This window comes from Bos mutus, chromosome 17 (assembly GCF_027580195.1).
Source record: "Bos mutus isolate GX-2022 chromosome 17, NWIPB_WYAK_1.1, whole genome shotgun sequence".
Taxonomy (NCBI): Eukaryota; Metazoa; Chordata; class Mammalia; order Artiodactyla; family Bovidae; genus Bos; species Bos mutus.
The window spans coordinates 12,488,498-12,549,445 of record NC_091633.1 but is presented as its reverse complement, the minus strand read 5'-3'; the positions used below and the strand labels follow the sequence as shown (position 1 = coordinate 12,549,445).

General features: G+C 50.3%; 1 protein-coding gene and 1 long non-coding RNA gene across 3 annotated transcripts; one reads left to right on the top strand and one right to left on the bottom strand.

Annotated features, from left to right (window-relative positions):
• Positions 1-5,169: 5,169 nt before the first annotated feature.
• Positions 5,170-32,741, bottom strand: LOC138991478 (uncharacterized). Its single transcript, XR_011467434.1, has 3 exons — positions 32,604-32,741; positions 8,644-8,737; positions 5,170-7,163 (listed from the first exon to the last, which is right to left on the bottom strand). It is a non-coding gene; the product is annotated as an uncharacterized lncRNA (long non-coding RNA).
• TBX3 (T-box transcription factor 3) lies at positions 32,063-46,585 on the top strand. 2 transcript variants are annotated; one of them, XM_070386091.1, is made up of 8 exons: positions 32,063-33,757; positions 35,401-35,668; positions 36,572-36,631; positions 36,891-37,037; positions 39,287-39,363; positions 40,459-40,616; positions 42,033-42,709; positions 44,513-46,585. In XM_070386091.1, the coding sequence occupies exons 1-8, from the start codon at positions 33,369-33,371 to the stop codon at positions 44,981-44,983; spliced, it is 2,247 nt and encodes a 748-aa protein (XP_070242192.1). In that variant the 5' UTR covers positions 32,063-33,368; the 3' UTR covers positions 44,984-46,585. The 2 variants fall into 2 exon arrangements, with proteins under 2 accessions (XP_070242192.1, XP_070242193.1); XM_070386092.1 differs by lacking the exon at positions 36,572-36,631 and having other exon boundaries at positions 32,070-33,757.
• The last annotated feature ends 14,363 nt before the right edge of the window (positions 46,586-60,948 follow it).

Genomic DNA, 60,948 nt, shown 5'->3' with positions numbered 1-60,948 from the left:
TCCACGGTCTTCTGGGAAGGATTTCGGCGGGGAGTAGGTAAATAAATTATATCCTGTGGTTCTCCCTTCCCACGGGCTGATTAACTCTTCAGCAGAGTGTTCCCCAGAGGGTGAGGTGATGGAACCCCTTTGCCAGCCCAGTATCCCACAAGTTGGAGCTCCCTTCTAGCTCCAAGAACTCCCTGGGTGGCACTCAGCCTAAAAACACACCTCTTCTCAGATCCGATTCTCCTCTGGGTTAATCCAGACCTCTTATTGGAAGCCCTCGTGGTTCTCTTCCAGCTCCAACCCCAGGTGAGCAGAGTTCTAAGAGTTAACCATCCTCTGCAGAATTTCTGGGTAAATACCATCCAGGCTGCCAGATTTATTACTTTTGAATGTCTCCCGTATGGTTCCATTAGCCCTTCCTTTTGATACTTCTATCTTTTCCATCTGACTTCTCCCCACCCATACTCCATAACCCCAGGTTATGGATTTTCCCAATAACTCCTGCTCTGAGGTCTGGGCATAAAAAAATCACTGGGCTCCCCAACACTCCATACCCCTCTCTCTACCCCAGCATCCAGATATTTACTAAGATCCCCCTTATCTTTTCCCAAGCATCTCACTGTTCCTCTCATTTTCTCCTACAACCTGCCAAACTCTCCTGTCCCACTTCTTAGAACTTTCCAGCAGAGCTCTGACACTGGTGAAATTGACCTCAGACTAGGTTGAGTCATCACTTCCTGTCCTGAGCCCCCTTTTTTTGTTTGTTTCAGTTTAACCAGTGCATTCCCTGAGCTTCTGTCCCTAACCGAGTTCCCACTGGTGCCTCTGCCGGCCACCATGCTCCATTGTGTAAAACCTTCTGTGGTTTGCTTTGGCTCAGGAGGACACCGCCCTAACTGCTAAGCCCAGCGATCCACAGGCTGTTGTGGGATTGTTGCACTAAACTGTCACTTCCTCCTCTTGTGACCTTGGGTAAGTTACTCAACCTCTCTGTGCCTTAGTTTTCTGATCTATAAAACAGGTAGATGACAGGACCAACTTCCTTGATGGTGAAAGTGGATGATTAAACAATTTGCTATCCTCTAAAATTTTTCATGCCCCAATCCACCTTTCTGTCTGCTGTTCCCTCTGTCTTGAACATCTCCTTTCCCCTCCAATCTGATGTGGGGACTTTGACTCACCTACATGGTCCAGTTCAAAAGTCTCCTTCAAGCAAAGCATTCCACTATGGCCCCAGAGTTCATCATTTTCTCCTTCAGATCTCCACAGCTTTTCATATTCTGACACTAGAATCTTTGGGACTCAGCCTAAGGATCACTCACTCTAGAAGTATTCCCTGACAGTGTAGCAGACACTCAGGGTCTAGCATGTACCTGAATGAAAGTGAAAGTGAAAGTCACCCAGTCGTGTCCGACTCTTTGTGACCCCATGGACTATACAGTCCATGGAATTCTCCAGGCCAGAATACTGGAGTGGGTAGCCTTTCTTCAGGAGATCTTCCCAACCCAGGGATCAAACCCAGATCTCCTGCGTTGCAGGCAGATTCTTTATCAACTGAGCTGTCAGGGAAGCCCAGTACCTGAATGAATGAATGAATGAATGTAACCAATCCAATCGTATTTTCAGTCACCTTTGCTAATGTGCTGTGTATAATTTTTTCTTTGTTTCATGTCTTTATTCTTTCCTTCTGTGCTGGTCTTTTAGACTGTATAAGCTGTTTGTCTTAAACTTATAATATTTTTAACCTGGAGAAATTGTATTCAACTCCTTTATCCATTGATTCATTCAACAAAATGTATTGAGTATCTACTACATGCCTGGGAAGGCTCTGTGCTAGGAACAGGGGATACAGTGTGAATTAAAAAAAAAAAAAAGGTTTTCTCTATGCTCATAGAACTTTAGGGAAGAAGTCAGATAACAGTTGAATGTTCCCATAAAGGTACAACTCTGATAAGTGCCATGAAGGATATATAATAGAGGGTTTGTACCTAACCTGCAGGGTCAGAAAAGGCTTCTCAAGAGAAGCTAGCTTTGAGTTAAGATCTGAAGGATGAGCATGAGTTACTCAAGTGATAAGGAGGGGAACACCAGGGGCCTGTAGCCAAGAAGTCTTGCAAGGAGGACTGCTGTGCATCTTGTATCAGTCAGCTACTGCTGTGAAACAAGCAACCACAAAAATCTCACTGGCATCACCAACAAGCCTTGGTATTTCATGATTTTCAGGTTGGCTGATCTTAACTAGGCTCAGCTAGGCTTCTCAGCTTCAAGCTGCCCGTCCGACAGGGCTTAACTCCCAAACCCAGGTTGGGGTCCAGGCAGATCCATCCGTGTTCGTTCAGTCTGAGTGGAGTCAGCCTGAAGGAGCAGAAGCTGAAAGTTCTTCAGTCACTGACACACAAGAGGACAAGTGGAGACATTGCCCACTGTCAATTCTGCCCAATTCTGATTGGACAGGGCAGGTCACATGAGCATACCAAAAGCTCAAGGTCTAGGAAGAAACTTTATTCTTAAGGGAAACCACCAAAATGCAAGCAAAGAGCATGGATATAGGAGTGTGGAGGTTTCTGGGTCAATAGTTCAGTCTACCACAAGGCAACAGCAGGAAAAAAATCACTGAGAACTTGAGATGAATTGAGCCAGAGAAGACCTTGAGGGTCTATGGAAAATATTTGGTCTTTCTCATAAGAATAATGGAAAGTTATCGGAAATACATACAGCTTGATGGTGAATAATGAGACACTTTGGATTCTAAAGTCATCCTCTGGCTGCTACAAGGAAGCAGATTGGACAAAGGGATGAAATGATAAAAATTCCATATGCCCTATAGCTTTTGATCCTGTGTGTGTAGGAATGTGTGGGTGTGTTTATGCCACCACATTTACATACCCAGTTTTTCCTTGGAGCAGGTGGTAACCTAGGATTTATCATTCCACACATCTGAAGAACTGCTTATCTGTACATTGACTAGTACAACAATTCTTATTTGTTTATTTGGCTGCATCAGGTCTTAGGTGCAGCACATGGGATCTTTTAGCATGCAAACTCTTGGTTGTGACATGTGAGATCTAGTTCCCTGACCAGGGATTGAACCTGGGCCCCCTTCATTGGGAGCATGGAGTTTTAGCCACTAGACCACCAGGGAAGTTCCACAACTGGTACAACAATTCTATGGCTCCATCTCACAAACTCCCCGAGAGTCACACTTTTACAGCATGGAGGGCAGGAAGGTTTCCACCTGTCTTACAAGTGTCAACTCATCTCATTCCCAAGAGGTGTGTCTCTTATTGTAATTGCCATCAGAACAACACCAGTTTCCAAACATTCTGTATCTTAAGTTTGTTGAGGATTTTATCCATGGGCCCCAGAAAACAGGGCAGGAAGCTTCAGTCCCCTTTGATAAGATGCTGAGGGTTGGGGATGTTGTCTGGCTGACTTGTTCACAATATTGGGAATGGATGAATCTGAAGCTGGTTTGCACTCAAAACCCATGGCTTGTTTTTCAGCCACTTCCTGTCTGACCTGGTGATATATTCCCATCAGTAAGTCCAGCCAATGCTGTTTTGCTAGGACTGTTTGACCAGGTGGGGCAGTGACTGTTCTAAAAGGTGGGTTCAGAAACAGGTCTGTCTGTATCCAGGTCCCAGGGTTCGTCCAAACACCTACAAACATTCCTGAAAGTCCCTGGCTTCCCTCAGTCAAGGGAAACATCCATCTTAAGGGTAATCAGCCAGAAAAACCTGTTTGCCAGCAAAATTTCGCCATTTTTCACAAAGACACAGAAAGAGAGGGGCCATGTGATTTGAACAGCCGTCAGCCCAAGTAGCAGGGATACAATCTGACTTTCTTCCATTCCTATGGGACCACACTTCAGACTCAATGGCTTAAGTCCTCACTAGGCCACCATGGGGCAGGGATACGGAGGGGGTGAGAAAAGACCATGCACTGTCGAACCCAGGGAAACAAGCAGGCACAGCAGGATTTCGACTTTGCCAGGCTGGGGTGAAAACTCAAGCTGTTTGTCTCTTGTCAGCCTTTTTGAATGAGAGGGCAAGATTTACAGCTAGCATCAGCGGGCGGCGTTTTACAGCCATCGCAAATGGATTTGAGACAGCAGAACAGTAGACTGTTGACCACGGAGGGACTGTTGTGACTTGTTTTAAGACCTGTCCAGCATCACAGGCACAGTAAAGCCGCTCCTGGTCAGAGAAGAGCATGAAGATTCAACTGGAACCTTCAGGGGCCAGCACTCTTAAACACGTAGCCAAATTGCTGAGGGTTTCAATATGTAAATGTTTTCAGTACACTTGCTCAGCTTGGCCGTTTCTGTCCATTTAGCAAGATCTGCTTGCAGGGTAGGCAAAAGTCTTGAGGTCCAGCTGATGGGGGACCACATTTATTATTGATAAAAGTAAACGAAAAATGGCTTGTGTCTGGGTAACACCTGGCCCAACAGGTTTACTGTTTACGTAGTGGATATTTGTGATTTACCTCTAGCTGCACGTGCTACCATTTCCTTGCGGATTACCCATTTCCGTCTAATTCACTCTCTCTTTTTTGATAAGGATGATTCCTTCTGTGTTGAATGAAATACAAATTATTAAAAGAAAACATTCCACTATATTAATGTATTTAAAAAGGGACCCTGAAAAAAACATATTCTGGCATGAATAATATTTTTTAAAAAGTAGACGAAAGTGATACGTCAGTGAAAATTATGTATACACTAGTATATATAGATACACATGTGTATTAATCACTCAGATACATGTTGTTACCATGGTGACTTATGAGGAGAGGAAATAGAGTTACGGAGAGAGTTACGGGAAAGAATATTACTTTTCACTCTCCCGTTTTGTACCTCCTAGATTTGACACCCTGTACATATACACACAAGGCTTCTCAGGTGGCTCAATGATAAAGAATCCGCCCGCCAATGCAGGAGATGCAGGATACGTGGGTTTGATCCCTGGTTTGGGAAGATCCCCTGGAGAAGGAAATGGCAACCCACTCCAGTATTCTTGCCTGGAGAATCCCATGGACAGAGGAGCCTGGTGGGCTATAGTCCATGGGGTTGCAAAGAGCCAGACGCAACTGAGCACGCATGAAGGCCCGCACATATACACACAAACCCACTCAAAAGAAAACAATACTTTTATTTATTCTAAGAATATGTATGGGGGGTGACAAAGGAAAGTGATTATTATTAGAGTTTGTTACTAAGTTTTTCTCTAGATTTCATATTTATCCCATAAACATATTTTAAATTTTTTATCAGGAAAAACAAACAAACAAAAAAACATGTGCCCTTTTATAACGAATACATCCATAGATGACATAGTTCCAGTTTACAGTTGAAAGTAGATTCACCTCCAGTTCTGGTTTCCAAGTTCAATTCCGCACAGAAAACCAGTGTCTTTAGGTAAATATTTATGTGAAAATAACAGTGTTCTTGTTTTTGTTTTCAGAACATGGGTATGGAGAGTCAACTTGGGAAATATGGTGATTTGACGTACATTTGAAAAGGGGTATACGTGTGTGGGGAGGTGGGGCTGAGACTAAATACTTAAAGGTAGTTCAGGCCTGCAGCTCTGCACGCGTTGGGTAGCCCGGCCCTCACCACTGATACACCTCCATGCTCACCTCCCCAGGGGATCAACCTGGACCCCAGGACCAAGACCAGCTGAGCCAGTCGCCGGAGAACGGAGGGCGGGTGCAAGGGCTTCCCTGGAGGCTCAGCTGCTAGAGAATTCGCCTGCAGTACAGGAGACCCCGGTTTGATTCCTGGATCAGGAAGATCCCCTGGAGAAAGGGTAGGCTACCCACTCCTGTATTCGTGGACTCCCCTGGTGGCTCAGCTGGTAAAGAATCTGCCTGCAATGCGGGAGACCTGGGTTCAATCCCTGAGTTGGGAAGGTTCCCTGGAGAAGGGAAAGGCTACCCACTGCAGTATTCTGGCCTGGAGAACTCCATGGACTGTATGTATCGTCCATGGGATCTCAAAGGGTCGGACACGACTGATCGACTTTCACTTGTGGCCGTGAGAGGGTTTGCCTGGAAGGGAACCCAGAATAGGGAACAGCCCCCACTGTCTTCCTTCTGTTTGTTTTTTTTTTTTCTTCCCCCTCTATAAACAAGTGATTAATGCCTTGCAAAAAAGCCCAGACACACCTTCCCTGCTGCAAGCGAGCCCCTGCCAGATTCCCCAGCCTTAATTCTGCTGTTAACACTCGTCAGGGGGAGGGGTAAAGAGTAAATCCCCTCCTTCAAGAAGCAGACCTGGGGGCAATGTGGTTTGTTTAAAGTCTCCTGTGTGCTCTGATGGCGTGAGGACTTTGACATGAAAAATGAAAGCAGAAACAATGCACTTTTCCCTAAAGCAGCTTCCAGTTGGTAAACCTTCTCTGCTCAGGATTCTCCCAAACCGACCTTCCCTTCTCCCAGCGCTGGTGAAAAGTAGGGGGAGATGGGGGGCGGGGGGAGGGTCCCACGGATCGATCAACATTTTCAGAGAGCTTCACAGGCTCCTTTTTCATTTTGTTTGCAAGAGGCAAATTGAATTTCCTGACTGAATGCAGAAATAAATTCCTTACACCTGAAACGAACACAGCATTGTAAATCAACCGTATTCCAATAAAAATTTTTAAAAGGGAAAGAAAAGAAATTCCCGACAAAGTTGCCCACAGCCCCCGGATTAGGAATGGACTGACCACTGACTGCAGGAAGAAATTCTAGGCACATTTGTTTTCAAAGGTTATCTCTTTTAATTTCCAGTTGAGTGCAGTTCAGTGATATAACATATGTCAAATTCAGTCGAAGAGGTTTATCACTGAAAAGCGTGAAAATGTAGATAGTGGATGATGTCTGCTCAAACCTTAGCGTTTAGTGATGTGGTGTCCTCTTGAGAAATTTGGGAGTATTTCACATAATGAAGATGAAATGAAAGACACGAAATATCACTGTTGTGCAAACCCTTAAAGAAATGATGGATCCACGCCGAAAATGGTCTTCAGCAGCTGCTCACAAACCAAGAAGAAATACAAGCAATTTTGTGAGTCTTTTGGTAGAAGTACACACCACCAGGAGTGCCCTGGCTGTCCAGCGGTTAGGGCTCTGCACGTCCACGGAGGAGGGCACAGTTCAGTCCCTGGTCAGGGAGATCCTGCAAGCCACGCACCCTGGCCAAAAATAAATAAATAGTAAAAGCAGAAGTACATACTGTCATCCATGAAGCAGATTTGCCAAAAGATTCAACTCTGAAGCTCACCAAACATCTCTTTCTACCCACTGCTGCTAAGTAGCTTCAGTCGTGTCCGACTCTGTGCAACCCACTAGTCTATAGGAAATACAGGGGACAGAGAAATGTAAGAATGAGTCTATGGGTGGACAAACGGTAGGAGCCAGAATGAGTCCATTATTTCCATTTACAATTTTTTTCAGGGGAAAAAACGGGAAGTGGATGTAAGAGGTATAAAATCAAAATCAGTGTAGACCCAACTGGAACCCAACGGCAACCATCCAACTGCGATAAAATAAGGAGAATGGAGATGGTCGGGCAACACTGAGTACTAACAGGTTATTTCACAAAATAACCCAGTGATTGCTTATGGGGTCCGTGTGTGATAACAGTCTTGTGGCCGTTTTTAAAATTTTTTTATTCTTGTGTTTTGGAGCTGCATACTGAAGTATTTAGAAATGAAATGATATACTGTCTGCATTTGCATTAAAACAATCCAGGGAGGGTATATCAATGAAACAAGACGGGCCATGAGTTGATCATTATTGAACTGGTGGTGGGTATTTGGGAATTCCTGCTGCAGTCTCTCTATTCTTTTATGTTGGAAAATTTTCATTAAAAATATTTGGATGCCTGTGTATGGGATCTAGAAAGATACTGATGAACCTATTTGCAGGGCAGCAAAGGAGACACAGACAATAGGGAACAGACTTCTGGACACAGCGAGGGAAGGAGAAGGCGGGACAAACTGAGAGAGTAGCGTGGAAACATATACGTTACCGTATATAAAATAGATAGCCAGTGGAAATTTGCTATATGACACAGGAAGCTCAAACCCGGTGCTCTGTGACAAGCTAGCGAGGTGAGATGGGGTGGGAGATGCGAGGGAGGTTCCAGAGGTGGGGGATATGTGTATCCCTGTGACTGATTCACGTTGCTGTATGACAGAAACCAGCGCAATACTGTAAAGCAATTATCCTCCAATAAAAATTTTAAATATATATATATAAGTTTAGAGATCACTAACTCAGACCACAAAAACAAGTAGATATTTGACTCTCTACTCTGGACCAAATGGTGCCAAGGATCAGGTTGGTTGAGAAAGAGTGAAAAAATCTAATACTTATTGCTTATCAATTCTGTGCCAAGTATTAGGATAAATTATCTCTCCTGAGGGATCTTGTCTTTCTTGTTGATCAACTGCAGGTGATTGATCTATTTGGCTCCATTTTACAGATAAGTAAACTGAGGCCCAGACCGCCAAAGTGACTTGCCATATGATCCCAAGAGAAGAACAGGTGCTGATGAGCCAAGTCATGTAGCTATTGGGATTTTTTTTTTTCCTCTGTGACCTTGGACAATTACTTGTCTTGTCTGGGCCTCAGTTTCCCCAGTCTTAGAAAACAGAGCTGAGGACTCACAGGGTCAAGTTTACTCATTGGTCTTCTGCCACTCCTCCATGACCTTCCTGTTTCTTCCTTTCTTCTGTCTTCCCGGGAATGTGTCTGAGGCAGCCTGAGATAGAAGAAAGAGCAATTGAGTCCTGGGTTCAAATTCTAACTCTGCAATAGGCAGGCCTTCGTGAGTCACTTAACCTCTCTGAGCCTCACCTTCCCCAACAATAAAACAGGGATGAAAATAAGAAAGACCTAGAATGATGGAGATGACGGATAGAGGGTGCCCGGCTCAGAATCCAGGATACACCAGGTGTTCAGTTAAAGCTGGGTCTCCCACACCTGTCTTCTCTCTCATACTTCCTTTAAAATGAAGCCCCCAGGACTTTTCCTGGTGGTCCAGTGATTAGGACTCTGAACTTCCACTGCAGGGAGGCACAGATTTGATCCCTGTTCAAGGAACTAAGATCCTGCATGCCTCGTATTGCAGCCAAAAAAAGAAAAGTAAATAAAAAGTAAAATGTGGTTAATTCACGTTGATGTATGGCAGAAACCATCACAATATTGTAACTATCCTCCAATTAAGAATAAAATAAAATTTAAAAAAAGAAGTAAAATATAATAAGGACTTTCCCTGACAGTGGTTAAGACTCTGCACTTCCAATGCAGGGCCATGGGTTTGATCCCTGGTTGGAGAATTAAGATCTCATTTTCCACATGCTGCATGTCATGGATAATTTTTTTTTTTTTAATAAATAACTAAAATAAAAATGAAGCCCCCATCCCCCACTCACAACTCCTTTTTCTGATTTTTTGTTTGTTTTTCATTTGATTTCTCACTACCAGACATTTATTTTCCCTGTTTTTGTTTCTCATTATTTGCTGTCCTGTTAGAAGGTCCTCAGGGACAATTTTATGTGCTTGGCTGCTGCTATATCCTTAGCCTGAGACACATACATGGTGGACCCTTGGTAAATATTTGCTAACTGAAGGAATGAGTTGAATGAATGAATATTAGACCTGGTAATGAGACCTTCAGGTAACACAAGCCAAGAACAGAACACAGGTCTTGCGCAGAGTAGCTGGTCCATAAATGCTTTTGTTCTCCTTTTGCTGGGACCCCAGGATCTGCTGAGGTTACATTGTTCAGTGTTAAGCTACACTCAATTTACGTGAGGGTGTTTTGACGGTTTCCAGCATTCCGGTTTGTGGTTATCCCCTAACAGGCCTCCGAGTACTTGTCCCAGGAACTCTGAGTTCTTTAAACTGTATTTCGCCAAGGACGGTAACAAGTACCGTCCTGGGGCCATTTGCAACTTCCCTTCCCTGATCACAGAGGTTTGACTAAGTGCTTTGTCTAAAGGCAGAAAATGCACCAGTCCTGTGTCTTAACATTTATGAAGGGGTTACCCGATGTTAAGGTCAGACCTGTCCACAAATCCTTTGGGGCAAGGTAGCTGTGCGGGTATTACAGCGTTGGTGGAGGGGGAAAGGCAGCGATCCGTTAAGTAGGTAGGAAAGCAGACGTTTTGAAGGTTACAGAGTTGCCCAGAACATCACCCCAGAGGCGGAGCGTGGGTGTGTTACGATGGGGACACTGACGGTGGCCTCTTTGGGGAGAAAATTCCCCTCTCTGAGACAAACCGTCCCAAGCCAGACCTCTCTCTCGCCTCTGGGCCTATTGAGAAATATTCCTTGAAATGTTGTTGATAATGCCTTTCCTTTCTGCCCGAGCTTGTGGTATCTGGCGATTGCATCAGCTCTCAAAGCTGGCCTGTTTCCCATGAGAACCTCCTTCTGTCCCTCACAGAGACCAAGAGCCCAGTTTATTCCCTCTGTACTTCAGGGGTTCTCCAATGAACTCTTCCAGGGGTATCCCTAGAGAGAATTCCAGGATCTGTGAACTTGGAAGACTTACTGAAATTAGTATTTTCTTCCATTGTGAATCCAGGTGACCACCCCCAGGAGGACTCGCACTGGCTGTGATATGGTCCAATAGCAATCACAGGTATTTTCATAACCATATTACAGGCATGACTGAGACCCCCAAATATTCTTTTGCTCATCCTGATTTCAAATATACAGTATCAGGACCATGGCTAGATTGTCTGATTTAATGAATTGGGTACACATATATTACTATGCTTTTCTTTTTGGATGTACTGTGTCTTAGTTGGAGCACATGGGATCTTATGCAGTTTCTTTAATTGCAGCATGTGGGACTTCAGTTGCGGCATGCAAACTCTTGCTTTCGGCTTGTGGGATCTAATTCCCTGACCAGGGATCAAACCCAAACCCCCTGCACTGGAAGTGTGGAGTCTTAGCCACTGGACCGCCAGGGAAGTCCTGATACTTTTATATTTTTAATATTTCTTTTCTTCAAAATTGTTATCCCATCTCTTGTAAAAAGAAAAAAGAATTCTGAGGCAGTATCCACAGGCTTCACAAGACAGCCCAAGGAGTCCATGGCCCAGAAAGGTGGTGAAGCCGTTAGTGGTGATGGAGAAAACGAAGGCAGGGCTTGAACCATGATCCTGAGGCTCATGGAACGGCAGAATCAGAAACCCCAAATCAGAGCAGAAGACTGCTTTGGCTTTCGGTGCCATTAAAAAGTGCTAGGAGAGCGCACAGAGTGTTCATCTCCAAAATGTCAAAAGGGTACAAGGGAGGGTGCTGAAAGTGGCATTAAATGGGACTAAATCTCCCAGAAAAAGAGCCAGTCCCCTTTCAATTCCTTTGTTTTATTTTTTCAGCTGTGCCTTGTGGCACGCAAGATCCTAATTCCCCTACCAAGGATCGAACCCGTGCCCCTTGCAGTCGAAGTGAAAATTCTTAGCCATTGGATCAGCAGGGAAGTCCCTCCCCACTGCCCCACTTCAGTTCTTTTTTGGACCTTCAGACTAAGTCCAGCCCCAAATGAGCACCCACCTACCTGTCTCGATCACCCTTCTAACAATTAGCCCTGCTCGGAGCCTTGTCATATTGTTTTCTTTCCACAACTCACCACTTTCATTCTACTTCTGGGAAGTGAGACTTGAGTTTGATTTACGGTACCCAGATAAAGGTTTCAATTTCGACAAGATAGGTGTTTCAAAAAAGTCAGCAGATGGAGATTTCCCTGGTGGTTGGGTGGTTTCAGACTCTAAGCTTTCACAGCAGAGGGTCTGGGATCAATCCTTGGTTGGGGAACTGAGATTTCACCAGCCACACAGCATGGCCCCCCCCCCAAAAAGTGAGAAGATGCCTGAAATATATGTTAAGGAAATCATTGTGAAAGTGAGACCAGGATATATAAACATGAAGATGCTCTCACATCTCCCTCCTCCACCCCTCCCAGTTTTGCCAGTGAGGGACTCAAGGCTGGGTACTTGCCCAGTGCCTGCTACTTCTCAGGCAAAGTGCTGGACTTCCCCACCCCTCCGCCCAGCGCTGCCCGCCCCCCACCCCGATGGCCTGTGATCTGCCCCCCTCTCGGCCTCCTAGACCTCTTAAGGGCCAGGGCCAGCCAGAGAAAGTTGGGGACTGGACTCAAAGTTCCCAGCATGGGTGTCAAACATGTCTTCTGAGTGCCCTGGCTCCAGGGTCCACCGTCCTGAAGGGCCCGGCTGAGTGGGCCTTTCAGCGGCCTCTGAGAGGTGGCAACAAGTGTCACGGCTGAATGCCTGCTGCCCACTGCCCCCACTTCTGCAGACCAGGCCGAGCAGCGCTGGGAGGACTGCAAGCGGGATTCCAGAGGCGTCTGGATATTATCAGTCAGTCGCTCAAACTGTCTGGCCGGTGGGCTGGGGTGGGGCTGGTGGCAGGGGGCAGAAACTGGCTGGAAGGTAGAGTCAGGAATCCCCACCCCACCCCCCTGCGCAGATTCCTGGGGCCAGACCCAGCTCCTTGTGGGGAAGCAGGGGGCTGGCCACGATGAGCTGGCTGCAAGCTCTGCACCCTGCCCCGCCCTCATTAGACGGTAGCACCAAGGGATCAGAAAGTCAAATGATGATATGTGTCTGACAGAGGAAACTGAGAAAGCAGGGGAGGGGTGAGGGGGCTGGTGGGCAGGAGCGGAAGGGGCAGCACTTGAAGACAGCAACAGGGAAGATGGGCTGGGAGGGGCTGGGCAGAGCTTTACCCACTTGAAGACTCCTGCTTCAAAACTAACCCTGATGGCTTCCAGACAAGTCGGCACCAAGGGTCATTTCTGGAGGCTGTAAGTGTTGTCGAGGGCAGCTGTAAGGACAGGTGTAAATCTGTCCAGGCATTCCTTGCCACTCCCCTCTCCCAGCTTTCTGCACCTGAAACAGGTCGCCTTTATAACTACAAGCCCACTCAGGAGGCCTAAGCACACACACACACAGTCACACACACACAAGCAGTTAACACTTGGCCTGCCCTAGGGGTACAATTTTTTAAGTGCTCCTTTAAAGCAAACTCTATAAGCTGTTTGTTAAAGCAAAACAAACAAGCCTTGCAAGGAGAGGAGGTGGAAGCACTGGGAGGAAGAGGAATAAAAAGGAAATCTTTTTATTTGCTACCTTTGAAAATACCTTTCTCAGCACACTGGGAGACCAGTGAGGAAGACCCATGGGGTGAGAGGGAAGATGAGCCCTACTTTATTTGATCAACTAGTTGGAGTGATGAGACACAGAAGTAGGGAGACTTTGCCTTAAACCAGGCTTTTCTCCAGTATCTAACCCTTCTCCTTGTCTCTCACCGCTCCCCCCTCCCCCCACCTGGTTGAATGAAAGTCTGCTTTCCCAGGTGTCGCTGGGGACATTCTCCATCACCACTCCATCCATCCCTCTCCAGAGGGAGCAGCTAAGAAACTGCGTGCACAGCCCCTCTCCATCTCGCCCAATGCACTCTGGGAATCTGGAGGACTCCGGCAGAATGTTTCGTCTTCTTGGCCAACTTTGGACCCTACGGGCCCAACCTTCCTTGTGGGTTTGGGTGGCTGTGCACTGGGGAAGGAGAGAGGCTTCCAGGCAAATCCGATGGCCGAGAGAGAAATGCGGTGTCTTTTCCTGCACGGACAGAGGCTCTTAGCCACACACTCCCCCACCCCCACCCCAGAGGCCTTTAAGGGGGCCCCTGGAAACCCCTAGTGAATGATAATTTATCTCCTAAATTGCTGGTATCTGATGCTTCGAGGGGTTTTGAAAACCATATTCCCCTAGGGCTGGAGGCTACTTGGGGAATTGTTCGGTTGGAGGAGTTCAATCATGATTTAATGCAGGCATTTATACTGTACTAGATAATCTCCTGGCAAGTTAAATAACATGTCGGGAGGGCGGGCCGGGGGGTGTGGCTGGGCTGCCGGAGGCCTCCCTGGGCTGTCATTTCCCTACCAGCTCGCTTCTGTCTCCTTTGGGACATTGCTTCCCAAGCTCCTTCCTTCTTTTGTCCCCTCTCTGCGCCTCTTAGTTGCTTCTCTCTTTGTCTCTTGAGTTTCTCTCTCTCTCTCTGCCTCTCCCAGTCTCTCCAGGTATGAAGTGTTTCTGTCCATCTCCGGGTGGGTGTCTGTCTCCCTCTGTTTTCTCCTTCCTCCCTGCTCCCCAAGCGTCCCTTCTCTCTCTTGCTCTCACTCACTTCTCCCCACACTCCCAGTCATCCTCCTTTTCCATCTTACCATCTCTCCTTTCTCATCTCTCTCTTTCCGACCACGCCATTCACTCTCAGGCTGAAAAGAAGCGGTCTCAGTATGTCCTAGAGGACCGAGGAAGGGGACTGTGGTCTCCTGCTGATGATCAGCAATTGGGCAGCTGCAGTCTGGGCCTGAGAGTAGAGTCAGCCACACACAGCTGTGCTGAGAGCCAGGAGGCATCAAGGAACCCTCGCAGGGGCCCAGCACCCCTTCCATCCCAGGTCACACATAGGCATCTCCTCATTTACAGAGCTCTCGGCCCTGGGGTCTCTGCCCAAGGATGCTCCAGGCACCCAACCATATTCTTTTATTTTCCACAAGTGCTTTTCCCTCAATAGATCCCAAGAGATAGATAGAGACACTTTTTCCTCCTGTCAGGAGATGGAGATGGTTGAGGCTGAAAAGGCATTGGAACCTGGTCTCCAAGCCCCTCTGGGGCCTGAACTCCCGTGCAAGGACAAGAAGGGAACACACTTTCTGGAGTCACTTGCAGTTCTGAGATCCTGGGATTCCAGAAAGTAGCCTGCAGTGGCATGAAGCCTAGAGTGGGAGGCTTGATCACTACAGGATCAACTTGGGCGAGGACAAGGAATGGGGCTTCAGGCTGAGATGTAAACAGAACTAGGTAAGAGGGACTTCGCTGGCAGTCCAGTGGTTAAGACTCCACACTCCCAAAGCAGGAAGCACGGATTGGACCCCTGATGGAGGAACTAAGGTTATGCATGCCATGTCGTGTAGCCAAAAAAAAAAAAAATTTTTTTAAAGAACTGGGTAAAGCAATGCTAATAGAGAAAGGGCCTAATATATGCTAGGTAGTGGTCTAAGAAAAGAAGAATATCTCTTAAAGATACTCTAGACATACATAGCATATATTTTTAGTGTATATGTGATATACTGGGCTTCCCTGGTGGCTCAGTAGTAAAGAATCTGCCTGCAACGCAGGAGACAGGGGTTCGATCCCTGAGTTGGGAAGATTCTGAGGAGGAGCGCATGGCAATGCACTCCAGTACCCTTGCAGGAAAAATCCCAAGGACAGAGGAGCCTGACAGGCTACACTCCATGGAGTGGCAAAGAGCCGGACAGGACTGAAGTGACTGAGCACACACCCACGTTATATGCTAAGTATGCACTGAGTCTATACATTTAGTAAATGCATATATACTAAGTAGATACTAAGTGTATCTATTTTATCAAAATAGCTATATGATATATAGAGACAGAGAGATTAGGGTGCCCAAACAGCTAATGCTTAATGAGCACTTACTATGTGCCAGGGGTTAGACTGAGTGATGTACACAAGAGGTCTCATTTACTCCTTGCCTTCGTCCTCCGCAGCAGGACCTATCGTCCCCATTTTTCAGAGGAGGCAAATGAGGCTCAGAAGAGTTAGGGGACTCTTCCAAAGTTCCAAGGCTCTAATAGGCCCCCTTTTAAAGCTCAGTAGGAGGTGTGTGCCAACACTTTGATGGAACGAGGCTTGACCGAGGCCGCCTATGTACCCAAGGCCACCAGTCATGACTGTGGAGCCGGCAACTGCAGGGAACCAGCCCTGCCCGCACCTGCTGGCTCGCCCTCGCCTTGAGGTAGCCAGCATCCCTACGCCGCCAACCGAGCTCCACCAGGCTGCTGGTGATACTTGAGGGAGACTGGGGTCGTGGAGGTGGGTAATAGTCCGCGGAGAGGAGGAACAGGGAAGGCGCGGCGGCCGTGATTCCAGGCTTAACTCCGCTCCACACACAGAAACTGCGGTGCCCGCCACCACCCAATCCGCTGGCCATGCCTCCAGTCCCAGCCGTTTCGTCTCGCGCTTGTATGATCCGAAAGGGGCGGGGAAACTGAGGCCCAAAGCAGTGTGCGCCAAACGCGCGCGCCAAGCTCGCCAAGCCCCTGCGCGCGCGCCTGGCAGGGACTTGGCGAGCGGAAACCGCAGTCCCCAGCTTGCCGCGAGAGGCAGGAAGCAAAGCCAAGCGCGGCGCAGGCACCTCGGGGCCTTGAGCGAAGCCAAAGTCGGTCAATAGCAAGCAAAGGAAGAAATTAAAAAACGCGGTTCGGGGCTCCTGTGTGGAACTGAGGCGTTCATCGAATCATCCGCTGGGGTCTCTCCTAGGACCGGGTGGATGCGGCTTGGGGAGGGCCTGGGGATGGGGGGCCGGGCGGCAGAGACGCAAGGGCATGGAATTTAATAGAGTCTGCGAGTCTGCATCTGTGGCTCCGATCCTGGCGGTTCGCGGCAGATGGGTGTCAACCCCGCTCCAAGCCGCGAGATGTGAGCAACTACCTAGATATTTGGAAGAAAGTGGGAGAGATTCTGACCTCAGCCCTGTGCATTCGAAGGCAGGTTGAGGGGGAGAGAGAAAGACTGGTGGGTGGGAGACTAAAGTAGAGACTGAGCTCGAAAGACAAAGACAGACGGGAAAGAAATGCAGAATTGGAGAGAGATTCGGGCCTTAGCTCCAAGCTGGAGGAGGCAAGGTGATTCTAGCGAACCTCTTCCTGTACATAAATGTTCGGAGCCGAGGTCTGGCCAGCAGGACCTTTGAGGATCCCTGAGCTCTTTGCGTTCTCAAAGGGCAGCACCGAGTCAAGGCACCGAACGCGTGTTTGAGGGTGAAAGTCTCAGCCTTGCCTCCCCTTTGCTGTGTGACTCCAGGAGGATCAGTCCACATCTCTGAGCCCCCAGTTCCGTCCCTTTAGTTCAGGAGAGACCGCTGGTGCATGGCACAAAAAGACCTTGAAATAACTGAGTTTAACGATTTGTGTCTCCCCTCCCTCCTCTCCAGCAGAGCTGCTTTGATGGAAAACACCCGGGATCTTGGCTGCCTGGGTTACCCAGAGTGACTGGAGGAGGAGTGGAGGAACAAAGTAAGGAAAACACACTGCTGGAGCTCAACAGCTGCTTATGTGTGGCAGGTGTGCCTCAATTCTAAGTCCTCATCGCTTGGGGACACGGGTCATGGGTTATAAAACCCTTTCAAAACCCTGCATTATCTCAGAGGGTTCTCCTAACCAGAGCCAGGGACCTGGATCCTAGGTTGAAGGATGAAGAATGTGTACCTAGGAACACACAGCAGGCCTCAGGGCTCCAAAGCCAGGGCTCATTTCCACCCTGTGTCCCCTAAGTTCGGGTTTCTCCACATCCCAGGCACCATTTCCTGACCACCCAGCCCCAGATGTGCTAGGCGGAGGCAGGGGCTTTAGAGGAAGATGCCCCAAAACGGAGAGCTTGGAGCCAGACGCAGCAGGGAGACGGGATGGAAAACCGCGAGCAAAGTTCTGGGAGAAGGGGCTACGGCAAAGACGAAAAGGAAAAGGAGAGGCGGACGGAGGGAGTCAGGAAAAAGGAAACAGATGATGAAAGTGAGAGCCCGAGGGAGCGCGGGAGCCTGCTCTGGGGCGCGGGGTACAAGGCGCCGGGCGCGGGGCAGCCAGAGGCGCCCAAGCCTAGTTCCCCGCTGCGCCCCACCCGACCCAAAGGGGAGCGCCCCACCGACCGATTTGACTTGCACAAAACCCGCGCCCCAGGGGCCTTTGCCAGGCCGCTGGGGCTTGATTCATTTCTTGACTAATTAACTGGAAGCTACGTTGCCCCTTCTTTCAGGGCCCAATTAATTCGCTGCGGGCGGTGGGGCGGGGGCCGTGCGGCCGAGGCGCCCGCCTGGAGTCCCTTTGTGAAGGGCTGTCTGGCCCATATTGATTCTACATACACACACGTACCCCTCCTTCCTTCGTACAAAAAAAAAAAAAAAATGTCTTGAAAGCTCTGGATTTCCGAGTTTAAGAAGATTTGTCAGACTCGAACATTCCCCCACCCACCACCACCACCACTGCATTTTGTTTCCAGAAGGAAGAGACCTACGGATCAAAGCAATTTAGAGATGTGCTTGGGAAAGGGTTCCATGGAATGTGTGCTCCCTAAAGGGCAAAGAAAAAGATCGCCCTTGTGTACCTACTGTGTGTGTGTATGTGTGTGCGCACGCGAAGGCGGCACCTGTGACCTTGTTGAAAGCCAGATGAGGAGTTAGACCCTCCCTAGGGTGAATCTCAGCTCCAGGAGGGGCTCACCAGCTGTCCAAGCTCGGTCAAGTCTCTATCTCTCTGCATGCCTCAGTTTCTCATCTGGGAAACAGAGATCCATGAAAGACGCCCGCCTCCTCAGAGTGTTGTATTCGGTGAGCCAAAGTATGGGAAAGGTCTTAGAACATAATCATCCTCCAAGGGGATTTCACAGACATTCTCTTCAATAAACAGTATTTCGTAACAAACCCATTTCGCAGATGAGGAACCGAGGGCTAAGGACAGCCGACCCGCTGGGAAAAGTTGGAGGGTGTCTGATTCCAAGGCCGGGAAGCTCCAGAACGAAATTTACCAGACTTTGCTGAGAGCGTGGCTGGCTGCCTGGGAGCAGAGATTCTCCCGACCCGCAGTTCCCAGAGACTCCCTCAGGTGAGGCTGGAGGCTTCTTCCTGCCCACCTACCCCCATCCTCCTTCCAGTGCGGTAACTTCAGCACGGGAGTAAGAAATCTGAAATCCCGAAAGCTTTTGGGTGGAACCCAGCACGCAGCCACTGGAGCGGTTTCTGAGAGGTCGTCCATGGAGGACTGCATCGATTGTATTGACCTCACGGTGGGTCAGCTTGTCTCCTCCATCGATCACCCCAACGAAGTCTAGGACGAAAATATAGACCGAAGGAAATCACAACCGTCTTTGTAAAGCTGGTGGAAAGTGACCTTACCGCTGCCAGGGCTCACCGGTGACCCAAGGCTGTCCACCGCCAGGCAGCCAGTCAGGGGAATGAGCTTCTCAATCCACTCCCTTTTATTCGATCACTGATCCATTTTTTTGGTTTGTGCAATTTTTAAAACAAAGGAACCAAATAAGAACTAAGTTTATTCAATCAACCAACACTTGATGAACCCACCGCAGGTGCCCCGGCCGCACAGGGCATTGGGGTACTAATGAGGAGAGGGGTTTGGACAGACTCCTAAAACCCTGGCAGGGAGGGGTCGTCGTAAAGTCTTCTTTACTGTCATTCTTTAGCCAGGCGACCTTGGACGAGACTCCCTAGCTTTCTGTCCCACAAATTCTGGTCTGTAAAAAGCAGCAGAGCTGCTCCGTCCTAGGCTAGGTGAACACGCTGAACGGGAAACAATGGATGGGAGGTTCGGAGGTTAGATCCCTCATCATAGTCCCAAGGTTGAAGGTGGGACAAGCAGAGCTGGGGTGGTCTTTGCAACCTCATCAGGGTATAAACTTCTGTCGTCCCCCCAAGCCAGCCCGAGGTGACTTGTCAGCACCGCTGGGGTTCCCAGGGCCCCCACACTCCCCAGGAGCAAAAATCATCCAGCCTTCTGCCTCCCTAGAGCACAGAAGAGCTGAGGCCAACTTTAGTTCAGCCTTCCTGCTTTAAGACCTTGAGTTCTCTCCCGACACTCTCTCTCCTCGGCCTCAACTTTCCTGATCTTTAAAATGGGAATGATCTCTATTTTTTTTTTAAACCATAGTGACCAAAACTCAGGACCATAAGCATCAAGCTGGTGAAGACCTATGTTTTCACCGCAGAGAAGTCTCGGTCAGTATTTTGTGGAATGACCAAGTGGATGTTTCTATCCATTACACCCAATTTCTCTTCCCACTACCATCTTTTCACTCTCATGTCAGGATCTGTTTGGGGGAACAGCTTACAAATTCGATGCTTTTTTTTAAAGTGCTCTTTGAAGTGGTCACTTATTTTTCATATGCACAGAAAATCACCTTTAGTTTGACTTCTTTCCTTTCCTTCCTTCATTTTCATCCCTGTATTGAAAGATGATTTATTGAGCACCCCCCAAACAGAGCTAGAGATGTGAGGAGTCTTATCTCTCTAGGAGCTTTCAAGGTGGAGAACTGATATTAGACACTCTTACCCAGAGTGATTGGGCTTCCCTGGTGGCTCAGAGGGTGAAGAAGCTGCATGCAATGCAGGAGACCCACGTTCAATCCCTGGGTCGGGAAGATCCCCTGGAGAAGGGAATGGCAACCCATTCCAGTATTCTTGCCTGGAGAACTCCATGAACAAAAGGGGGTCGAAAAGAGTCAGACACGACTGAGTGACTCACACACAAACACACACCCAGAGTGATTAACTTCTTTGGTTAAGGTGTTTTTTTTTTCTAGCTCTGTAAGTAACTTTTGACAAGATCGCAGCATCTAACGCAGTACCTGGTGCATAGTAAGTGCTTAGTAAGTTCGACATGAATTTATTCTTCTCCAAATTGTAGCCCGCAGTTCCTCCTTTGGCTGCGGAACAGCCAGCCTGAGGTCGTAAGTGCCTTTAGACAGACACTCCCAAATGAGGACTCAGGTCAGTCTGACAACGTGCCAGCCCCCAGGGAGCCTGAGATCGGAGTGCACCCCAGCCCTGAGATTCTCAATCCCAGATACAATTCCAGCCGGGAGGGCCTGCCACTCCAATTAGACAGAGCATACCTGGGTAGGGGGAGAGGGGGTTGTGGCAGGGGGAGGGGGACCATTAGATTGGCCTTTGCAAAAAGTGACACTGGACAATGAGGTTCTGCAAAGCCTGTACCCTTTGCAAATCTCCATACCTATCTAGCTGACCTCCTGTCCAGACCATTCCCCCGTCTACACACACACCTTTCTAGGTAAACAGGTGACACCCAAGAAATGAGGCACTACTTTGCCCTGAGAACCATCTTTTCACACACCCCCATTCTTGCCCATACTCTCTTTGTCCAGCTTCCAGACCTGGTGGGACTCTGGGTGACCCTCTCCCACCCCCGACTCCAAAAACAGCTCCCGCCTCCTGGTGCATCAGGACTGTCACTGCTCTGGCTCAAAACCACGGTCCCAACCCCACGCATTGGCGGAAATTTGCTCAGGCCTTGCGGGGGCACAGGAGGACGAGCGCCTGCCAGCCTGTCTCCCCTCAGCGCCATCCAGCGGCGAGACGGCAAGGGCACCCTGGGCAGAGGTTCCTGGCGAGTCCCTCCAGCCGAAAGGATCGAGGTTTCTAAGCTGGAGTCGGTCCCTTCCTCCATCCACCCCCTCTCACTCCAAATTAGGACATGTCTATCTTCTACCCTCCTCACACACACCCCGATTGCTTAAGGCTGATTCAGGTTCACCCAGCGTTCAATAATCACCACCACCCCCACCACCCCCTCTTTATTTATGCCCAACATATGCACTGGACAGGGAAGTTCTTTCAAGGAGGGAAAAAAAAAAAAAAAAAAGGAAAGAGGAGGCGAAAAATAGTGTTTGTTCCACCACTGCTTAGAAACTTTTCCTGTGCCGGCTCAGGGGTTTCACCCCAGGCTGAGTTGACGCTTTCTCTCTTTTTGTTGCGGACATGTTAAGTCCTGCCTTCCTAATTCTACACCTATGACCTTATACTGGCTGGAGTCAGGCGCCTTGATTCCCTGCCTTTGCATGCAACCTGGGCTGGAAAGCCTCCTACTTCTAGATCCTCGGGGGTGTCAGTCCCCAGGGAATAGGTCTCCAGAGTGGCAACTCAGCCACAGACTGAGTCCCACTTGCAGAGGGAGAAAAAGCATCACTCTTTATACAGCTGGAATGTTATCGCTAATTTTTTGGAAAAGTGCCTGTGTACACACACATTACATATATTATTGAGCGGGTTAGTGCAAGACTGAAAACACTGAACAACAGTTGGGGTGGGGGACACATTCTCCAATTTCCCGGTAATTTGTAACAGACTATTGCTCCAAGAGAAAAGGAGTAACTGCGTAGCAGCAAAACAAATTTAACTCTGTCTATATTGATCAAATGGGAGTCTGCCTGTGAGGTGTGATTGCAAAGCATCTTTAAATCTGAGATTTCCTTTCCTATCTGGGGCTACTATCTGGGGCTACACATTTCCTATGTGGGGCTACCCACTATACACACTTGTACCCACACAGAACGTCCTAGAAGCACACACACACGTTCTATTATGTTTAAATAATGCAATGGAGTGTAGCCTTGAAGTTGGGCCCATACATCATTTAACCAGCTCTCCAATCGCTGTTGTTGTTTAGTCCCTAAGTCATGTCCAACTCTTTTGGACACCATGGACTCTACCCCACCAGGCTCCTCTGTTCATGGGATTTCCCAGGCAAGAGTACTGGAGTGGGTTGCCATTTCCTTCTCCAAATATTAGGAAGATCTAAACTGAAGCTCTAGGAGGCATCTGGCTCTGCTGTCTGAAAGACCACCTCTTCCCCAGATGCAGCTTGGGGCAGGCAGTATTCTGATATGCCAACTAAAGGCAATTTCCTTTTTTTTTTTTTCTTATCCTCTCTCACTCAAATTTCTACAACTAAAAAAAAATCTGTAAAATAATCCAACTCTAATATCTGTTATATAAAAATCTGTTCCATTCCTTTAAAAAAAAGAAAGAATTCATAACCCACTCTCAAAAGGCCTTTCATTGACTCCAACAGTTCTCAATTCTAGACAGAGAAATGAAATAGAGGAGCCTGTCCTGGTTATCCACGACATTAATACACGGACATAAAAGTGAGTGCAACATCATATTTTAACTTGTCTAATAGAAAAATCCTAACTCTGCTACTCTCTCTCCCCCTCTCCCCTAAAAGAACTAGAGTCCAGCCATGGGTGGGTAGGGTGGAAGGGGGGTGGGTTTTGAAATGAAGTCGCTTGGAATGCCAAAAAAAGCAAGGCATTATTTACACCTGCAAACTTTGGATGGTTGTATTCTGCCCCAATTGGCTTAATTGTAAATCTTTTCCGCATGGCCCCAAGTTCTGGACGGAGCGTCTGGGTTTAATAATACGCAGGGGCACCCCAGCAGGACCGGACTGAAAAGACAGAATCCCCCGCCCCACCCCCCGCTCAGCTCAAAGGTAATTAGAACAGCCTCCCTTCCCTTCCCTCCCCAAATTTTGCTTGAGGTACCAGAAGACCAGACTCAGACATGCTGGGAACTCATATTTTACCCTCTGAAGACAAGAGAAGCTATTTCAAAAGCAGATATACCCTCCAAGTCAGAAGTGGAAGGTGGTGCCCCTCCCCCGGCCCGGACTCCCACCCGCATCTCCTGCGCGTTTGACTTGCAGAGGGGGAGAGGGGGAAAGAGAGGCGTCTACACTGGCAGCCAGAGATCCCTGGCAGCATAGGGCTGACCTGTTTATAGAACTTGCTGCTGAGAAAACATGTAAAAACACACCCCAGCGGTGGGAGAGGAGATGGCTCCCTCCACTCCACCCTCCCTTTGCGCGCAGAAAATCTCACCAGGCTCAGCCTGGTTCTCTCCGAGCCCGGTTTTTCTCCCAGGAGGCTCTCTCCCTTGCAATGGTTTTTCCACCCCTTTGAGAGACAGAGAGTGCTACGCGACTCTTTCCTTGTTAGTGCCCCCTCCCAAGGTCATTACTATTCCCGCCCCCCCACCCCCCATTAATCCTTTTCTACCGGAGTGGGGCGGGAGTTAGGAATCCAGGCTGCAAAAAGACACATCGGACGTGGGGGGGGGGGGGGGCGGTGCGCGGTGAGGGGTTCCTAACTGAATCCCCGCGATCTTAGTTTTGGGGAGAATTTGTGAGTTCCGCGGGGTAGGCAGGCCGCCCTCCCACCCGGGAAGCCGACTCGCCCCGCCCCGGCCGCCGCAGAGGAAAGTCAGGTAACCCGCGCGGGGAGCCAGTGCCTGGCAGGACCTTGTCGCCACCGAGGCCCGGGGCGGACCAGCCTCGTCCGGGACCCCTGTGCTTCCCCGCCTGCCGCTGCGGGTGTTGGGGGGCCCCAGATCGCAGCCCCGGGCCCCCTCCACCCGTAATCCAAGGCCGCGAGCGTCTTCAGGTACCGCGCTAGGCGAGGCCTGGAGCCGCAGCGAAGCACGTCCAGCTTCCGTATTTGGAACCGGGGTAAGGGGAAGGGGAAGGGGCGGCGGTAGGTGAAAACCCCCCGCTTGGGGGGAAGGGGAGGGGAAACCATCGCCCAAAAGCACCTTACAGGGGGAACCCTAGGTTGTCACTCTCTCTCCCTCCGTCCTGGGGCCCGAAGTTTTCCTTTCCCAAGCGCAAGGAGGACAGGGCGTCAGGAGGAAACGTAGGGGACAGGTTGGTCCCTAGATCGGGAAGGCCTCTCCTGTCTGCCCTCCCAAGCGCCCGCCAGAAGGATTTTTAGTATTTGGCTTGGAGATGAAACGTACCGAGGCCTGGGCGCCAGCAAAAGCAACTCTTAAGGAAAGCTCTCTCATAATTCCAAACATTCCCTCTTTCTATGTCTGTGTGTGTCCCTGCTCCCTTGCTCTCTCTTCTTCCCCTAAAACAGAAATACAAATTTAAAAAGAAAGAGAATGCCTCTGTATAGCTGAGTCCCGTTGTTGTTCACCGGAGACTGTCACAGGAGTATTCATCAGCTCTTGTTGTTTAGTTGCTCAGTCGTGTCCGATTCTTTGCGACCCCATGGACTGTAGCACACCAGGCTTCCCAGTTCTTCACACCTCATCGGCTCTACCCCAATACAAAATTAAAAGTTCAAAAACAAAAAGAAAAGAAAGAAAATCCAAAAAGAGAATAACAGTGAGTTAAAAAATTGCTTTTACAAACTTGACAGCTATTTCTCATCACATTTGCATTAGTTCTTATATGTCCTAATAAAGGACAGTAAGATAATTTGCAAGTTAAAAAGAGAGAGAGAGAGAAACTTCTGGAACCCTTCTGTATTCCAAGGCCAAGCTGGAGAGTTTTAAAGGCTCTTCGCATCTCTAAGGCCAAAACTGTCACCCAAGCCTTCAGCTCTGGTTGAGAGCCAGAGAACTGTCGCTCTGGCTCCTACTGGTTCATTCCCTGGATATGCTAAAAACTCGGGCAGGATTTATGTCTTATTTGGGGGCCAGGATGACTAGGTCAGGAGCAAGACATCTCTGACTTAAAATGAGGTCCCATTGTTGAGGTCTCTAGTCATTACTGACATGGAGGAAAAGGTTCCCCAGACTGTCAGGTAATTAAGACACAGAGGTGCAGCTAGTGGCCAGTTATCTGAGTGGCCCTGGTAGAGGGTCAGTGATCAGAGAACACAGACGCAGAAAAGGAGCTGGTGCTTGATTCCAAATTCTGAGAGGTGTGTTCGGTGGGAGAGTGAGAGCCGGGCTAAGGCCTAGAGTTGGGACCCTGCATCCACAACCCAAATCCTGGCTTTGGAAGCTGGGGTAGCAAGCCCCCTACCTGCCAGGCATACCAGAGAAGCAGGTGAAACCAGCTGCTAAACACCCTGTGTCTTAGAACCGCAAAAGGGTAGGTTGCCCATAAGACTGTACAAGGAAGGAGGGATTTGATCAGTTTCCAATATGACAGAAAAGGCTGGAACCTTCAGTGCCTATATCCCTCCGATATCTGAAACCCCATGCCTACACAGGCAAGGCAAAGTCCTTCCCAAAGGCACTCCACACACACAACTATATCTTTTGCGGGCTTCCCTGGAGATAAAAGATTCTGTCGGTGTTACCTCCTTTCCTGTCTCTTCACCTACTCGATTTGGGAGACAGGAAGGCATTACCTTTAGGAACACAGGCAGATTGGCTGGCTGTCGAGGAGCAGTGGAGAGGCTCCAAGAAAGAAATGGAAAGAAAAGAGGAAAAACACACACAGACACACACACTTGGGTGCTCACTGGTCCCTTCCTCTCCTGCCTTCCCTCTCAGCTCTCACCCTTTTTAATTGAAACCCAGTATGGGAAATAGTAATGGATATTGTGCTCAAATTGAGGAAACGTGTCTGAGGCTACTAGGGGACACTTAGTTCAGCAGCTTTAGAGGAGCTGATCTTTCTTTGCCCTGTCAACTTCCCACACAGTAGTAGCAGTTATCTGATTTGCCATGCCCTCTCACTTACGCAGTCTCTTGTTCCCTCCGCCTTGTCTGCCCTCGAAGGGCAAGACCCCACTGCCCCCCACCCCGGGGCACCTAACAACAACACCAGAAATAATGGACAGTAGCAAAAGCAGAAAGTCACAGAATTAAGGGCTCCTGTTCAGTCAGTGGACACCCCTAGTCTGCAGTTGGGGACTGGAGAATACATCGGTCTATTTCCCTTCACCCTTTGAAATATTCTGTCCCCGAGATTCCCACCACTCCCTGAGGCTACATTCTTAGGACATATTGCTGAAGTGCCATTGACACCCTTACCTGTCTCGACTGAGACATCTGGAAAGAGGATGTTGAAAGAAGAAAGATTTTGGGTGGTCAACAGTGCCCCGTGCCTGAGGCCGAAGTCAGCTCTGGCTCTGCGCCTTGCAGATGCTGGATCAGATAAGATGAGAGGAAAAATTCCCAGCCTCTTCCCAGTGAACTCATTTCGACTGGACTATGAAATATCCATTGCATTATCTCGCGTTTCTTTCTTTCTTTCTTTTTTTTTTTTTTTAAGTAATGGGGTAAAACACACAAAGAGAGTATTGAAGATGTAGATTGGTTTGAAATTAGGAAACCACAATTAGTTCCTTTTCCTGACAGAGAGAGAGGGGAAAAACCTTTCACAGATGTATAAGAAGCACGCTCCCCAGACACACACACACTACTTCCTTCATCCTTCCCTCCTTGCTTCCCTTCCAACTTCTCTAAATCATTGGCCGTTTACAAATTTGCCATTTTGTAGAGCGATCTGCTTTGATGAAAGGTGGGTGCTAATAAGAATAATGCAGAGGGTGAAATCTTTTCATTCTGCCTCTGCCAAAAACATATTTACATTAAAGGGAGGTATGATAAGCATGGATTAAGTATATAACGAATGATGCTCTAGAAACAGCATAAACCAACTGGCGCCAAAGTGAACCTCTGTACTAAAAATACTGCTTCCCCAAGCTAGACAACTTTGACAATCCTCTCTCTCTCTCTCTCTCTCACTCACACACACACACACACACACACACACATGCTTCAGGCTCTTGCACTGAATCGCCCTGATCAATAATTTAGAGGGCTGTCAGAGGACAGGGAAATGTGCCTTACAGGAAAGACCTGTGTTGCTGGGGCCAGACAGAGGCTAGGAACTGGGGCTTTAGAACCTGCCATGGTGCCCTTCACCCTGGGCTCCTGCCTTGGAAAGGAGGGGGAGAGAGAAAGGATGGGAGATCGGAGCATTGGAACAGAGGTGAGAGGCCAGCCCTGGGCAAAGGGTGGTTTGGGGAATACTAAACGCAGAAAGCGAGACTTCAAATCTACACAAATGGGCCCAGCATTCTTCTATCTTGGAGGACACCTTATCATCCAGGCCAGGAATATGAGGGGAAGGTGTCTGCTTGAACCCCAGGGAGAGGTTAACTCCAGCCTGTCTTGATTTCTGGAAAAGAGGAAGAGTTGGGGGTGGATACAGAGGCAATACAGAAACATAGAAAGGCAGAAGAGAATCCAGAGAGGACCAGGAAAGCCAGAGAAAATAGGAAGGGAAGAGAAGAAGAACGAACAGAAAAGGTAGTAAATAAAATTTTTAAAAAAATAATGAGATAAGTGAAGGCTGGGAGGTAGAGGCTGAGGAGTTATAGAAGCCGAGAACAAGATAGACGCCAGGAAGAGAAGAGAAAGTAGAAGAAAACAGAATAAAAAACACAGATCTGCAGTCATGGAATCTTGAAAGACGTGGACAGAGAGAGAGGACAGCCCAAGCAGAAGAAAGAGAAACAGAAACAGAAATGGGTGTCCTGTCTGGTCCAACCAAGACTCTTGTGCCTACCTCTGGAGGGAAAGAAAGATGGGGAAACTGACTCTCCATCAAAAAGACTGATCCTGAAGCCTCCAGACCTGAGAGGCACTAGGTTCTTAAAGCAAATTTGCAGGGGGAAGGCGGGGAAAGATACGAAACTCCAGGAGGAAAACCAAGCCTCCCAGGTCCGTGAAGTCCTCCTTTGACTTCAGAGCTGCGTGTGAAAGAGTCAGGGTTTGGGGTAGCACAGGGGTGCTAATGTGGAAAGGAGGGTGCTGGCTTCTATCTGCTAGAGGAACTTAACCTAGGCCCTCACCTCGGGGGAGCTGCCTCCCTGAGGTGCCCGCTAAAAAAAATCACCTCCAGGGTTTGGGGAATTGAACGCAAAGGACTATGGGAGTCCTGAAGCAGACACCTAGTCAGTTTCAACGTCTGTCAATATCAAAAGAGCCTGGGATCCCATGGGCAGGGGCACTGGCCAGAAACAGGGAGCTGTCTCTACCCAGAAAGCCCCTCCCCAGAGAAAGTTTACGTTTCTTAATTAGGCCCCAGACCCTCCCGGAGAAACCCCTGGATGTCCTTATGTCAACAGAGTTCCCAGTTCAGCGACACCTCGGACTGAAAAACAGCTCCGCGCAGCAAACGGTGGGCGAAAGTTTAAGGGGGAATAAGCGTGTAATAGTCCCTCGCCAGACCTCACACATGCTGAAAAGAATATTTACAGCAAACTTGCCAAAGTAAACGACCCCGCCTATCCACCATCCTTTCTCCTTCCACCCCACCGCGCCCCTCCCCCGGGTTTTGTAAACTCCAGATAAACACCATTCGGTCACAAAAGGGTCGATCTGCCCCCCTTTAGAGTGGGAGGCAGACGATGCCCTAGGGAAAAGTGGGAGCTGCAAAGGCTTCCTGGGGGGGATTCTTCGGCAAAGGGGGCTTCTCTGCCTCTTGCGTGGCCTGACCTGGGGATAGAAGATTTGGTTGCGTGCGCGTGCGTGTGTGCGCGCGTGTGCACATATAACATTTATTCTGAGGCTCCTCCTCGCCCCTTGCCCACTTTAAAATCCTCATTCATACTATTCTTCACCTTAAACACTTCAGACATCCCAGATTTGGAGAGAATTAAAAAAAAAAAAATCAGGCCTACAATTAGGTGAATACTCTTTGCAATATAGATGGAGGAATATTGTAGGGACACCAGAAGTTCGGCGCCTCCTCTTGGATTCAAATTTTGGCCCCCTTTTCCCGCTCTTTTAAAGCACCGTTTCTCAGGCTCTGCCCAGGGTCAGGCTAGGCTGCTCCAGTATTTCTCCGTCTGTCTTTTGTTGAACGTGAGGCGGGGAGAGAGACCGAGAAGATCGAAGGGGTCTGCATGGAGGAGGGGAAAAATAACCATGGTAGAGCCCTCGGCTACAGCCTAAAAGCCCGGACCCGTGGCGCGCTGGTCTGCGAGTTGTCCCAGCCGCCAGGCATGGCACAAGTCTTCGGAACGCGCTAGCCAATGTTTAACCCGAATGCAGTGACCACCAGGCCGCTTTTGTTTGTTCGCAAATTAATCACCCAGCGCACGGCCGGCGCCAGAGTGGGTTTATCACCCACCGGGAGGGGGGCGCGGCGGCCCCGCAGAGACAAAGAGGAGTTCGCACCTTCCCGCTTTTGATCCCCAGTTACTGCGGCCTCCCTGCATAATACGAGCCTCCTGGGGCCGAGTCTGGGAGGTCAGTCATAATTGGCGGAAGTTTGCAGACCATTAGCAAGATGTCGACATTTTCGGTTCAGAACCCCACAAACTTTCCTCTCCCGCCTTCCTCTCTGGAGCGCTGGAGTGGCAATGGGGGGTCAGGAGTGGCAACTGGGGTGACCCCAGGGTTAAGGTGGAGCTATGGGCAAAAACAGGCACGTGAGAGAAGGGGCCGAAATCGTGGTTAAGTCCACCTCCACCGTTGAGGCCAAAGGCAAGTTGAGATATTTACAAGTGAAATCAGCAAGCTCCCCTCCCACAGTCCAAAACCGAAGCGAGGCCAGCATGCGGACGACCGAGTAAAATGTCTCTCTTCCTGGGCATCTGGACGCTTAGAACACCGATTGGGTGGATGTGGATGTGTGTTGGGGGTCATCTCGTGCTTGCAGAATTACTTTCCTTCTCTTCGGTGCATTGGAGCAGAGATTGGCCGGCGAGTGCAGGCAAAACCAGACCCCGGGTTTGGGGCCGCTGCTGGAAGCACAGCGGTGCGGCCTCAGGCTCCGGCGGCCAGCAGAGTGGGGGAAGGGCGGGTTTCAGCCTCCGGAGACTGGTGAAAACCCTGAGGTGACCTCGGTGGTCGGTGTCAGAAGGGGAAAGGCCTGGGCTTCTCGCACCCTCTGGGGTCGGGCCGCCAGAGACGCGGGAGGGGGCATCTTGAGCCGACACCCTGACCCCCGCCGCTCTTGCTCCACCACCGCAGAGAGAGACCGAGAGACCGGCCAGGAGAAAGACAGACCTAAAGGGAGAGAAAGGGGCGAGATGGCAAGCCAGATGGAGTTCGCAGAACCACTCTTATTCTCTCTGGTGACTTCAGGGAATTCTTAGCGCTGGCGCCAAGCGCTCTTAACCATGTGCGTCAAAAATGCGAGGCTGGAAAAATCTCGTCGCCTCAAAAGTTCCGCCCCTATCTCCGCGCGGTTGGCCCACAATGGAACTGCATTTTCCCCCACCCCCCACCCCCACTTGCTCCTACTTCGGAGTCTGGAAGCTGAGGGTTTAGGGGGTACACGAGGCAAAATGTAAGAGAGGGCTCTGCTGGTTATCTACACACAGTCACACACACAGAACAACCCGAGCCTGGGAGTTCTTAACCCCCTAGGCCCCGCAATTCGTCCTTTCTTGGTTCCATTGGAGAAAGTTCCCAGCTTAGGAAGGGTAATAGAATACTGTCCCCAAGACGTCCCTCCATCTAAGCAGCGATGGCCCCTAGAATTGGGAAATGTGGGTCTGACCCGGACAGGGACCTGCGGTAACAGTTACCAATTCGGCGACACGTCTGATGGATAAGATCCTGTTGCGTCCCTCCCCTTCACCCTTGCTGAGCACCCCCCACCCCCACACACACACCTGAACTGGAGCCAGTCACCTCGCCTCTGGGGTGGGGGCGTTTCACGATTTGTTTTACAAATTCACCCCCGACTTCTGGCGAGATAAGTCTCTGGGTGGAGAAAAGAACTGAGGCACCAAGAGATCATTGCGAAGCCTGGAGAAGATAACGGGCCTGGAGCACCTCCGCCCACCAGCTCGCCCACCCCATTCCAGCAGCTCCTCACCCTGCCTACCGCCGAGGGGAGGGCGACGGCTGGACGCGGACAGGCCCAGAACCTAGTCCCTCGCTGTGCTCACTTTGTTCAGATACCCTCTCTGCTCTCACACACATTCAGGTGGAAAACCGGGAGCCCGGGTCCAAATGGAAGACGAAATCTATCTAAAAGGGCTGGTAAATCCATTTGAAAAAAGCCCGAATCCGCCTCCGGAGTGAGTTGAGCGCAGACCCGGGGCTACAGCGCAGGCTGGGTCAGTGTTTGCGTGTATATGGTTTCCGCGGGTGGCTGAGTCCTAGTGGACTGCCGCGTGTTCGCGTACAAACGTGCTGGGGGTGTTTGGGTCTCCGCGCATAGTTTCGGGTGGGGCGCGGTGGGGAGAGAGCCCCCTCGCGTGGGCTGAGATCTGGCCGCACCCGCGTGCTCGGGAGCCCGCGCGCGAGCCCTGCTGCCCGGGCAGACCGGCAACGAGAAACACCCGAGCTCGGGAGCCCTTGAGCGGCGGCCGGGAAGAGCTTGGCTCCACGTGGGGCTGGAGAGCGCGCACAAGCCTGGAGACGGCGGCGTTCGCCTCTCCGCGGCGCCCGGCGGCCGGATGGCAGCTCACGGGAGCCGGGGCCGTCCGCTCCGCTCGCCCGGAGCCGAGTTAAAAGGGTGAGCGGGAGAGAGAAACGCCCGCGGCGGCCGGAGAAGCGAGCCGAGCGCGCGAGAGGCGAGCGCCCCTGCCCGGCGCCCGGCGCGCTCTCCGCCTTCCTGGCCAAGCTCGCTAGCTCCCGCCTCCCTCCCCCGTGCTCCCTCCTGCCCAGCCTCCTCCCTCGATCCCGGGCTGGATGACTGAGGCATTTCAGACTTGGACTGAGCCAGAGCGAGCGAGCAAGAGAGCGAGCTCCGGGGCTGCTGCGATCTCTCGATAAGCCACCTAGAGGCGACTCGGTGCGCGCGCTCCCCAGTGGCTCCCCGCCCTCCCTCTGATCATGTTGACATATTCACAGGACAGGCAGTAGTACCGTTGCGGCGCTGCGACGTTACAGTTTCCGACACCTTCTTTTTATAACTCGGCTCTATCCCCCAGCACTCGACCTGTGAAAACCACGCCTATGCAGCAACACAATTGGTCCGAAAGCGTCAAAGAGCCAATCAAGAGGCCTCCGGCTCCCCGCAGCCCACAGCAGAGCCCGACCTTCTAGACCGCCGAGCAGACGCCCGGGGAATTCTAGAGGCGGAGGAGGGTGGCGAGGAGCTCTAGCTGGCTTTCTTTCGCTCCCTCCCTCTCCTGGCGCTCCTTCTCCCACTCCGGTCTCTCTCTCTCTCTCTCTCTCTCTCCCTTCTTTTCATTCCCCTCCTCCTTCCCCCCCTAAATCCTCCCAGCCCTGCGCGTCTGGACGCTGATTTAGGAAGGGAATTCGCTCACGTTTTAGGACAAGGAAGAGAGGCGCGGGAGCAGAGCACACACAGCAAGATTCGGATTGAAAACCAGACACCCTCCGGAGGCTCGGAGCGGAGGAAGGCGGAGAAGGGCGAACGGAAGCCCGCGTGCAGTTCAAGTTTTGATAGCGCTGGTAGAAGAGGGCTTCCATCAGAGATTTTTTTTTTTTTTTTGAGAGAGACTTTTTTTTCCCTCTCTCTTCGCTCGCAGTTCCAGTCGGTCTAGCGCAACTGCAGACGCCTCCCTCGAGCCAAAGGGAAAGGCTAGAGACGGGGGGGCGGGGGAAGAAGAAGGAGAAGAAAAGGTAAAAAAAAAAAAAGTCTCCTAGGAGAGCCGTCCGCATTGGCAACAAAGAACTGGGGGCTGGGGAGCGATCGCCGGGACCCAGGGCAGGCGTGTCTATTTCGAGCCAAGCAGCAGGGCTCCGGCGCGAGTCCAGACCCTGCTCGCTCCCCTCGCCTCGGAAACCGACTTCCAGGAGCGGCTTTTTGGAAACGCCAGACACCGGGACAGTCACCCAAGCGACTATGTCTCCTGATTTCTCGCCTTGCCCTCTTTAAAAGCGGCCTTCCCCTGCCCCAAAGACACTTCCCACTCTTCACTTTGAGGTGCTTTCGTTGTGATCCTCCCACCGCCTTTTTTCTTTCGCTTTTTTCCCCCCTCCAAACTATGCGCTGCTGTTAAAAAAAAAAACTAAACAGCAGCTGCGGACTTGTCCCCGGCTGGAGCCCAGCGCCCCGCCTGGAGTGGATGAGCCTCTCCATGAGAGATCCGGTCATTCCTGGGACAAGCATGGCCTACCATCCGTTCCTACCTCACCGGGCGCCGGACTTCGCCATGAGCGCGGTGCTGGGTCATCAGCCGCCTTTCTTCCCCGCTCTGACGCTGCCTCCCAACGGCGCGGCGGCGCTCTCGCTGCCCGGCGCCCTGGCCAAGCCGATCATGGATCAATTGGTGGGGGCGGCCGAGACCGGCATCCCATTCTCGTCCCTGGGACCTCAGACCCATCTGAGGCCCCTGAAGACCATGGAACCCGAAGAAGAAGTAGAAGATGACCCCAAGGTACACCTGGAGGCCAAAGAACTTTGGGATCAATTCCACAAGCGGGGCACGGAGATGGTCATTACCAAGTCGGGAAGGTAAGCAAGCCACGCACCCTCCCCGCCCCCACAACTCCCCTAAGCGACTGGAGGTTTCTTTTCTCCTTATATTTATCTTCTCCCAGAACAGTCGGTTTACCAGTTATTTGACTTAGAGGAAAACTTAGTCCCCCCCGCCCAGAACTGTGTACAGAAACCTCCCCGGCCTTGCCCCAGTGATAGGAAATTTCAGCTTACCTGGGCGTCTGCAGCGGGTGGTTTTTCCTACCTGGTCTGCATACCGGATTCTCTATGGGATAGGTAGAATTTTTCAGTGGTACGCAGATACCTTCTGCAGGAAGAAAGAAAAGTACCCCCATTGCAGGAAAACTCACTGTGCAAACCTTTCTGGACCATCCCTGTGTCTTTGTAGATGTTGTATTTTTGTCTGTTTCATTTACACTGAACAGCTCTTTTTGTTTGTGTGGTAGTGGGAGGCCTGGCTGAAACTGCCCTGCCCTTTCAACCCTCCAGCCTAGCTTCTGGATCTGGAGGGGGCCTGAGCCTGCCCCCTGCCAGGTTTAGAGAGAAAGCGAAGGGGATTTGGGGCTTGTCCATGCTGCTTCGTGTGTCTGTAATCAAAGGGAGAGTTCAACAGGCAACTCTGGATGATTCAGATTGTGTTTGCAGACCCAAGGAGCCAGAAGGGAGACACGTACTGCTGTTTCATATGTGACTATATTTTACATACTGTTTAGAGGTCCTGGCCTGACCAAAGCGTGCCTGTCATTTAAAGTCACTGATTTTTTTTTTTTTAAATGACATTGAAGTCTATAAAGGCATACAGTTGAAGGCATAAAAGGAAAATCTCCTCTTGTCTTTAGCTCTCTGTGTCTTTCCAAGCTGAACGAGGCCAAAGTTTGCCACTTATCCTCCAGCCCAGAAGACAGTTTCATAGTGATGCATTCCCCGCTCCCTTTTAAGTCAAAAGTACAGAATGCTAACACTTCAGGGAAATAAAGACCAGTTTGGTGGTGGAGTCTTGTAGTTTGGGTCTGGTCCCGAGCAGTGGGGGTAATGTGGTTAGCAGCGCGCTAGGCAGGCTGGTGATCAGGCCTCTGAGTCCACCCTAGTCTACAGAATTCCTTTCGAGAGCTCACCGAAGTAGTTTCATTTCGCCAGCATCAGGATTACTGTTCCACAGCCGAGAGGGGTCCCGACTTGACATTTCTTTTCTTGATCCGTTTAACATTTTCTCATCCATGGGTGGTGGAAAATTCTAGCCTTGATTAACCAAAGTCGACTAAAATCCTGCCCCAAGCTGTTTAGAACTAGACACCGGCAGGAAAAGGCATAAGCAAAAATTTACCTCTAAGGAGGGCAACCTAAAAAGTCACACAGGGGACCAAAAAATTACAAGGAAATTATTAGACAATGTAGAGAAACCCAGTGCCCCTTATTTACTTGTTTTGAATCTTGGGCCGTTTAAAATAGAGACATTGAAGCGTATTTAATTCTTCTGTTGCTGAAGGAAGCAATTTTGCACCCAGTCGTCATACTCTGAACCAGTGCAAGATCATCCTTTGTAACAGAAAGTTTTAAATTTAATTGAAGTATTTTAGCATAGAGGATCAAACCCAAGATTCTGAGTGATTTTTTTTTTTTTTCCCCGTTTCTTTTCTTCCCTCTTCTCTCCCTTGTAGGCGAATGTTTCCTCCATTTAAAGTAAGGTGTTCTGGGCTGGATAAAAAAGCCAAATATATTTTGCTGATGGACATTATCGCTGCGGATGACTGTCGCTATAAATTTCACAATTCCCGGTGGATGGTAGCAGGAAAGGCTGATCCTGAAATGCCGAAGAGAATGTACATCCACCCGGACAGCCCTGCTACTGGGGAACAGTGGATGTCCAAAGTTGTCACTTTCCACAAACTGAAACTCACCAACAACATTTCGGACAAGCACGGATTTGTAAGTTTCACTGCTTGCCTTCCTAAAATTTCCTGTCTTCTCCCTAGCAAAGGCAGTGCTTTCCGCTTCCAGGTAAAATCAGTTTCTCCCTCGCTCTCAGTTACAAAGCATAGCAAACTTGTTCGATCCACAGAGAATTCCGGGGTGTTTCTCTTCGGATAATACAAGGCCTGGCGTTCTAAAATAAGTGAGGGGCGAGAGAACTTTATCGGCTCCTGTTCCGTGGCAAGGCCAGGTCTTGGTAACTGCTTGACCTGACAGGAAAGTTAAAAACCCATCGTGAAGATGGAAAATTAAAGTTAGGTGTTCGTAAAGGATTTGTTTTACGATATCATACTTCTATTTTGAAACCGGTCATAGTATTGTTTGGGAGGGTTTTAAGGTTTGAAACCTCGACTCCGTTGGTGAGACGGTGTGGGTACAGATTTTGAAAGATTTTCTTCCCTTGGACTAAAAAAGAATCTGGCTCAGGTGAAGGTCAGGTTTACCAGAAATGAGACCTAGATCTCCCGGTACAAAAATTGTATGTGTGTTTCAAGTATATATATGGATTCAGTGCGGGAGTCCCTAGAAACTTTCCAGAGACTTAGATTGCTTGTAAAAGTCAAGCAAGGGACCTTTTGCCCCCTGCCCCTACACCTCCCCAACATTTCAATAAAATAAACAGAGTGATAAGTGAGGAATAAGCAGAAAGATTAGGCCCAGGAAGACATGAATGGCATGGACATATCTTCAGCAAGCAGGAATTGCATTTGAAGCCCTTGATTTGATTAAGGCATAAATATTCCTCTCTAGAGTTCAGCCTTTCAGGGCTTTAAGTGGATTGGGCTCATCAATTAGTGGGCGCTTAAAGGACTGAATCATTTTGTAAATTAAAATGCATGTTTTTCTCTATCTTTTAAGACTTTGGCCTTCCCAAGTGATCAAGCAACGTGGCAGGGGAATTATAGTTTTGGTACTCAGGTAGGCTAGGGTTCAACAAAGCAAACTTAGATGGTGAGGGTGGTGGGGGGAGGGCACCCTTTGGAAACTGAGGAGCAATTTGGATTCTCCAGAATGTAACATGTGGGGAGCTGAAGATTCCCACCAAGGTACTCCGAGAAGGTGGGCTCCCTGGTGCCGTTGGTGGGGTAGACGTCAGCCTGGCAGGGGTCCTAGGAACCCATTGGTCTTCCGATAAATCCTCTTGTGATGTGTTTCTCTCCTCTTCCGGCCCCTGCAGACTATACTGAACTCCATGCATAAATACCAGCCCCGGTTCCACATCGTGAGGGCCAATGACATCTTAAAACTTCCTTATAGTACTTTTCGGACATACTTGTTCCCCGAAACCGAATTCATCGCTGTGACTGCATACCAGAATGATAAGGTAACCAAAGTTGCTTTCCTTTTTAATGGTGATATTAACACCTCCCCACCCCCACTCTCATCCCTTAAACTGCTTTGGGGCGAGGATGAGAAAGTTATAAGAGCATTGCAATGGGAGTCTGATTTTTCTTTTGTGATTTGACTTTCAGTGGAGCTTGGGGGGAAGGGGGCAGTGGCACATAGCAGAGGCAGAAAGAAAACTAAAAAAACTTAACCAGCTAGGGATCCAATGCTGAGTGGAAGAAAAAAAAAAAAAAAGCCAAACTAACACTGCCAGTGAGAAACTCCTGTAACCACCTTAAGGTTGCCTGCCCCACCCCCACCCCGAGCTTTCCCCTGTCTGTTTCAAGGTTCCTCCTCTTTTCATTCAGGAAGAAGGATCCAGAAATCAGGTTAGAAAGGAACCAGCTAAAAATTGAAGGCAAAAGCCGGTAGGGATCTTGGGAGGGGAGTCTCAGCGGAGACCAGATTTTCTCCCCTAGCCAGAAATCCCGAGTAGCTGGTCTGGTTTTTATTACCTTTTATGCTGCTGTGTTTTTTATGGTGTGTGTGTGTGTATGTGTGTGTTTGGAAAAAAACTACTCTGATCACAGGGTCATGCTAATTGAGTTGTCTGAGGCTTTTGAGATGAGATGACCAAAGTTACCACTTCATTTGAAGGTTTTTTTTTTCCCTCCCTGGGCCTGAGGCCGGGGATTAGGAGTACCCCCAAATGGAAGAGCAGACAGCACCTGGTATGTAAGCTATAGTGGCCTGAAGGTCATGGGTGTGTGCACAGAGCAACGCAGAGAAAGTGCTACGAGGCCACCAGTCTCCAGCGTGGCTGTTAGCAGGCAGTTACTGGGGGTAGGGGTGAGGGTAGGGGGGCGGGGTGGGGGGGGCACCTGAGGACCCCTGCTCTTCAACTTCTGAACCCTGGTCCTCAGTGCCAATCCAGCTCACCAAACAACGCCACCCTACATTTTGATTTCACTCTCACTATGGGTGGGTCCTCTGTGGCCCACTGATGGGGTGTTGCAGTTATGTTTCCTTCATCTGAAGACTAAAGACATCAAGGTCTCCTCTCCCTGAAAGAAGTACAAACAGGAATTGACTCCAAGAACAAGAATCCATCCAGGGGCCCTTTTTCCACCTCCAGCGAACTCTGTGTACATCATCCCCTTCCTCTGCCTCTATCCCAGGAAGGGGATTTGAGAGACGACATCCGACTTTTTCCTTAGCGTGTAAAATGCACACTCCTTCTGGACCCAGTACCCTGTGAATCTAAGTTGTTAATGGAATAATAAAATATAGCATTTTTGATCAAAGCAGCCACGGGCCTTCTCCACCTAATGGCAGTGGCAGGGGCATATAAATGAAAACAAATGTTTCCAGCAGTCATTCGGTCCTTTTAAATCTGTAATTGTCAATATTGTAATTCCTCAAACACGTCCCCCCCACCCCCAACACCCAGCAAAAAAAAAATCAAACCCAGTCCAGCACAAAGGTAGTGAAATCCCATAAATCATTTTATTAGATGTACAGAAAAAGTTGGAAGGTGTGCTGTGTGAATGTATGTGCATGTGTTTGGGCAGGAAATATACCATAACATATTTTATGATCAATTGCCCTATATATAAAAAAAATCAAAATGAAGGCATAATTTTAAGATCCACAGGTTACCCTTTTGACAACTTTTCCATTTCTAAGCCCATGTGGTTGGCTGCCCAGGCAGGATCATTGCAGCCCAGAATCCCTGGTTTGCCCTCCTATAGGCAACGCCACGGAGAAGGCAATGGCACCCCACTCCAGTACTCTTGCCTGGAAAATCCCATGGACGGAGGAGCCTGGAAGGCTGCAGTCCATGGGGTCGATGAGGGTCGAACATGACTGAGCGACTTCACTTTCACTTTTCACTTTCATGCATTGGAGAAGGAAATGGCAACCCACTCCAGTGTTCTTGCCTGGAGAATCCCAGGGACGGGGAAGCCTGGTGGGCTGCCGTCTATGGGGTCGCACAGGACACGACTGAAGTGACTTAGCAGCAGCAATAGGCAATGCCAGCCATCGCACAGGTTCCTTTGGTTTTCCTCCCGGGCCCCCTCAAACTTCTGCTGTGTTCTCCTCTCTCTCTTTAACCTGGCATATCCAAATGACTTCTCCGGTTGGAAGTCAGGTTTCGCATGGATCATTTGAGTTGGGGGGCAACCTCTGGGAACATTCTAGAAAATGAAGCCAATATCTCTTTCTTGCTTGTGTCTCCTCCTCTAGATAACTCAGTTAAAAATAGACAACAACCCTTTTGCAAAAGGTTTCCGGGACACTGGAAATGGCAGGAGAGAAAAAAGGTGAGCTGTGGCAGTCATTTCTCACACAATTTAGAAAATCACTTTTCTGAGACCTAGGACTCAGCTGTTAGAAGTGGGATGCAGGCCCTTTTCTTGAGAAGGGTGGTGGAAGGGTAGAAAACAATTTACTCCCCCTTGATCAAGAGTCTACAGATTTCACTACACTACTTTTTCTTCTTCCTCCATATTACCTTAAAGAAGGTCAGCTAGGCCACCCCCATAGATGTCTCTGGAAGAAAAGTATCAGGAATAACAGATTATATACAGACCCCTATTAATTCCTAATTAATTTAAGTTCATTCTGGGCAAGTCCCAGGAAAGGACTAAGCCATTCACAAAACGCTGTGGAATTTTTGCAATCTTGTCTTACAAATACTCTCAGACAGAACCTAGGCCCCTGGAGACATATATGGCTCCCTCCTTCTGTGGGGACATGTATCATTTTGCATTAAGCTGACAGCTGGATGGTATATAAAAGAAGCTCTCCCCTCCCCCACTCACTTTCAAAGAATTTTGAAAATCTAGAAAATCAGCACCAAGTTTTAACCTATCCCCTGGGGGAATGGGTGGGCATTAAAAAATAATTTCTCACCTAGATTCTTTTTCAGTCCGATTAATGTGTTGGTGAAACGATTACAGTAAAGTACACCATGAAATAACCACTTCCTCCCAATCTTAGCAACCAGTCCAGAGCTGGTCTGCTGTTTGTGTTCACTACTTTGAGTCCTCTGTTCTCGTTGGTCTGTGAGACTGGCTGCTCAGCCGATCTGGCCAGCTCCCATCTCCCCTCTTGCTCTTGGCTTTTAAAGAGCAAGCCCCAGCCAGTGCCCCTTTCCTAGGGAAACCCTCTGGTCTTGAATACAAGCCTTCTTCCTCCCTCCCTCCCTCTGGGCTACAGTCTTCAGCCCAGTCCCAGGGTCCCGAACAATGCTTGGATCCTTGTGGCCGCCCCCCGGGGCACAGAGATTTCTGGGAATTGGTGTCATCCTGGGTGCAGGCCGGGCGAGGTGTGTGTGCCCAAACCTTTTGGAGAGGGTGAGGCTTTGGAGAGGGGGGAACATCCTCTATAATGCCGGGTGTCGGCTTCTGCCACAGAAAGCAACTCACCCTGCAGTCCATGAGGGTGTTTGATGACAGACACAAAAAGGAGAATGGCACCTCAGACGAGTCCTCCAGCGAACAGGCCGCCTTCAACTGCTTCGCCCAGTCCTCCTCCCCGGCCGTGTCCACTGTGGGAACATCCAACCTCAAAGGTGAGCCTGGCCACCTCTGACTTCTCAGATTTCTCCAGGTCTTGGAGGTTTGAATGAAGAGTTGGGACCTGGGAGCATCCACCAGGGAACCTGCCCCTCCAAAGCTTTAGATCCTTCTAGAAGTTTGTAAAACGGAAGCCAAATCTCACCAAGGGTGATCAGGGGTGTCCCCAGCCCCTCAAAGTTAGTCTGAGCTCTCAGATTCCTTTCTCCCAGACATTGGTCTGGCAGGGATGAGGGGGTGGTCTCTCTGTTCCTGTGTCCCCTCTGGGAGTGGGGGGCTGGAGCAGCCCTCTCTTTTGTACCTCCAACCAAGTAACAATTGATTTTTTTTTTTTAATATCTTTGAACTCTAGCTTAAAACATGTTGAGCTGGCGGGGGGTGGGGGGGGCACGGGAGATTCTCTGCCACTTGGAACAGGGAAGGGGGCTGAGAAAAATTCAGCTCTAGAGCCACCCTAGACCTATGATAGGAGATGGAGCCCTGAGAGTGGGAGCTGGGGAGGGCAGGGGTGGAAGGGGAGGAGCTGCTCGGATCCTCAGTTGATTTCCTGTGTTTAAAGAGGAAGAACTATTTATTTGGAAAGACACACATGCTCTCAAGGGGAAGAAACCTGTTTTTTAAGTGAAATAAAATGAAAGTCCTTTATGTCTTCAATCTGTTTAAGCTTTAAACACAAAATGGGATCGCTTTTTCTTTTTTTCTTTTTTTCTTTTTTTTCTGGTAGGACACCCACAGAGGGTGTGGTGAGAGCAAAAGAAAATCTATGATTGTCTCCAGGCAGTGAGCCCCCCGCCCTCCCTCAGCCATCACCCATCTCTGTCTGCAGAGACAGGCAAACAGAGAAGGCTCCGGGGAGTGTGTGTGTTGGGGGATGGGTGTTCAAGTCTGCCACTGCCGATTCAGACGTCAGGGTTCTCTCCAAACAAATCTTCCTGAAAGAGTCCACAAATCTGTGGAAGGGACTGAAATCAATCATTCAGGGAACAAAGCGGGTAACTAGAAAGTGTTCCTGCCCTGAATTTTAGTGTAAATCAGTTTTTATTTTTTTTAAAGTGAATTTGCAATCCAGTGGGGGGGAAAGGCCAGTAAAGGCTTTGTCTGACCTAGTAGGAGATCAGTCCACATGTATAAAATAGTAAAATTCACTACTGCAGGGAGGATTGCGGCTCTAGCTAGAGACTTGAAATACATGACTAGCTGGTGGAACCCTTCCTCCGAAGTCTGAGGTATTGTCACACTCCCACTTTGCAGATGAGAAAACTGAGGTGCAGAGGGGTTAAGAGGCTTTCCCCGGGTTGCACAGCTGGGAAGTGGCCGAGCTGGGGATTCCAAGTGGGGCACTGGAGTTGTGCTGGCCCAGGTTTTAGAGCTAACGCCCTTCCGCCTGGCTTGTGTTCCCCCTCCCGCGGTAGATCTGTGTCCCAGCGAGGGGGAGAGCGACGCGGAGGCTGACAGCAAAGAGGAGCACGGCCCTGAGGCCTGTGACACGGCCAAGATATCCACCACCACGTCGGAGGATCCGTGCAGGGACAAGGGCAGCCCGGCCGTCAAGGCGCACCTCTTCGCGGCCGAGCCCGGCGGCCGAGCCCGGGACAGCGGGCGGCTTGACAAGGCGTCGCCCGACTCGCGCCACAGCCCGGCCACCATCTCGTCCAGCACCCGCGGCCTGGGCGCCGAGGAGCGCCGGAGCCCGGGCCGCGACAGCGCGGCCACGTCCAAGGCCGCCGAGGAGGCGCGCGTGCTGCCGGGCAAGGAGGCCTTCGCGCCGCTCACCGTGCAGACGGACCCAGCCGCCGCGCACCTGGGCCAGGGCCCCTTGCCTGGCCTCGGCTTCGCCCCTGGCCTGGCCGGCCAGCAGTTCTTCAACGGGCACCCGCTCTTCCTGCACCCCGGCCAGTTCGCCATGGGGGGCGCCTTCTCCAGCATGGCGGCAGGCATGGGGCCCCTGCTGGCCACCGTGTCCGGGGCCTCCACAGGCGTCTCGGGCCTGGATTCCACGGCCATGGCCTCGGCCGCCGCGGCGCAGGGACTGTCGGGGGCGTCGGCCACCCTGCCCTTCCATCTTCAGCAGCACGTTCTGGCCTCTCAGGTATTTATCAGCTGCCTCTGTAGACCCTCCTTCCATGCACTCTCCTTTGCCTGCCTTTTAGAACCAGATCCTCACCAAGTCTCCCTGCCTAATAATAACTTATTATTATTACTAGGGGCAAGGCTTATTTCACTGATTCATCATAACCTCACACCCACCCCCTCAAAACTTAAGAAAACAATTTTCCCCCTAAGTTAAGGGCTGTGTCTAGCAGAGTAACTAGGTGGTATAATAGATAATAACTCTCCACAGCATTTCCTTTGTGCCAGGCACGCTCTTCTCAGTGCTTGATCTATTCTGTTTTTCGGTGATCCTATGATCACCTCCACCTTCTAAATGAAAGAGCAGAGCTCAGAAATGTTGAGTAACTTAACCAAGATCACACAGCTGGTAGGTAGGTGGTGGACATGAGTCTCTAGCCCTAGGCACTCAGACTCTGGGGGCCTTTTCCAGGGGCTGTGATTTTAGCTTCAGAGTTGAAATGTCTCTTAAATGTTTTACAGCCAGCCCTCCCCCAAGACTAGGGAGAGATCATGGCTTGGGGATGGGAACTGACTCCCTGCAGATGAGTTGAGTCTGTACCCTCCAATATGAAGCTACTTCTCTGCCCCCTCCCATCCCTCACTGCAAGCAGGCCAAGCTGCTTCCCAAAGGGTTAATAGTTTGTGCACACGTGGGAAATGTCAGAGGACAGACTGGGGCTATGGCAGGCCTAGCAGCCTGTGTAAGGCTGAGACAGCTGTGTAGGGACTCCGGGCAGCTGTGGGGAGACATTTCAGGCGGCTGGAAGTGCTCTGAACCTGGGCAAAAAGATTCTATGAGGTTTTCTGCACGCTCTTGCCTTTTGCCTCCTCCCCTCCAGGGAGGAGGGAACCAGAAAAGGGCTGGCTTCTGCCCTTCTGCCATCCCTCCCATCTCTTGATCTAGCCCTTTCTGGAGCCATCACTGGTAGGTAGGTGACAGGTGGGTGAGGGGCTTCCTGGCTCAACAAGTAGTAACAGTACTACTGAGGCAATGGGTCCAAGCCAGGGCCCCAGGATTTGAATTCTGCTTCTGCCACTTGCTAGCTGAGTGACTTCCTATACTGGGGCCTACCTCAGTTTCTCCACTTTTAATATCTGGGGCTCCACCAGCATATCTGGGGCTAGATGATTTCTCCATCTCTGTTCATAGCAAATACCCTTTACTCTCTCCCCTTCCAACTTGCCCTCACCCCTTTGCCTTTTGCTTAAGGATCTTCCCCAGATTTATTTATTTTTTTAGAAACTTCTAGAATGGAGTGGAAGGGCTGTGAGGTGGGGCAACAAGAATTGGCGGGGTGGGGGGGGGTGGAAATATATGTCCAATAGTTTATGCCCTCTGGTTTTCAGCCAGCTACTTTTGTGGGGTAGACTGTAGCCCCATTTAACAGGTGGAACAACTGACTGATGGGAGAATTTCCAGCAGTCTTGATGGCCAAGCACCTTATGTGAAGCATATTGCAGGCGGCAGCAGTTCATTTCATACCCACAGAGTCCCCCGAAAGAATACGAGTTGTTGAACTTTTCCGTTTTTGCCATACAAGAAAGCTGAGGCCTAGGGAGTACTTTGGCTTAGAGTAACACAGCTCAGATTTGGGTCTAGACGCAGAAGTTGGAGCGTCCTGCTCCCCATCCACCCCCCGCCCCATCCCAGGGAGTGAGGTTAAGGACTCATCCGAGGGGATGGTAGGGGGTGGAGGAGGGGTGGTGGATGAGGTCGGCTCCTCCCCACCGCGCAGGCCCCGCTTGCTCACTCTGTCCTGTTGTTCTCCTCCTTGCCCAGGGCCTGGCCATGTCGCCTTTCGGAAGCCTGTTTCCTTATCCCTACACGTACATGGCCGCAGCGGCGGCCGCCTCCTCGGCGGCAGCCTCCAGCTCCGTGCACCGCCACCCTTTCCTGAACCTGAACACCATGCGCCCGCGGCTGCGCTACAGCCCGTACTCCATCCCCCTGCCGGTGCCGGACAGCAGCGGCCTGCTCACCACCGCCCTGCCGTCCATGGCCGCCGCCGCCGCCGCAGCGGGCCCCCTCGACGGCAAGGCCGCCGCCCTGGCCGCCAGCCCGGCCTCGGTGGCCGTGGACTCGGGCTCGGAACTCAACAGCCGCTCCTCCACGCTCTCCTCCAGCTCCGTGTCCTTGTCGCCCAAACTCTGCCCGGAGAAGGAGGCGGCCACCAGCGAACTGCAGAACATCCAGCGGTTGGTCAGCGGCCTGGAAGCCAAGCCCGACAGGTCCCGCAGCGCCTCCCCGTAAACCCCTCCCCAGAAAAGTCTCTTCATTCCAGTCCAATCCAGTCTGCAGTGCACTTTGTGGGATGTCACATAAACCCCGGGCGTGCAGTGAGGTCAGCCCTTTTTTGTGCAGCCTTGTCTGGGAAAGGGGTGCTGGACTCCCTGGAGAGAATGTGCTAGAAACAGGCCCTGTCTTCTTGGCTGTGGTTTATACATCCGGGATCTGGCTCAGAAACGTCCCAGTTGCATTGAGCTGTTGGGGGTAGGAGTTAAAGCCTTGGCGGCCAGAGCAACTCCTTGGGGGCTGGTCTGGAAGCTGTGGGAAGATCCGAGGTAGCCAGGCCCCAGGAGGGGAGGTGTTGAAAAGTTTCTCCCCAGTGAAGATATATATATATATATATATTTTTTTTTTTTTTTCACCGTCCCAAGTGGAAACACAAAATTGAAAAAAAAAAAAATACTGGGGACAAATGGATACATTAACATGATTCTGTTCGTGAAGATTAAAAACTTTCTAGTGACGTGCATATCAGTTCTAAATAAATTACTGGGCAGCATTGTTTGGGGAGGGAAGTCTCTGCCATTCTTGTTTAGTCTCTATTAAGGAAATCTGTGTCTTTTTAATAATTCTTGTGATGTTTTAAGAGCTCTAGGTCTCTTGCATGTTCCACAGTAATGTATTTGTGGGTTTTATTTTTGAATGCTTGCTTTTAGAGAGAAAATATGACCCCTTATCTTTTCCTAGATCATTGACAACCTTAAGGGGGATGGCTTAAAAGGAAGGGATGGGGAAGATACCAAAAATGAATTTATTTTATCTAAGTTCTGTAGCAGGATTCATGTTGTCCCTCTGGCAGTTCTTTTCTGTTTCCTGTATATGCAATAACAAGGTTTTTAAAAAAAAAAATAAAGAAGAAGCGAGACTATTAGACAAAGTATTTATGTAATTATTTGATAACTCTTGTAAATAGGTGGAATATGAATGCTCAGAAAATTAAACTTTAATTTATTGACATTGTATATAGCTCTATGTAAATAGGATTGCAGCTGTCAGGTTTTGTGGTTTTGTTTTCCTATAGTCAGTTTTATTTCAAGGTCACAGGATCGCTTTTAAAAGTAGAAAACACACTTTCTGCACCGACACCAACATAGTTTTCAAAAGAGTCATCTGCAAAGAAAATTTCTTTTCTAATGTCCAAAACTGGGGGAAAGTGCTATTTGCCATTTTACCGAAAACTGGGGAGGTGGTGCCACTTCCTAGCCCCACCTGAAATTCCTAAGAGTGTTTTTGAGATTGCTTGGGGCGGGTGGGGGGGTGGAGAGTGCAGAGGCTGTGGTTTGACTTTCTAATTTTTCTTTCCTATTTGTATTTGCTAGTCTCTGATTTCTTCAAAACAAAGTGGAATTGACTACTTACTGTCCTCAGTGTTGATGTTTTGAATTGGTGCCTCTAGAGACATATATTCACAGTTAAAAAGTCAGGTGCTGAGAGATGGTTTAAAGACAAAAATTCATGAAGGTATATTTTGTGTTATAATTGTTGATGAGTTCTTTGGTTTTCTGTATCTCCCCCCACCCCTTTAAAAATCTCATTGAAATTTCAATAAATTTTTATTGAAATGTCTTTGGGCCTCCTGTTAAGTGTTTGGTTTTTTTTTAGGGACCTTTCCTGAAAGTGGAGTCAAGTCTTTCTTCCCTAGCTTCCTTTTTAGCCCCTTCTCTTTGCCTTTAAATAATTAAGACCGCCCCCACTGAACCCAAAAGAGATGTCAGTCAAGTTACAAAGCTAAAAACAAAAGTCCCTTACTCGGCCGGCGGAAGGGAGCCGCTTCAATCTGAAATTACTTTTCCTTGAAATTAGGAAGCAAAACGAGAGGCGGAAGGGGGGCTGATTAGAATTGGATAGAATCGCAATTGCAGATACTTAAGTTTTAATGGAAAAAGAATGTTCGCTCCCTAAGTCAGTGTTTCCCAGCCGAATCCGATCAAAAATGAGTGCGAGGACCGCGAACGTTTTCGTTTGGGGTTCGCTCTTTCTCTGCGCTTCAATCTGAGCCATCCAAGTCAATTTTTTCTTGCCCCAGTGTGCAGAAAAGAAAAAATAAAAAAATCTAGCAGACTCTCCCCGCGGCTAGCCCCGGCCTGGCAAGGGAGCAACCCTCCAGGCCGCCCGAGAAAGGGATAAACTCGAACGTCCCCTGGAGTCTCCGGTGTCTCAAATTGGACTAGGCTGACCCAAGGTACCCCCTCCGAGTCCTCAGCCCGGACTGTGCGTGCGACGCGCGGCCAGCTCTGCGCAAACTTTGTGTCCCGCGAGGGAGGAGGGCAGTTTCCAAAAGGTAATTCCAGGGCACATATTTGACCCCCCTCTGAGGGAAAAGTCACCAGGAGGCTGACACCCTCCTCCAGTTCTTCCCTCCAACCAGCCTCCGGGGCTGTTTGGGGAGTTGCCTTTTGAAGTTCGATTTATCTTTGAAACATTCAATAAAAAATGGTGAGGCCGTGACAGTCTTTGGTCTCCTGGCCTCCCCACCCCCAGCCTCGCCTCGGAGGTGTGTGTGTGTGTGTGTGTGTGTGTGTGTGTGTGCTGGGGCGGGCGGGGGGTAGGGTGGGGGTCGCAGGGGTTGGAGGACGGAAAGGTCCTCCAGGCCGTCCCTTGCCCCGGGGGGCCTTGACGTGAGGACGCAGCCGGAGCCTGCCTGGCGGCTGCCTTTCCATTCCCGCCCCCGCCCCCCACCTCCCTGGAGCCCGCCAGCCCGGCCCCAAGTCCCTGTCACCTTCGGGGCCTCTTGAATGGCCGGCGAGGAGGAACCGCCACCCCCCCACCCCCCACCCCATCCTGTACTTGGAAGGAGATCGAGGTCGAGACCTTTTGGAGAGGGGGCATAGCCCCTTCCATCTCCAACCAGGCACGTGGGGAGCCCACAGCCTCTCCAGCACTGTCTCCCAGGGTGGGAGGGAAAACCACCGGGGTCGGAGGTGGGTGCGTGGGGGAGCTTTGCGGGGCCTGGGGGCCTTTGGGGCGCTAGCTCTCCGAAGGGCCCGAAGATCTCCAGGGCGCGCGCCCTACGCGCAGAAGCTGCAGCTGACCGGGGCTGTTTATTGGCCCAACGATTAAGCGCAGTGCCTGCGCCCCGGGAAAGTGGCAGTCGGTTGGGGGTGCCCGGGAGGCGCTGTCCCTAACCCGGGTGGGGAGAGGCAGAAAACAGCCTCGGCCTCAAGGAGGGAACGAATGCTTTCCTTTCTCGGTCCCGATTTGCTCACCTCCTCCTCACCCCACCCCCAAATTCTCGGACGGTGCTCAGACGTGTGGTCAGCCTCTCTACCCCAGTGCTTCCTTTTTTTTTTTTTTAATTTAATCTCCCGTGTATCTTATTTGTATATAGTGATGTTAATGAGTAACTCTTGTGGCGCTGATGGACGGGGGGTGAGCGGCTCGCAATCTCTCTGGATTTCGTTGCCTATTACTCACCTGGCGCCGGTCGCAATCTCGCCGCGGGCTTTATGGTGGCGGCGGCCGCTGCGGAGGCCACTCGGGGCCGGCGCCTTCGCCTTTTTTTTTTTTTCCCGGGCTTCGAGTGCCACCTATCTGTCTGGCCCACGAATGCGCCCCGGTGACGGCCGCTTCCTCGACTCCCCGGAGCCTCCCGGGTTCCGGAGCTGGGGTGTTTCATCTTTGCCCCTTCTCATCCTCTCCACCCCCAGCCCGGGCTCTCCTCCTTCTCTGGGCCCCACCCCAGCACACCCCCCACCCCCCCCCAGCATCGGAAGAAGCCGCCTTCATCTCTTTCCTGAATATCACTTTAACTCCTGTTTGGGCCTCAGATGAGAAAAACAGTCCTTCCCGACTCTGGGTTTCCAAGAGTCTTCGGAAATTCAGTGAAGGGGACACCCTCTCATTATTTTCTCACCAAATACCTTGCTGATCCGTGTAGAAACCTCCACTAGTTCCTCCGACCCTGTAGGGCTGGGCATAACCCGAGTTCCTTATCAGTAGATAAAGAGAGAAAGGATCCCCGCTCCCCAGTCTACACCACTCAGAATCTCCCCTGGATGCAACTCCCTTGTGCCTGGTGCAGTATCTCTTCCTTATTTTACAACGCTGGATTTTTTTTTTTTTTCTGGTTTCTACCCTGGTCGCTTCTACGGGGACGAAAGGCACCCGGCTCGTGGGAGCAGCAGTCCGTAAAGGGCCTGGGCTGGGGTCAGCTACCGCAGCCTGCTGGGCCGAGCGATTTCGTGATTTGTAGATTTAAGGTGACAAATGCCGGTGCCAGCCTGAGCCCTTCGGCCCCCGCCCCTTGGGAAGATCGGCTCCAAGCCTGGCTGCGCCCGGGCGTCTGAGACCGGCGGCGGGGGAGGGGGCAGGCTCTTTTTTTTTTTTTTTTCCCCTTCTTTTTTTTTCTTTTTTTGCTGTGCTCTGAGCCGCGGGTGAAGGCGTCCGAGTTCCTGCTGACCTCCCGGCGCTAATTGCAGGGGCCGAAGGGCGCGCTCTAGCAGAGGCCGGGGTCACGACCCTGCGCTCCTTCCTCCCGGGTCCCACCAAGCTCGAGGGAGCCGCGTGTGCGCTCACGGGCGTGCGTGTGCTAGTGTGTGTGTCTGTGTGTAGAGCCTCCCTCTGAATCTGAGCTGTCCTAGAACCCACCCTTCTTTTGTGGGGCAAGTTCCCAGCGGGTAGGCCCTTCCAAAAATTCCATCCAAGAAGGAAAACCCTGGTGCTGACCTTTCCCATAAGCCAGCAGACAGGCAGCCGCCTTTGGGCTCTGCGAGAAGCTTGAAACGCTTCGCGTCCGTGCGCTTTTCTGCCTCGCTGGTTTCCAATTTTGACCTCACGGCAGCCAGCCAAAAGAGTGGCTGTTGGGGTGCAGATGCCAGGCCTCGATCGCGACCTGGCTCTTAGATACAGAACTCTAGAAAGTTCGTACCTATGGGTAATTCTTTGGGCGTTCTGGAGCCAGGGCTACAGGTGTTAGAAGTAGATGCGTGTGCGTCCGCGTGGACTTGTACGTGCCCTACCAGGAGACGTCTCTTCCAATTTATATTTCGAAGTTGCTGCGCAAGACAGTTCCGGATGTAGATGCCTTTGGTTGTTTTATAATCAAGATGCGTATAATCAAGATGTATATGTTGCAGATGTCGGCGTTCAAAGTACACGAAACAACAATAATAAAATGAGCTGGCAGACCGGGGCACGTGCAAGAGACAGGCACTGGGTTCAGCGCCCCACAAAAGAGATCGCCTTTAACGCCGCCTCACAATTAACCCTATGGTGTGCGCGGACGACCTTTAAGCCTTGTTTTACGAAGTAGGGGGAACGGAGGCTCAGAACCGTGAAAGCACTGACCCGGGAGCGCCCGGGGAAACTGTGAGCCGGCATTTGAGACCAAGTGGGCCCCGGAATCCACTTGAACCACTCAGTCTATCTAGTTCAGGTGGAGGTGTGCTTATATCCCGGATGTAGAGAAATCTATGGGCGGGTGTGTCGGATTTTAGTGTGTGTCTCACCGGGTTTTCAGACGAGAGACCGTTTTACATTTGTTCTGGCGTCTGTCCGGCAGGGCGAAAGTGCAGTTTCTATCTCGGGGTCTCATTCTCTGGCCCTGTCTCCCGGGTCAAGGGAGGAGACCCCACGCTTGGGGCCATGGTTCCCAGGCGGATGCAGCGAAGGTGGAATGGGGACAAACCCCCACTTACAAACGCACGCGGCGGGGCACGCAAGTGGATACCGTGCTCTGGTCCGGATCCAGAGGGGCAGCGCGTTACCATCGCGCGGTCATGCGCCGGGGTGACCATGCTAACTCGTTTCCCTCTCCCGCCGGGTGGGAGGGCGAGACTCCGGCTTTTCTCCGCCGCCCTCGGGTCCTCACCTGCGTCCCTAGCCCTCGCGGTGCTCCATCTGCCCAGGCGCGGAAGCCGGGGGCCGCAGGTGGGGACACTCCCTGCGCAGGCATCGTTTTTTCTTTTCTGGTTCGATCCTGAGCAGCTTCCAGGAACTTAAGCAAATTTACTTTCTCTCGTTCTCTGAACTCATTGGTCCCAGGTGGGAGCCGAGGGCTTGGCAGGTGGGGAGATAGATCCTCCGAGAGGCAGGAGAGGGGGCTACCGAGGACGCGGTCCCGCTCAGGAAAGGGGGTGTCTGCTTAGGGAACTGTGTGGCCCAGGCTCCCCAGCCTGGGCATCTGTAGGCCCCAAACACCCGGGGGACCTAGGCCGGGGTCTGGATGGAACCTAGGCGAGGACGTGGCGGGGAGCGGGGGTGACGGGTGAACACAGCACCCCCACCTTGGGCTTGGGTAGGGAATAAGGGCCCCTCGTCCGTGCGCCCCAGGTGCAAGGCGCTTTCTGCCCCCGCGGCTGGGATGAAGTCTGGCGGCCTGTGTCCCTCGGATCCTGCAACTTCGAGCCAGTCCTGGGTTAGGGTGAGGGTGAGAGTGTGGGGTACGGGGGAGACTTAGAGAAGGGACATTGGCCCTGTCCAAGCCGTCCGGCTCTCGACACCTCCTCGCCCTCCCCAGTCCAACGATCCGAGTCAGTCAGTCTATTTGAGCTTTTGAAATGCGATCCCCCGCGCCACTTCGGTTTCCCGCTAATGACCCGGGCTCTGGTTTCGGGTTGGCGAATGGCACCCGGAGCTGAGGGCTGCTTCTCCGGGCCCGCGCCAGCCCACCCCCCGTCTAGGCTCTCTTCCCGCCGGCGCCGCGGGCCCAGGCTGGGGCGCCCCCTGGCCCCTTTCAAGGTCCCCGAAGTGTCAAGGACACCCAGGCACGGAACTGACGCTCGGGGCACTGACTTCCTCCCGCTTTTGCGCTTTGCCGCCCACCCTAGTCCCCAGCACCGGCATATTCGATGTCACTCCCCACCCCCTTTCTTTTTGTGCCGGAACCAGGCACCCCTCTCTCAGGAGCTCCTGAGGAGCGCCAGTTGTCGCGGGCCGTTATTTTAGTCGCTCCTACGCCCCAGTCCAGGGTAGGAGCCGGTTTGTCGTGTGGCTGCCAGTGGTGTGCCCCAATCAACACCAGGCCTTGTCCCGGCGCCCCTTCTCCAGAAAGCGCACATCATTTAGCTACTGGGCATTCTTTAGGGTGAGGGCTCTTAACTGGAGGCCAGGACTCCTGACTTCAGCAGATCCCCAGAAATCATATACAAAAATTTCGTACTTTGTATATATATATACAGATTTAAGGGAGGAAACCCTACAGTTTCCTCAGCTTCTCAGAGGTATATGAACCCAAGCAAATTAAGGTGCACTCGGTGCTTGAGGGACAAAAAGAAATAGGGGGTGGGTTTGGGGAGGAAAACCTCCAGAGTTTAGAGACTCTGGTTTTGTTCGGAGAGTTTGGTTTTGGTCATGTGGAATGTAGCTTTGGGGACCAGCTCCATCTCTCTGTGTATCCATCTTGCTCCCCTTCGGCAAGGACACTGTATCCTGGCTTATTTTGAAGCTGAGCCTCCAGACCCGGAAGGCTTCAGGCAGCGTCTAATTAGCTGACTAATTAATGATATTAACTTATCAACCCAATGATTATGAACAGTCATTATCACTCCCAATGAATTCTGTGTTAATTTCCTGTTGCTAAGGTCACCCCCCCATTCGACTATCACAGGTAATAAAAGGAAACCACTTTTCATAAAACAAAATTGCTTTTTACTGCACACCCTCCTCCCACCTTAAAATCCAGGGCAAGGGGAGCCGCAGAGGAGTCTCCTTTGGGGAGAGAACACTGGGGTCCAGGTTAGGGGTCCCCCTGCATCTACACCCCCTTAGAGCCACCTCCATGTACATCGTGGGGAGTTGGCAGATTTCATCTTTATTTAGATCTTGCTAAGGGCTTAGTTTTTCATGTTTTTTTTTTTTTTTTTTTAAATTAAAACCACACTTGGTGGAATCAGGGACCTAAACTGTGGAAGATAGATGTGTATGTGTTGACCAGGGTGGGGATCTGAGTGTTTAGGATCTGAGGATCACTGGAGCTTGCCTGCACCCCCCCACCACCACCCCTCCTGGGTGAAATAAAGGACAAGGGGAAGGCTGGGACCTCTTTTCACTGCAGAAAATTCCCTTTATCTTTACTGCCCAGCAGAGCCTAGAACAAAGTAGGCACCTACCCAAATTGTGTGTGAGGCCAGCCTAAACATGCTCAGGAACCCCATTAACTTAGAAGGCAGAGGTTATAGTGGAAACATTTTAAAACGTTGCCTGCATTTTTCTCTGTCATGCTTCCCTCTTTTGTTTTATTTAGGCAAACACATCAAGCACACATGAAAATTCACAAGCACTTAAAAGAAACTTCCTAGACAGGGCAAAATGTGCGGGGAGAGAGGGGAGGGTTCTCCTGTTTCCTCCTCTCTGATAAAATAGGGCCCCAGGGGAACCCCCCATCCCCACTCCCAAGTTTTGCCTAAAAAAACCACACCTTTTGGTGGTTACTTGGCCACTTAGAGATGGATTTCCTCCCGGCATCAAGACAAGATGGATTTCATGATATAAGCAAGGGCTCCTTACTTCTCTCCACGGATGCCTTCTCAGCCCTCCTGAATCAACAACCCCCAGCCCTCTCCCCAACTTCACTCCAAACTTGCCCCCAAGACTTTCCCGAAGGGAAATCACAAGAAAAGTGTGCATGGTGTGACCAGCGTTTGGCAAAAGCCTGGACCTGACTCAGGGAGATGAAGACTCAGCGTTTTTGTTTTGTTTTCTATTTGTTAATAAACAGGCCATTTCTGCTCTGGGTTTATTTGACATAAAATCCTCTCTAGTGTTATTTCCTTAGATTTCTTGATACATCTTGGTTTCTGAGTTAGAGCAGGGGAGGTGAGAAAGCTCAAACAGGAAGGGAGGACTGTACAGTCAATCAACACTAACTCTTGCTTTTTCCTTCGGGCTGGGGCAAAAAAAAATTCGAGCTACCTGTTTTGCAGAGCTCAGGGGAGGAAGAATCAGAAATAAAAGCGGCTCACGGCCACCACTCTAGCGCCTTTGCTTGGCTGTTCCTTTGCCGCCATCTGCTGGTCCATTGTGGGAAGTGCAGGGCGCTTTTTCAAGACTTTCAAGGGGAAAGAGTCATTCATTTACCCATTTATTTATTAAGCAAATAGCTGTGTCTGAGACACGATCTCTGTTCTCATCAGATTTGCATCCCAGTAAATCTAGCTTCGTGGCCACCCCTTGTAAGTAAGATACAGATGTCAGAAGAAAGAACCAGGTCCTGTGACCCACCTGTGTTTCATGTGGCCTGTAAGCTAGAAATGGTTTTTGCACTTTTAAATAGTTGGGAGTGGGGGAATCAAAGGAAGAATACTTCGTGTGCCGATGACTTGATATTCAAATTTTAGTATTCAGAAATCAAGTTTCATTGGAATCCAGCCGCACCCATTCAGTTACACATTATGGCTGCCAGATTGAATTGTTTCGACAAGAGACCCTGTGACTTGTAGAGTCAAAAATTTTCTTTCTGTGGCCTCTTGCAGAAAAAGTTTGCTGGCCTCATGTCTAAAGAAAAGGTTGGCTACTACCCCCTGATTTTTCAAAATGGAAAACAGCGCTACAAATCCGGAGAAAGTCTGGAGGCCTTTGAAGTGAAGTGAAATGAAAGTCGCTCAGTTGTGTCTGACTCTTTGCAACCCCGTGGACGATACAATCCGTTGAATTCTCCAGGCCAGAATACTAGAGTGGGTAGCCTTTCCCTTCTCCAGGGGATCTTCCTAATCCAGGGATCATACCCAGGTCTCCCACATTATAGGAAGATTCTTTACCAGCTGAGCCACCAGGGAAGCCCAAGAATACTGGAGTGGGTAGCCTATCCCTTCTCCAGTGGATCTTCCCAACCCAGGAGTTTAACCAGGGTCTCCTACACTGCAGGTGGATTCTTTACCAACAGAGCTATCAGGGAAGCTCTTTCTTTTTAAGTGAAAGTTGCTCAGCTGTGTCTGACTCTTTGCGACCCCATGGACTATACAGTCCATGGAATTCTCCAGGCAAGAATACTGGAGTGGGTAGCCTTTCCCTTCTCCAGGGGATCTTCCCAGTTCTGGAAGATCTGGATCGAACCTTCCCAGACCTGGATCGAACTCAGGTCTCCCGAATTGCTTTGGGGAAACCAAAAAAAAAAAAAAAAATGCCTCCCGGCCTGGGTTGGACTCAAAATGTGTTACATGAAGCTCAGGGTAATTATTTCAAAGTTGCTTTGAAATAGAAATGAACTGCAGCAGGAGGAGACACCCAACACATAGTAGGTTCTCAATAAGGTTACCTCCTCAGGGCAGGGGCACAGGTCCTGGAGAAAAGGCACCAGTTGCAAGATGTAGTTTTTGTTGTTGTTTTTTTCTTAATTTGCGTGTGTGTGTGTGTTATTTATTTTTAATTGAAGGACGATTGCTTTACATTGGTTTGATTTCTTCCATACAGCAGCATGAATTAGCCATGCTGTGTCTGACTCTGTGCGACCCCTTGGACCGTAGCCCTCCAGGCTCCTCTGTCCATGGGATTCTCTAGGCAAGAATACTGGAGTGGGTAGCCATGCCCTCCTTCAGGGGATCTTCCCAACCCAGGGATGGAGCCTGGGTCTCCTGCATTGCAAGCAGATTCTTTACTATCTGAGCCACCTCGGAAGCCCTAATCAGCCATAAGTATACATATGTCCCCTCCTTCTTGAACCTCCCTCCCACCTCCCACCCTTTTCCATCCCTCTAGGTTGTTACAGAGCCCCAGTTTGAGTTCCCCGAGTCATTCAGCAAATTTCCATTGGCTATCTATTTTGCATATGGTAGTGTATAGACATTCCATGCTACTCTCCCCATGCATCTCACCCTCTCCTTCCTCCCCCATCCGTAAGTCAGTTCTCTCTGTCCGAGTCTCTATTCCTGACCTGCAAATAGGATCATCAGTACCATCCTTCTAGATTCCATATATTGGCGTTAGTATACGATATTTGAGTGAGTTCTAATGAGGTGGTTGAACCTAGAGCCTATTACACAAAGTGAAGTTAGACGGTTTTGGTTTTAAAAATCTCCGACAAAGTTTAAAAATAACAGACCATCAGAGTCTAAGGGAAGAGAATGGTGCGGGCTTGTGTAGACTCAAGGTGAATCAGCTTTGTTTTAGATCTCACAGTCGGGGAAGAGAAGAGCAGGAGGCCTGCGGGAGGGGAGACAAAGGCTGAGGCCTGCCTTGAGTGACTTTTTTTGTGGTTTGCTTTGCTTTGGTATGAATGGGGGTGCCATAAGGTCATGTTTATTCCTCTCCACAGCTTGTAATGATTCAAAACACAAAAGAGGCTACAACCATTTCTGTCTCTCTCTCTCCTTCCCTCCCTGGCTCCTTCCCTCCCATTCTTCCTTCCTTCCACCTTATTCCAGATAGCAGCCTTCATTCTGAAGGTCAGGGGAGAAAACAGAGGCTCCAAGAACTTCAGTGTTGAGCCCAAGGTTTTGCATCCGAAGGGTGACTTCATCACAAAGTTTGGGGGCTCCTCCTCTGTGTTCTTCCTACCATGAGGACTTACCTCCCTCTCTTTCAGCTTTGGCTTCAGGCAGAGCCTCCTTATTTATCATTTGGAAGCCCCAGGATTTACAGAATCCAAATCCAAGCTGAAAATGGAGGCAATTACCCAGATAATTTAGGTAAACGTCGGGGTTGTATGGTGAGTGTTTTAACATCCCGGTCTGAATTATTGGCGTAATTGTTTCCACTTCTCCTTCTCATTGTGCCCTTGAAGAGGCAATTCTCCCGACAGCCCCTGTTTGTTTTGTCCCGGGTTTAACAGGGCCCCGGTAGCTAAGGAGAGCAGGCTAGAAGCCGGGCAAACTCTAGAGGGCCAAGCCAATTTGTGTTTGAGGTCAATAACCTTTGTGTTTCCATCAAAACCCCATCCCGGAGGCACACTCCACCCCCCAGCAATTTGACAGTGGAAACGCTCCCCACGTAGAAAACATCAAAGCCACAAGAGTGTTGCACACCTCTGTGTGTGTGTGTGTGTGTGTGTGTGTGTACGCGCGCCCCGTTAGAGAAGAAAACAAGGCACAAAAAGGAGGATTTTTTATTTCTCTTTCATACTTTTTGTTTGCCAGACTAGTTTCCTTGACATCTTTAGACAGGGGAGTTTTGGCTTTGAGAAATTCGAATCAATAATCATGTGGATTTGTCCAAAGGAAATGGTAGAGGAGTTTTTAAAAACTGAAAATAAACCTTCTCTAATTTCTGAGAAGAAGAGCATGAATTGTGGAGTCATTTTGTACCCTCCTCCATCCTTACCCTCCACCCCACCCTCCCAACACCCCCACTCCCTCCTTTCCCTCCCATCCCCCCACCTCACCCCTTTTCCAGTTTCCTTAGGAGGAAAAAAAAAGCTTCAGCTGCAGGAACCTTCATTTCTCTGCTCTTAAAACAGGGTTGATAGTAATCCTTGCTTTATGGGGTTGTTGGGAGATAATATAGATACAACAGAGAGTCCGGGACTGACATAGAGGAAGTCCAATGCCCGCCTGCCATTATTATCAGGGATGGAGTCTAAGAGACTGTCTGCTCCAGTGGACGTAAGCCCGTGCATTTCCAGAAACCAGCCAACAACTCCCAGACCTCCCAGTCAGTTCCTTCTCCTGGTCGGTTAGTGTACACACAGTGAAACAGAAAGTCTGTGCCTCACGGACACCCCAACAATGGGAAATCCCTGCATTAAAGTTTTATAGACGGCGGTCGTTTACTTCAAAAGAAAACAGAGTCTGGAGTAAGGCAAGCTGGGGTCCGGTGACAACAAGTAGAACCAGGAGCCCCCGAGGACATAAGCTTCTTGCCTCTTTTCTTATTTATTTATCGCTGCTGCTCACGCCACTCGGGGAAGCAGGAGGTTGGCAGGCTTACCCCTCACTTAGAGATAAGCAAAGGAAGGGCCGGGAAGGTCAAGGTTTTATGTCAGGACCTGAAGCCATTTCAGGGCCAGAGAACACAGTGTTCAGTAAAAAACAAGACCAACTCAGCAAGCGTAAAGGAAGATACGAATGTTGAGTGTGGATCAAAACAGGGACAGAGACGATGAAAATTCAGCAGGTGTATTATCTCTGATGACTTCGCGTCTATGACAACCTCTCATTTGGAGCAGCTGTCCTCCCCACAAACACACGTCAGATTTGTATTCAGCCTCAGACTGGTGGAATCAGAGTTTTGGGGACAGGCCCTGGCCTTGGTATTGGTTTTTTTTTTTTTTTTTTTAGTTTCCTTGAGTAATTCCAAAGAAAACCTGAACCATTTAGAGGTATTGATAATCCCTCCAGGGGACTCAAATCTCATTCATAAGTCATGTTTAGCAGTGAAAAAAAAAAAGACCACTAATATTTTCTTCTTTTTGAGTCAAAAGAGGCTTTGAAAAGAACAGGAAGGAAGGCATTGAACCCCAGCTCTAATATTTGGATGATTAGGTTTCTTCCCCCCGGCCTCTGGTTTATTGGATCTATGACCCCCTGGCATCGTAGGCAAAGGTGGCGGGTGATTGCGCAGAGGGGCATTTTTCGAGGGAGATGGTCCAGGGTTTTCGTCAAATTCTCAGACTGAGCACCCCTGCCCTTCTTCCCAAACGTGTAAAAGTCCCTGCTCCAAGATTAAGTCAAACTAAGTATATTCCTGGAAAGGAATTGCTGAGGGATCAGCCTCCATCTCTTGGCACTAAATCCACTGCTGCCACGTTCGGCACTGGACTAAAGCTGCTCGAGGTCATGGCCTTGTCTTCTGTCCTCCTGGCTCCACTGATCCTGGTGACCATGCCTTCTCCACGCCTCTTTCTCCCTTCAGTTCCCATGACCCCCAGGCCCTCTGGTTCTCCCCCGGCATCTCTGGCCATCTTCCCATCAGCGTACTCGTAGGTTCCTGCTCTTTGCCATCTGTACATGACACAGCTTCTCAGTTGGCCCCCTGGTCCTCCCCTCCCCTCTGTGTACGCCTCTTCCTTATTCTCTGTCCATCACCACGTTGCCAGTTTCAAAATCTGTCCTTCTCCAGGCAGACAACCAGTCTTCTGTTTTCCTACTTAGCGTGCTAAGTCGCTTCAATGGTGCCTGACTCTTTTGTGATCCTATGGTCACCCCGCTAGGCTCCTCTGTCCATGAGATTCTCCAGCCAAGAATACTGGAGTGGGTTGCTATGCCCTCCTCCAGGAGATCTTCCGACCCAGGGATCAAACCCTTGTCTCCGGCATCTCCTGTACTGGCAGGCAGCTTCTTTACCATTAGCGCCACCTGGGAAGCCCTCCTACTTAGAAAAGAGAAATGCTATGCCCCTCTCAGGGCTTCCCAGGTGGCTCAAGTGGTAAAGAAACCTCCTGGGATGCAGGACACACGGGTTTGATCCCTGGGTGGGGAAGAGCCCCTGGAGGAGGAAAATGGAAACCCACTTCAGTATTCTTGCCTGGGAAATTCCATGGACAGAGGAGCCTGGTGGGCTCCAGTCTCTGGGGTTGCAAAGAGTCAGATGCAACTTAGTGACTAAAATACAATCCCCCACTCTCAGGGTCACCAGGAAGATTAAGGCAGACATCATACAACAAGTGAGCTCAACACTGAGGGTTTTTGTTTTGCTTGGGCTGCTGTAAGACAGGACCACAGACTGGGGAGCTTCAACAGCACAAACGTATTATCTTACAGCTTTGCGGGCTGGAAGTCCAAGATCAAGGAGTGGGCAGGGATAGTTTCTCCTGAGGCCTCTTTCCTTGGCTTGCAGATGGCCGCCCACCAGATGGAGTGAAGTTATGAAGTGAATTCAATTCCCAGAGGTTTTCTCAGCATCTCTGAGTGTCACCAAAGAGCAGATTTCTCTACTTGTTCCACAAAGATGTGACATACAATGGAGAGCTTTGGGTAGAAGAAGCCTGTTGTGGGGGACTTCCCTGGTGGTCCAGTGGCTAAGACTCCATGCTCCCAACGCAGGGGGACATGGGTTTAATCCCTGATCAGGGAGCTGATGCCACATGCTGCAACTAAGACTTTGCATACTGAAACTAAAGATTCCACAGGCTGCTTAAGATTCTGCATGCTGAAAAGATCAAAGATCCCAAGTGTTGCAGCTAAGACCTGGTGCAGCCAAATAAAGAAATAAACATTTAAAAAGAAGAAGCCTATTGTGGAAACAGTCGTACATGAGGCACCTAGGGTCTACCAGGAGTTGAGGTCCGGGAAGGAGCTTCAGGTAAGTTCCTTCTTTTCCTCCCGACCTCCACGTTCATCACTGTGAAATGGGTACACTGGGCCAGTGGAATTCCCGAGGCCCTCAGCCACCTCACACAGTTAAGATTCCAGGCTGAATTTCAGTTAGCTTCTGTTTCCTAAAAGATTTCATCAAAGTCCCCTGGCACCCACGGAGATGCTGTTTCACTGGCTGAAGGCCATGAGACCTCAGAGAAAATAGGGCGGGCACACATTGGTAGCCAAGGTTAGACTTCAAAACTAGCCCCCTCTGACCCCCACTCCCACCCTCCCTGTTCCACTTCCTTTCTGTCCCGTCCTGTTTTTTTACGAGCTCAGAAGGGACTGCAAACGTTCCCCCCGTCCTCATCAGGAATGCCAGCTTTGTTCGCTCGAACGTCGGAATGGGCGCCTGCGGATGAGGGCGTCTTTGGCAAGACGTTTAATGAGTTTTCCATCTTCGGGGTGGTGGATGGTGGGTGCTTCCTATTCCACACCCGCTCCCTCTCCCAGGCAGGGACCATGGGCCCTGCCGCCGGGCAGTCCCAGAGAACAATCCCATTCTTTCTGGAGCTGACATCAGTTCACAGGAGTGGGGAGGAAGTGGCTGAGAGCAGGGGGCCGGTGGGGGGAGATCCTACTGGAACTGCGGAGGCACAAAAGCTGGCCTCACCATGTCAGCCCCTCCAATAAGAGCCTTGTTTGTGGTCCCTCGTCTCAGGGTCAGAGAGAGCCGGGCTGAGCGGAAATCAAGCAAGAATGCAGCCTTATTGTGCATGGCCGGCCGGGAGGCTCAAGTGGGTCCCCAGTGAGGCACCCCGC

Excerpts from the sequence above, each read along its gene's own strand:
- TBX3 (XM_070386091.1), top strand. The coding sequence starts at position 33,369 with ATGAGCCTCTCCATGAGAGATCCGGTCATTCCTGGGACAAGCATGGCC. Across the intron at positions 35,669-36,571 it reads TTTCGGACAAGCACGGATTT|ACTTTGGCCTTCCCAAGTGA; the intron begins GTAAGTTTCACT and ends CTATCTTTTAAG. Across the intron at positions 42,710-44,512 it reads AGCACGTTCTGGCCTCTCAG|GGCCTGGCCATGTCGCCTTT; the intron begins GTATTTATCAGC and ends CTCCTTGCCCAG.